The 72,089-nt window shown below is 41.0% G+C and overlaps 14 non-coding genes and 2 pseudogenes across 14 annotated transcripts; 5 read left to right on the top strand and 11 right to left on the bottom strand.

The window, feature by feature from the left end:
* The first annotated feature begins 2,976 nt into the window (after positions 1–2,976).
* trnan-guu (transfer RNA asparagine (anticodon GUU)) lies at positions 2,977–3,050 on the top strand. The gene has a single exon. It is a non-coding gene; the product is annotated as a tRNA-Asn (tRNA).
* A 7,806-nt stretch (positions 3,051–10,856) lies between these two features.
* trnaq-cug (transfer RNA glutamine (anticodon CUG)) lies at positions 10,857–10,928 on the bottom strand. Its single transcript has one exon. It is a non-coding gene; the product is annotated as a tRNA-Gln (tRNA).
* Positions 10,929–11,292: 364 nt separating this feature from the next.
* trnas-uga (transfer RNA serine (anticodon UGA)) lies at positions 11,293–11,374 on the top strand. Its single transcript has one exon. It is a non-coding gene; the product is annotated as a tRNA-Ser (tRNA).
* A 17,054-nt stretch (positions 11,375–28,428) lies between these two features.
* Positions 28,429–28,501, bottom strand: trnav-uac (transfer RNA valine (anticodon UAC)). The gene has a single exon. It is a non-coding gene; the product is annotated as a tRNA-Val (tRNA).
* Positions 28,502–28,740: 239 nt separating this feature from the next.
* Positions 28,741–28,813, bottom strand: trnav-uac (transfer RNA valine (anticodon UAC)). Its single transcript has one exon. It is a non-coding gene; the product is annotated as a tRNA-Val (tRNA).
* A 1,112-nt stretch (positions 28,814–29,925) lies between these two features.
* On the top strand, positions 29,926–29,997 carry trnac-gca (transfer RNA cysteine (anticodon GCA)). Its single transcript has one exon. It is a non-coding gene; the product is annotated as a tRNA-Cys (tRNA).
* A 2,469-nt stretch (positions 29,998–32,466) lies between these two features.
* trnal-aag (transfer RNA leucine (anticodon AAG)) lies at positions 32,467–32,548 on the top strand. Its single transcript has one exon. It is a non-coding gene; the product is annotated as a tRNA-Leu (tRNA).
* A 347-nt stretch (positions 32,549–32,895) lies between these two features.
* On the bottom strand, positions 32,896–32,967 carry trnag-ucc (transfer RNA glycine (anticodon UCC)). The gene has a single exon. It is a non-coding gene; the product is annotated as a tRNA-Gly (tRNA).
* A 5,799-nt stretch (positions 32,968–38,766) lies between these two features.
* On the top strand, positions 38,767–38,838 carry trnae-cuc (transfer RNA glutamic acid (anticodon CUC)). Its single transcript has one exon. It is a non-coding gene; the product is annotated as a tRNA-Glu (tRNA).
* Positions 38,839–42,119: 3,281 nt separating this feature from the next.
* LOC116681595 (small nucleolar RNA U3) lies at positions 42,120–42,335 on the bottom strand. The gene has a single exon (XR_004330047.1). It is a non-coding gene; the product is annotated as a small nucleolar RNA U3 (small nucleolar RNA).
* A 2,311-nt stretch (positions 42,336–44,646) lies between these two features.
* LOC116681596 (U5 spliceosomal RNA) lies at positions 44,647–44,762 on the bottom strand. The gene has a single exon (XR_004330048.1). It is a non-coding gene; the product is annotated as a U5 spliceosomal RNA (small nuclear RNA).
* A 1,269-nt stretch (positions 44,763–46,031) lies between these two features.
* On the bottom strand, positions 46,032–46,113 carry trnas-aga (transfer RNA serine (anticodon AGA)). Its single transcript has one exon. It is a non-coding gene; the product is annotated as a tRNA-Ser (tRNA).
* Positions 46,114–48,146: 2,033 nt separating this feature from the next.
* On the bottom strand, positions 48,147–48,218 carry trnaa-cgc (transfer RNA alanine (anticodon CGC)). The gene has a single exon. It is a non-coding gene; the product is annotated as a tRNA-Ala (tRNA).
* A 9,080-nt stretch (positions 48,219–57,298) lies between these two features.
* LOC116681593 (uncharacterized) lies at positions 57,299–57,479 on the bottom strand (annotated as a pseudogene).
* A 5,850-nt stretch (positions 57,480–63,329) lies between these two features.
* Positions 63,330–63,445, bottom strand: LOC116681597 (U5 spliceosomal RNA). The gene has a single exon (XR_004330049.1). It is a non-coding gene; the product is annotated as a U5 spliceosomal RNA (small nuclear RNA).
* Positions 63,446–63,811: 366 nt separating this feature from the next.
* LOC116681594 (uncharacterized) lies at positions 63,812–63,985 on the bottom strand (annotated as a pseudogene).
* Positions 63,986–72,089: the final 8,104 nt, after the last annotated feature.

Genomic DNA, 72,089 nt, shown 5'->3' with positions numbered 1-72,089 from the left:
GTTTAGGCCCGCCTCGTCCAAGTACGGATCCGGATACAGATAATTCATGTGGTAAACAGATACAGATACAGATAATGCTGTACTCGCTCATCCCTAATAAACACCGTTCTAGGTAACTGCTTCTGTCAGGCTCCACGTCATCTATTCTTCAAGGAAATGGTGTGGAGTCATAACAAACCCAGTTGTCTCCCATCAAGGAGAAACACACAGATGACAGATACAGAAGTTATTACTCTAAGAGGCATTGGAGATCTATATATGAAAATTAATATGAAACTCATTGGTTAAATGTAATTTTCCCATTACACCTCTCAGATCTGGCAGGTTCATAATCATTTGGCTGCTGGCTTTCCTCCTCCTTTCCTCATCCCAGTCAGTCGCGTAGTTCTAGTGCCAGGCTGAGACTTCGCTCCCCAGTTGTGACGTCATCGCCGAATTGACTTAATAAACCAGCGAATACTAAAATTACCAAAAAAACTACTTTAACATTATTTGGAGACATTTAAAAAAATGATATATATACATATCTTGAGTGCTTTTTGTACCCAATAATCAACAGTGGTTGTTAACCGCAACATCTGAGACCAATTAATGCAAAGAAAGGACTGGAGCATTTCTTGGAGAGAATAAGTAGGCTGACACTGAAGTATTGAGACAACAGTGACTGAAATCTAATTCAATCTACATATCGGTCTTCTTAAAGATCTAAATAGATTTCTCACCTCAGAGTCATCTGGAGCACGTAACGATTAGCTTCTGTCCCTCTGAACCCTGAGTGACAATCACTCTGCAGTGAATGAGATGCAGTTCCCCCCCCCCCTCAGTCTAACCAAGACTATACTTTCAGGTATCATTTCTAGAGTTTCTGACCTCTGCACGCCGCTCCGCAGATGGCTCCTGTGCGCGTCCTGTTCGACGGCCCGCACGTAAACTGCGCGCGTCCGATCGACCAGGTGGATTGAATCAGGCAATCAGACGTGTTACAAATACGCGCATCAGTCATTTGACTGGTGTGCATTGGACTAAGACGGCAGAAGCAGACACTGTGAGGATATGGGATTTCGGTTGTGACGGGATCGGTAAGCTTACATGGACTCTTATTTGGTTGTTTATGTTTGGTGTTTGATAGATTAGGGTATTGTTGTGGGTGAAAAGGTTATCACTGTGTCAAATCTAAGTACCTTTTGTATAGGTAAAGGAAAAAGGAACTAGGTTTACTACTGTACATTTGTTAGTTAAGACATGCTCTGTTTGTTAGTTAATACTGCACCCGATATTGGTGTATTCTTCTTCTTTATAGAGCTGTGTAGATTGAATTATTACTTTATGTTATCACTATTATTACTTCAACTTCTGATATGCAACTACTTATGTACTTATATGCAACTACTATGTACTCATAGGTTAAACACTTTATCCACATGGTTAAAATACCTATTTAATTGTTTTCATTTCTTTTGTGTATAAAGGTTTTTTACCTTCTGCTATACCGGCCTGGTACCTGATGAACTGGTCAGAATTAAAAATATACCTTGAGTAAAATCCAAAGTCTGGTCCTTCAAGTGTGGACACCTCACAGCCCAAAGAAACACTTGACAGTTACATCTACTCTTGACTTTGTCATGCCTTATGTCCTGTATAAAAATGTAAACTGAGTTAAGCCATAACTCCTCTTTATTTCTACCTTTGCTTTTCCTACTTTGACATGTCAAAAATGTGCATTGTTTGAAAACCCATCTCTACACATCCATGTTCCACTCCCACAGGTGTTTCCACTTAACTAATCAGACTGTATGGCCTTTACAAGCTCAGCTTGATTGACATGTATTAAAGGGTTGGAACGGTACACTGAAGTCCCGGTGGACGGGATGGCGTGTTGTAACGAGGTTTGAGTACATACAGCAAATACTTGAAGACTGGTTACTCTACGAGTGGATACGGGGCATTGAAGGTGACGTGGAAATCCTGATTGATTCAGTGATTTTTTGGCCCTATTTGTATTGGATCTAAAGGCTTGTTAACCACTGTAGAGAGGAGACGTTGGACAGTTTTTTTTGTCTCGTTCCAGTGATTGGCATGTCTGGGTGATGGCGTTGGATATGCGTTAGCATGTTGGATGTATTTCCACTCACGTACCAACTACGCCGACCCACAGTCCTCGTTTTATCCACCACTTTCTCACCTGTACTACTGGAACTGACTGGGAAACCAAAGTTTCCCCGTGGGTCGCCACCACTCGCCGTAGGAGAGGCTGCTCTTCCTTAGTGCTGCTGGCTCGGACTCATATGAAGGGAAATATGGGGAAAAAGGTGAGAGCGAGCGAGCAGAACAAAACATCTGAACTCATATGTTTAAACTTGCACTTGTAAAAATAAAATTTGCACTTGCAAAAATAATCACACACGTGTGATCTTAATTTGATGTCACACAATGAAAAAACACACGAGAGCTTGTAAAAAAAAATCTGAATTTGTAATTTGCACTTGTAGAAAATATTCACACACCAGTATTCTGAACGTGAAGTCACAGAAAAAATATTCACAAATGTGTAGATTGATCATTCTAGTTATTGCCAATCTTGAAGTATTTGTCTTGTCCATGGTGGACAATGTTACTTGAAAAAGGTTAGGCTTACCTCATTAACCTCCACCAGGGAAATTGACGACAATCCCCATCATCCTCCACCTCTGCCTCTACCACAGAGGATGTGTCAGCTGGATTTAGGAGTTCCTCAAAGTGCTCCTACACCGCTCTATTACCTCCTCGTTGAGGTCAACCACATCCCATCCTTACTGTACACAGCTTTGATGATTCCTCGCTTCCCTCTCCTGAGGTGGCGAACAGCTTTCCAGAAGCACCTTGGTGCTGACCGAAAGTCCTTCTCCATATCTCTCTGAACGTCTCCCTTCTAATATAAATATATCAAAAACAAAATAATAAAACAATAGGCAAACAATAAAATATCAGAGAGGCTCAGTCTCTGTGGCGCAATAGGTCAGCGCAGTTGGCTGTTAACCAAAAGGATGGTGGTTCAAGTCCACCCAGGGACGGTTGTTGCTTAATTTCTTCTATTATTTATATCTTCTTTAGTATTTGCGTTAATCAAAAAAGAAAGTTTATGTGTATATGTATTAATATAATAGAAAGTTGATGTGTTTGTCCTTAATCTAAAACGAAGTTGATGTCATAATGAACGATGATGATATAATGAAATGAAGTTGATGTGTATACGCAAAAAGTTTGTGTACATGCATTAATCTAAAAGAAAATTGATGTGTATGTGCATTAATGAAAAAGAAAGTGTATGCGTACATGCATTACTCAAAACAAATGTTGATGTGTATATGCATTAATATAAAAGAAAGTTGATGTCATAATGAATTGTGATGATGACATAATGAATGGTGATGATGAATCAAAAAGAAAGTTGATGTGTATATACATTTTTTTTTAAAGAAAGTTGATGTGTATGCATAAATCTAAAAGAAAATTGATGTGTTTATGCATAATTCAAAAGAAGTTAATGTGTATATTATTAATGAAATGACAGTTGATGTGTATATTCATTAATCTAAAAGAAAGTTGATGTGTATAAGCATTAATAAAAAAGAAATTAGATGTGTATATGCATTAATAAAAGAAAGTTGATGGTGTATGCATTTATAAAAAGAAAGTTGATGTCATAATGAATAGTGATGATGACATAATGAATGGTGAAGAGAAAATCAAAAAGAAAGATGATTGTATATGCATTAATCTAAAAGAAAGTTGATGTGTATATGCATTAATATAAAAGAAGTGTTGAGTATATGAAATCAAAAAAACAAAGTTTATATGTATGTTTATTAATGAAAACAAAAGTTGATGTGTATATGCATTAATCAAAAAAAGTTGATGTGTATATGCATTTATTATAAAGAAAGTTGATGTGTGTATGCATAAAATAAACGAAGTTGATGTCATAATGAATTGTGATGATCAGATAATGAATAAATGATGACATAATGAATGTGCATATGCATAAATCAAAAAGAAAGGTGGTGTAAATGATGTGAAAAGAAGGGATGTGTATATGCAGAAATCTAAAAAAAACCTTGATGCGTGTATGCAGAAATCTAAAGAAAGTTGATGTGTATAATGCTTAATGAAAAATAAAGTTGATGTGTATATGCATTAATCTAAAAGAAAGTTGATGTTTATGTGCATTAATGAAAAAGAAAGTATGCGTACATGCATTACTCAAAACAAAAGTTGATGTGTATGCATTAATATAAAAGAAAGTTGATGTCATAATGAATTGTGATGATCACATAAATAGTGATGATCACATAATGAATGGTAATGATATAATGAAAAAGAAAGTTGATGCGTATATGCGTTAATCTAAAAGAAAGGTTGTGTATATGCATTTATTAAAAAAAGTTATGTGTATATGCATTAATCAAAAAAAGCTGATGTGTACATGCATTAATCAAAAAAAAGTTGATGTGTATATGCATTTATTATAAAGAAAGTTGATGTGTATGCATTAATCAAAAAGAAAGTTGATGTGTATGCATAATCTCTAAAAAAGTGTGTGGGATGTAATGAATGTGAGATGAAATGTGTATGCATGCAAAAGATTTGGTGTATGGCATATAAAGAAAGTGATGTGTATGCTTAATCTAAAAGAAAGTTGATGTTATAAATTAATTAAATGATTGATGGTATCTAAACGAAGTGATGTTCATAATGAAAGAAAGACATGGTATGGCGATTGAATTAAAAGAAAGTTGATGTTATATGCATATCTAAAGAATTGATGTTATGTGCATTAATGAAAAAGAAAGTGTATGCGTGCATTGCCACTCAAAACAAAGTGTGATGTTGTATATGCAGAATTATATAGATAGTGTATGGATTTCTATAAGGATGTTTATTTTGATGATGCATAATGAATGTGATGATCTTAATCATGAATGGTAATGATGATAATGAAAATGAAAGTTTGCGTATATGCGTTAATCTAAAAGAAAGTTGATGTGTATATTTATTAATGAAAATGACAGTTGATGTAGTATATTCATTAATCTAAAAGAAAGTATGTGTGTTTAAGCTATAAAAAATAAATTATTGTGTATATGCATTAATCTATAAAAAAAGGTGAGTCATAATGAATAGTGATGATGCACATAATGAATGGTGATGATAATCATAAAGAAAGTGAGGTACATGCATAAATCTAAAGAAAGTTGATGTGTACATGATAATCTAAAAGAAAGTTGATGTGTGTATGCATAATCTCAAAAAGAAGTTGATGTGTCTATATGCATTAATTGCTTAAAAGAAAGTTGATGTGTATATGCATTATCCAAAGAAAGTGATGTCATATAAATTGTGATGATGAAATAATGAATAGTGATGATGACATAATGATGTGTGATGATAAATCAAAAAGAAAGTTGATGTGGAATGTTTATAACAAAGAAAGTTGATGTTTTATGCATTAATCGAAAGAAGTTGATGTGAACATGCGTTAATCTAAAAGAAAGTTGATGTGTATATGCATTAATCAAAAAGAAAGTTGATGTGTATATGCATAAATCAAAGGGAAAGTTGATGTTTATATGCATAAATCTAAAAGAAAGTTTATTCATATCTGCATTAATATCAATGAAAGTTGATGTGTATGATCTAAAGAAAATTGATGTCATAATGAATAGTGATGATGACATAATGAATGTGTACATGCATTAATCAAAAAGAAAGTTGATGTGTACATGCATTTATGAATAAGAAAGTTGATGTGTACATGCATTAATGAAAAAGAAGTTGATGTGTACATGCATTAATGAAAAAGAAAGTTGATGTGTATATGCATTGATATAAAAGAAAGTTGATATGTATATGCAGAAACCGAGAGCTACAGAGGTTAGAACCCAGAATTTCTATTTCCGTCCAAGTAAATCATCTGAAAAATTAAAAAAAGCACTACTGTAAGCATATTACATGGGCTATATACTAAAATAGTACCTAGCCACATGTCTCAACTTAGAACAGAAAATATCCAGAAAAAAATGACTTATAAAATGGATTTTACATGAATGTATTTCTACAGATATGTCTGTGCATTTGTCTTATTTCTTATTTCTAAAAAAGTGCTAAATACAAAACTTCTGAAATACAAAAACACATCCACATCACTCACACATATACTAAAAGAAGTACATACATAGATTTATAGGAATAAGTAATCATAATTTGATGAAATGGTGAAATGCCATAAGAAGGTCTTAGTTTGCTTTGAAAGGGCTGGAGCCATCACAGGGATAGTTTTTCTGGCCATGTTTGATATCAATCAACTCGTCTTCTTATTGGCTACACAGGAATGCCAGTTTTATGACCTCTTTCTCTAACTGGTGGGATATGCTGTCAGTTTTTCCCACGTGGGCCCAATGGGGACTGAGAGATTTCATTGGCTTAGCTTGGGAGTATCTTGAGAAATACTGAAGCTATTGGCTGGGACCAAAGTTCAGTGGAATCTGCAGAAGCCACAGAGTCTGGCGGTGTGCGGCGTGAGGTTGTAGCGCGCAGAGGGAAAAAGATACACACAATCAAACCGAGAATTGATGCACTATCTAGATTTCTCTACGTCGAAACTTGGCCAGAAACTACAAGATTGTGAGGGGACCAGATAATTATGGATTACAAGGCTTGGATATTCTAATAGCTTGGAGTGTTGGCGATGTAGGAAAACAAAGTCTTTGGCGATCTTTCACCGCTGTGATTAAAGACACAAGGAGACAGGTAGGAAAGCACACTCGATTTAGACTCAAATCTTTCTGTCTTTCTTTACTTCAGAACATGATTATAACCGTTGTGAGTCACCTTATTGCTTTGTGTGTGGGCTGGATAGATTTATGAGACTTTAAGCTTTCAAATGATGTATGGCATGAGCGTGTTTATGACTGTTTAATGCTTACAATTTATGAAGGAAGTCAGCACTTCCAAAAAATGGCGAGGATACGTCCCGGTGCCGGGAGCTATACTCCCAACATGTTAAGTCCACACAGAAAGCATAAGATGACTTACAGCGGTTATAATCCTGTTATAAAATAAAGAAATGCAGAAAGAAAAATATTTGGATCAAAAGCATCATGGGATCAAAAGCATCAAAGGATCAAAAGCATCATGGGATCAAAAGCATCAAAGGATCAAAAGCATCATAGGATCTAAAGCATTATAGGATCAAAAGCATCATACGATCAAAAGCATCAAAGGATCAAAAGCATCATAGGATCTAAAGCATTATAGGATCAAAAGCGTCATACGATCAAAAGCATCAAAGGATCAAAAGCATCATAGGATCTAAAGCATCAAAGGCTCAAAAGCATCATGGGATTAAAAGCATCAATGGATCAAAAGCTTCAAAGGATCTAAAGAATCAAAGGATTAAAAGCATCATTGGATCAAAAGCATCATAGGATCAAAAGCATCATAGGATCAAAAGTATCAAAGGATCAAAAGCATCATGGGATCAAAAGCATCATAGGATCAGAAGCATCAAAGGCTCAAAAGCATCATAGGATCAAAAGCATCATAGGATTAAAAGCATCATAGGATCAAAAGAATCAAAAGATCAAAAGCATCAAAGGTTTAAAGCATCATAGGATTAAAAGCATCATTGGATCAAAAGCATCATAGGATCAAAAGCATCACAGGATCAAACGTATCAAAGGATCAAAAGCATCAAAGGATCAAATGCATCATAGGATCAAAAGCATAATAGGATCAAAAACATCATAGGATCAAAAGCATCAAAAAATCAAAAGCATCATAGGATTAAAAGCATAAAAGGATCAAAAGCATCAAAGGATCAAATGCATCATAGGATCAGAAGCATCACAGGATCAAAAGTATCAAAGGATCAAAAGCATCAAAGGATCAAATGCATCAAAGGATCAAATGCATCATAGGATCAAAAGCATCATAGGATCAAAAACATCATAGGATCAAAAGCATCAAAAAATCAAAAGCATCATAGGATTAAAAGCATCAAAGGATCAAAAGCATCAAAGGATCAAATATATCATAGGATCAAAAGGATCATAGGATCAAAACATCAAAAATCAAAAAATCAAAAGCATCAAAGGATTAAAAGCATCATAGGATTAAAAGCCTCAAAGGATCAAAAGCATAACACTAGCGATCGGGACCAAAAACTCAATATGAAGATGTTTACTGAGATAATAAATCAAGTGAGAAGTGGGTAATTTTTCCATAGACGTCTATCGAAACCAACCTCCTTTTGCATCCACGCGTGTTGCCCTCTGCAGGAATTCAGATAGAATGCAGGTTTAAATTACTTCCGCAGTTGCAGCACTTTGCCGAACCGGATGCTCTGTCCATTAATCTATATACAGTCTATGGTTGGAACAAAGTGCAACTTTGAAATAAGCCTTTGAGATACAAGAACAATTCAATTGGCATTAACAAAATAAGATCTAATCAACTCACTTTTCCTTTTAAGCACAGTACATTCACATTAAGTACTTGCTTCTCCTAGTGTTGAAGCTAAATCCTGCTCCATTCTCAGGGTTCAGTCAATTAGTAGTCAAAATCTCAGATGTTGATGTGTGAATCCTTTTTATTACATAAGATATCCTGAGACAAATACAGAGTCAAGCTAACAGCTCTCCCCCAAATTTGTCTGGCTCTTTGGCTCTTGGACCCCTAGTCTTATCCACAAAGGGTGGGGTCCCCAGGTCACAGTGATGTGATGTGTTTGTGTGCTTATTTGTTATCTTTCAGTTGGAATGTGACTGAAAGTTTATGACCCTCAGTTTAGGAATTGCAGAGCAAAAGAACAGTGGACGTAAAAGTGGGACTGCAACCAGGGACAGGATGTGTTTCTAACATAATCAATTCTGCTTCTGACACGTTTGTAGAGCTGGGTTATAACAAAATGTACCAGAACATCTTATATTATATAATGGGAAAATCCCATTTAACCAATGATTTTCATATTAATTATTCATAATAAGATCTCCAATGCCTCTCAGAGTATATGACTTCTGTATTTGTCATCTGTGTGTTTCTCCTTTATGGGAGACAACTGGGCTTGTTATGACTCCACACCATTTCCTTGAAGAATAGATGACGTGGACCCTGACAGAAACAGTATTCTAAAGTGGTCACTCTGTAACTCTGTTCATTGTGAAAGCTGTTCTTGTCATCAAATTGTTTTCTCGAGAAAACAATTAAACCTTTTCACATAATACCAAAACCTGTAATTCAGTTTTTAGACTGTCTTTATTCTGTTTCAACCGAGTCTCACTTCAAACCAAATTCCTCCTTCGCTGTTAAAGAAACTTCCACAACAAACTTGGCGTTGTCGGCAGGATTTCAAGGAGGGATCAGATCGGGACTCCACCGGTGACTGATGAGGGCATGCATCCAGGGATCTGATGATCACCTGCCTCTAAACCTTGCCAAACATCTTTGAGAGAGAGAGGGTCAGAAACCACTGAGGGCTCGCTGACTCCACTCTGAAATCCAAATGACAAGGAAGCAATTTCAAACAGCGGGGGTAAGTTAAAGTTTCAATTCTGTTGGATAAATGATTTTAATTGGACATTGAGACAGTTTGTGAGACAAATATTGACTGTGATTTAACTGAGGGATTTAGTGAAAGTTATCTTTTGTTTTGTAAAACTTTGGGTTGTGTACAAAACAGGAGAAAAGAGAAGCTAGTTTTTTTTCTCCAATTCTTCTGGTCTCAATTGACACTATTTCACATCTTTTGTCTGTATTCTGTCAGGGCTTTACTCTATCTCCCCCACCTCTTCTTGTTTTTTCTTGTTATGTCTCGCCAATAAGTAATATACCATGTCTCAGAAAAACGATAGCTGTCGGAAGAGGGATTTGAACCCACGCCTCCAGTGGAGGCTGCGACCTGAACGCAGCGCCTTGGACCGCTCTGCCATCCTGACTGATCCAACAGATTTTCAGTAGGACCTGTTTAAAAAATTATAATATAGTAAATTAAACATGTCATGATATAGTAGGTTCTCAGTCATCCATGTCATAGTTAACTAGGGAAGTTTTCTCAACTGTCTATGTCCAAATCCTATGGTGGGAATCAAGATCCATCACTGTCCACCTGAATCCAGAAATGTCCCTGCCAGATGGGAAATAGACTGACAATTGGGTCAACATTGTGCAATTATCTTCAAAATGTCCAACTGTGTCCACAGATATACCTGCCAGATGGGAAATATACTGATAACTGTCTTCATGGTCTAAACGTGTAAAATATTGCTGTACAATGCCCACATTGAGTCCAGATGTGTCCGTTTTGGTTCCTGATCCATGTTATTACCCCAAAAGTTCACAACTAGGCCAAGGGCAACTGGACTTGGTAAAAGATTCTCCGCAAAAGTTTTGTCTCTCATCCAAGAGACTTCTTTAGTTGTTTTTTTTACACAGAAAGGGGTTGGACACACTGCCCACTACCCCACCCATATCTGACAATGGAGAGCTGTGGGTTGTTCCAAAGCTAATTCATCAAGCAATTCTGATGCTCTATACTGGCCCATTCAGGATGAGCACTGTATACTCTGACTGCAGCAACACAAGTTCAAATTTCAATGATAGCTTATTTTTATGGTGATTATGAGACTGAATACAAAGTTTGTATCCCCCATGCAACTCAAAGTCTATCACTTCCAGTCAATACTGTCAAATTTGGAGGTCCTTCAAGTTACATTAACAACCAGGTGACTCCTCAACATGCCCCCACCAACATAAGCTTACTTTAAACTAGATGTGGAAAGTTGAAAGGTTGAATGTTTTCACCTGTGCTGTGGCTTAAAACCAGGTTCCACCGAGATTTGAACTCAGATCACTGGATTCAGAGTCCAGAGTGCTAACCATTACACCATGGAACCTTCAATAGAGTTTGCTAGGCAGTTTCTTTCATTATATCCACATGTGTGATATTAAAGGCACACAACAATCACAACAATTAAAATATCACACCCCAATATATTCTCGGTTTTGAGTCCTCGCCCCTACTATTTACGACATGGCCGGACGTAATCCGGCTAAGAAGCAGGACTTTTCAGAGGTGGAGATTGAAACCCTGACATCTCAGTTTAATTTGCAGTAAAGTATACACCTACATGTAAAGTGTACCCATATTTAAATAAACACACGGTAGCAAAGTTTATGCAGTGTTTTTTAATTTTACTCGTGTTTTTTTCGTGAGTCAGTGTAAATATTAGTGCAAATCAGTATTGCACTGCTTTTCAGGTTGTTGTGGCCGAGTGGTTAAGGCGATGGACTTGAAATCCATTGGGGTCTCCCCTTGCAAGTTCAAATCCTGCCAACAAGGAGAGGCGCTCTTTAATTGTGGTCATACATCTCATTATAACAAATGGCAGATGTACCTTCATGGACAATACTATAATATCAAATAGTTACTGGAAGCTACTGATGCATCTCTGAGCATTTATTTTCATTCTCAATGCCCAGATGTGTTGCAGTTGATATGGCTTTGGTTCCCAGCCAGTAACTTTCTTTGAGTGACGTTACTTACTTTATTTGTCAAGAAGTAACCAGAAAGGTTACTCTCCCAACCAGGTTTGATAAAACATTAGATCTCTGTTATATCGCACAAATAAGGGAACATAACAATCAATCAAGCTGCCTCCATGAGGATCCACAGACATAGACATGTTCCACCACCCGCAATTAAGCCTGTCTCCTCAGCTTCTAGACGCCGCTGCATCACCTCGCATCTGCGTTTGTGACAGTTTCTCACAGTTAGCAAAGCTCACATAAAGCAAATGCTTCTGGCTTAAAGATCGAGCTCCCTGGAGTGATCCAACTCTGGGATTTATCCTTCTGCAGAAGACCACAGAGGCAGCTTCTCCAATTTCTGAGTAACAGGAACATAGCCTGATAAGCATACATGTGCAGCACAACCTCAAAAGGCCATAAAGCAAATGCTTGTAGCTTAAAGATTGAGCTCCCACTCATAAAACATCAGGGAGGCGCAGTCTCTGTGGAGCAATAGGTCAGCGTGGTCGGTTGTTAACTGAAAGGATAGAAGTTCAAGTCCAACAAGGGATGTTTGTTGCTTAAATAACCTGGAGAGAGCCATCTCTAGGATGTATGAGCCCTAAGTGGCCTTACCTATATTAGAAGGTACAGTTTTGCAAACCATATGCATATTAATCTTTGCAGTCATTGGTATGCAGGTCACTTGATGTAATACAAGCAAATACATAATGTCATACCCAACAGTTTTGTGATACGTGGCGTGCAACTGTATGTCAATGATCAAGCTTGTTGCTGTGACCAAGAAATCACCAGCAAAATGACTGATACATCATCAGTTCAGAAATGTTCTGCCAAATATTTGAATTCAAAGTCAGAATTCAATTGACATGTAAGAACAATACAATGCACGTCCAGCTTCTACATTTCCGCATGAGTCAGCTTCCCCAATTTCTTAAGCCATAAAGCAAATGCTTGTGGCTTAAAGATCGAGCTCCCGCTCATAAAATATCAGCCAGGCGCAGTCTCTGTGGCGCAATAGGTCAGCGCGGTTGGCTGTTAACCGAAAGAACGGTTGTTCAAGTCCACCCAGGGACGTTTGTTGCTTAAATAACCCGGAGCCAACTCTAGGATTTATCCTTCTGCAGAAGACCATAGAGCAGCCCACAGATAACCAAAGTGGCCTTAAGTCTATCAGAAGGTACAGTTATGCAAACCATGTAAATGTAATGTATTTATATAGCGCTTGTACAAACCATGTACATATTAATCTTTACGGTCATCAGAGATTGGAAGTTAACGAAGTAACGAAGTACAAACACTTCATTACTGTACTCAAGTAGATTTTTCAGACATTTTTACTTTAGTTTACCATTTATTTTTTTGGCGACTTTTGACTTTTACTCCTTACATTTTAACACGAATATCAGTATTTTCTACTCCTTACATTTTACAAAATTGGCTCGTTACTTTAGTTTTGTACTAAAGCTCGTCTATCAGGTGTGATTGTGAATAGCGGAGAACTGTAAGTCATATAACTGATGTTGTCAGTTCATTTGAGCCTGTCGTTGTATTGGTCTTTAGTTCTGGCAAATGTTTTTAAAAGTTAGCTTCTTTGTGTTTTTCACCTGTTACCTAGGTTACACCTGTAACCTAGGTTACACCTGGCTGTTTATACGATATAATGGCGATTGTTGAACCTCCTTGCTCATTAAGATAATGTAATTAATAGTGGGTTTATTGTTATTATCTACTAGCATATATTATTCCTATGCATTGTGTATGGTAACCTTTACAATGTTATTTATTTCTTTTATTACCACACACACAGCCATAGCAGAGCTACCCCGCCCCCCCCCCCCCATGTTTATCCTGATGCTAGATAAAGCATCAACAGAGAGAAGTCGTCTCTGTCTGTGTTTTAACAGACACACCTGGGCCAAGTTGGAAACCAGAATCAGCTTTAAATCCAGTCCTAATCTAGTCCTCACTAAATTTCAAATAATTTCACGGGAGTTAGTTATTTTTTTGTCGTCAATACCAAATTGAATCTAATTAGATGGGAATATACACAGACTTCTCACAAAATCCCAGCTAAATTCATATCTTGCTACTTAGACAGAATCTTATTAACCTGGAGTCCCAGTCTCTGTCAATATAAATGGGCTATATGTTTATATATGTTTTAGGCCTATTGGCAGACGGCCATTTAAAATGTAGGCAATGGCATATAAAGAATAAAGAATAAAGAGTCTTTTCTCCATGTCCACTGAAGATTCTCAGCAGCTCTCTAGTAACATCTGTCTGGTCCAAGTAGCTTTGTCATTAATAAGCCTGCTTTTACTTTTATACTTTAAGTAAATTGCTAAGTCTGTACTTTGATACTTTTACTTGAGTAAAGAAGTTAAATCAGTACTTCAACTTTTACCAGATTATTTTTTAACACAAGTTTCTGTACTTCTACTTGAGTACGGGCAGTGAGTACTTTTGCCATCTCTGCTAAAAAGAGGAATTTAAAAAATCATTGTTTTGGAAATTGATCTTAATGCAAAAAGTTAATAAAAAGGAAAAATCCAACTTTTAAGGACATCGACTTTGTTGTCCAGTGATGGTGGTATAGTTATAGAGCATTGGTGCCTTCCAAGCAGTTGACCCACTAGCCGTTGCAGTAAATTTTGTTGTGTGGTTACTTTCTTTTATTTGTCAAGAAGTAACCAGAAAGGTTACTTGCACAACCCAATTTGACAAAATATCTCTGTTATGGTACAAAAAAGGGAGCATATCAATCAATCAAGCTGCCTCCATGAGGATCCACAGACACAGGAAGTGCACTACGATTTGCACTTTGTCAGTGTCTGGTAACTTCTAATAACCAATCGAAAAGTTTATGAACATTTGTTCCAATAGGTCTGGCACTAAATTGCAGGTAGTTGTGGCCGAGCGGTTAAGGCGATGGACTAGAAATCCCAGGAGGTCTCCCCGCGCAGGTTTGAATCCTGCCGACAACGAGAGGTGTTCCTCAAGAGTGGTAGCAAAGACAGTGTTATCTCAGAAGTAGTGGAAGCAGCCCATCTCCACCAATGCATCTCTTATCATTTATTTTCAGTCTGTGTTACAAAATTTGCAGTGAACATTGTATTGTCCAGCAGAAAGGCAACAGTTGTGTTACTTTTCAACTATGATTTATACTTATACCATAGCAGTACAATCATTTTGCCCAGGTTTGATTTCCAGCCACCGCAGTTGCATTTACAGGTTTTGAAGTCATAAACAACATTAACATTACATGTTTTACCCAGGTTTCTTCTTTTAATTAGTGATATTTCAATTCCTTGCGGGAGTTATCCCAAAAGGATTAATAAAGATAAGTCTAAGTCTATCTCAGAAAAAAGTAAAAAAAATCTGAAGATCTTCAGGGGATGTAGCTCAGTGGTAGAGCCCATGCTTTACATGTATGAGGACCCGGCATCTCCAGCAGGTATTATGGTAGAGTCTTTAAAAGAGCTGCAGAAGATATTACCTCCTGTGCTAATCTGACTGGTAGGGTTATAGAACGTAGCGGTAGACTAAGACCTCCTGTGACACAAACTAAGCAGTATGCTCTCTCTTTTATACCTCAGACTATCAGACAGCACAACAAGCACTTTAAATGTACATGTTTTACAGTCTCTATTTTACTGTATTTATGTACTTGTACCGTTGTGTAGCATATTTATTGTATTATGCAATGAGCATTGCAGAGATTTCACTTCAGACACAGATGCATTGTTAAATGTCAACAAACAGTACATAGACTTATTTTGAAACAAAGCACAGCAATTAGCAGAGGATGGTTTCGATCCATCGACCTCTGGGTTATGGGCCCAGCACGCTTCCGCTGGGCCACTCTGCTCCGCTTTTCTGACCTTCAGGTTCGGGAACCTGTGGCAACCAAGGTTCCAACAGCTTACGGGTTTTAAAGTTAAACATTTGGTAGACCTTACAACTATCTTTATTAGATGATTAGATTAGATTCAACTTTATTGTCATTACACATGTACAGGTACAAGGCAACGAAATGCAGTTTGGGTCTAACCAGAAGTGCAATAGCAGTAAGTGCAGGATATATACAATGGTTCCATAAGTGCAAGACATGGATATGTAATGAATAAATATAGAAAAGAATACTATTATAAACAGAGTTTTACAGATGGGTTTGTCCTATGAATACAAAATATAGATAACAAGTATTGTGAGCAAGATTTACAGCTAGGAATTTGGTGGATATTACTATAATTGCAAATTTTTACAGATATGTGCAAATAGCATAATATACTAATGGTTTACAGATTTTACAGGTGAGTATGTAGGCTACTATAAATATATACGGCCACTTTATTAGGTACACCTGTCCAACTGCTCGTTAACACTTAATTTCTAAGCAGCCAATCACATGGCGGCAACTCAGTGCATTTAGGCATGTAGACATGGTCAAGAGAATCTCCTGCAGTTCAAACCGAGCATCAGTATGGGGAAGAAAGGTGATTTGAGTGACTTTGAACGTGGCATGATTGTTGGTGCCAGAAGGGCTGGTCTGAGTATTTCAGAAACTGCTAATCTACTGGGATTTTCACGCACAACCATCTCTAGGGTTTACAGAGAATGGTCCGAAAAAGAAAAAACATCCAGTGAGCGGCAGTTCTGTGGGCGGAAATGCCTTGTTGATGCCAGAGGTCAGAGGAGAATGGCCAGACTGGTTCGAGCTGATAGAAAGGCAACAGTGACTCAAATAACCACCCGTTACAACCAAGGTGGGCAGAAGAGCATCTCTGAATGCACAGTACGTCGAACTTTGAGGCAGATGGGCTACAGCAGCAGAAGACCACATCGGGTGCCACTCCTTTCAGCTAAGAACAGGAAACTGAGACTACAATTTGCACAAGCTCATCGAAATTGGACAATAGAAGATTGGAAAAACGTTGCCTAGTCTGATGAGTCTCGATTTCTGCTGCGACAGTCGGATGGTAGGGTCAGAATTTGGCGTCTACAACATGAAAGCATGGATCCATCCTGCCTTGTATCAACGGTCCAGGCTGGTGGTGGTGGTGTTATGGTGTGGTGAATATTTTCTTGGCACTCTTTGGGCCCCTTGGTACCAATTGAGCATCGTTGCAACGCCACAGCCTACCTGAGTATTGTTGCTGACCATGTCCATCCCTTTATGACCATAATGTACCCAACTTCTGATGGCTACTTTCAGCAGGATAATGCGCCATGTCATAAAGCTGGAATCATCACAGACTGGTTTCTTGAACATGACAATGAGTTCGCTGTACTCAAATGGCCTCCACAGTCACCAGATCTCAATCCAATAGAGCATCTTTGGGATGTGGTGGAACGGGAGATTCGCATCATGGATGTGCAGCCGACAAATCTGCGGCAACTGTGTGATGCCATCATGTCAATATGGACCAAACTCCCCGAGGAATGCTTCCAGCACCTTGTTGAATCTATGCCACGAAGAATTGAGGCAGTTCTGAAGGCAAAAGGGGGTCCAACCCGTTACTAGCATGGGGTACCTAATAAAGTGGCCGGTGAGTGTATATATACAGGCGGCTATTATTATTATTGACAGAATTTTTACAGATAGCTATAATAAGTTAGGCTAAAATGAGCAGTATATGAGGGGAGTGGGATCAATGAGGAACGGAGTTCAATAAAGAGACAGCTCTGGGGAAAAAACTGTTCTTTAGTCTGCTGGTCCTGGTCCGGAGGACCCTGAAACGCCTGCCGGAGGGCAGGAGAGAAAACAGTCTGTGGGCTGGGTGAGAGGAGTCTTTCAGGATGCTGCGAGCTCGATGCAGACAGCGTTTCTTCTGGATGTGCTCGATGGCGGGTAGTGGAGTCCCGGTGATGCGCTGGGCGGTTTTCACCACCCGCTGCAGTGCCTTGCGCTCTGCCACAGAACAGCTCCCATACCACACTGTTGCACAGTTGGTCAGGATGCTTTCTATTGCACAGCGATAGAAGTTCACCAGGATAGTTGAGGAAAGGTGATTCTTCCTCAGTGTCCTCAGGAAGAAGAGGCGCTGGTGAGCCTTCTTGACCAGGCAGGAGGTGTTGGTTGACCAGGACAAGTCCGCCGAGATGTGGATCCCCAGAAACTTGAAACTGGAGACACGCTCAACAGCCATTCCATCGATGTGGATGGTGTCGTGCGTGCCTCTTGACTCTTTTCTGAAGTCCACGATGAGCTCCTTGGTTTTGGTGGTGTTGAGGAGCTGGTTATTTTCAGTGCACCATGTGGCCAGGTGCTGGATCTCTTCCTATAGGCAGTCTCATCGTTGTTGCTGATGAGACAATCACCGTAGTGTCGTCCGCAAACTTGATGATGGAATTAGATTCGTACACAGGCTTGCAGTCGGAGGTGAAGAGGGAGTAGAGAAACGGGCTCAGCACACAGCCCTGTGGTACACCAGTGTTGAGTGTGATGGACGTGGAGCAGTTGGAGCCTGATCGAACATTCTGGGGTCTGTTGGTGAGAAAGTCCAAAATCCAATTGCACGTGGAGGTGTTGATGCCCAGGTCTCCAAGTTTGGCTATTAACTTGGCTGGGATGACAGTGTTGAATGCTGAGCTGAAGTCAACAAACAGTATTCGTGCATAAGTGTTCTTATTGTCCAGATGTGTGAGCACAGCGTGCAGTGCCATAGAAACCGCATCCTCTGTGCTCCTATTGCTACGGTAGGCAAACTGGTGTTATCACCAGACTTTAGTTTGATCTGAGGAACAGGAGGTCAGCACAGGCCACGATTGTAGAATGCTGGCACATTTTAGTCTGGTCTTTAGTCTAGTCTGGTCTAGACAGCATATCGACTCCAATACAGCCACCTGATACTGTGCAGACCTCAGGGATTCCCACTCTCTGAAACACAACAGCAATCAGATTTTGAGTTGCGGTCCAAAAATTTTACTTACAACTTCTGAAATGTTACAGTTCTAGAATGTTACTTGCCAGTTCTAGAATGTTAAGCTGCCATTCTACAATGTTAGCTTTAAATTCTAGAATGTTAAACTGCAGTTCTTTCGAAGAAGTCAAGTCTTTTGGGGACGGGGGGTTTAAATGTGTGGGAGTGTTTATGGTCGGGTTGAATATGTTTGTATGAAGGAGTACGTTGTTTTGTTTCAATACACGTTGTTAAACTCATATCAATGTTTTCCTTTGTGTATGGACAGGATTATTAATCTCACTTAACGGAATGTAGAGGGGTTGTGGTGGATGACTTAGTTGCGGTTTAATTAAGTGGCAGGGGTTGGTTGTATATAGCCTTTTTATTGATATCAGTGAGCTGCCCATTTCCTTAATTTTATGCGTTGTACTTTTCCTTTGCCAGTTGTGTTTGGGAACTGTTACAAGCTGTTAAATGTCCAATGACGTTTTGGACAAAAATAACACAACATGAATATGAAAAACAAATGTGAGTGGACTTTAAACTGGTGTAGGTAACCCTAGGCTATTAGCTGCCATTTAAGGATGGAACAATAAAACGATGGAGATAAGGCAGAAGCATCAGTGGCGGGAACATGAAAGCAAAAATCCCGCAGTTCGACAGAGCAGCTATAGGCCACGCCTACAGGATATAGTCCATCCATCTGAGGCTGGGAGCTATTTTATTCATGTCTTTCTGTCATATTAATTAGTTTATTCCCTTTTTGTGTTTATTTGTTTCAGAATTGCTTTGAATAAAATATTGAGAAGCACTCCCGAGACACCGTACAACAGGCCCCCGCCTATTCATATCTCAGCGCTAATGAGCAAAAAAGAAAAACGAGTTCTGTCCTGGAACTTTGAAGGCGGAGAAGCTAGACCATTGGTGTCTAAAGAAAATGTACTGGTGATTGTTTCAGATGGTAATTCTGTTACGAAAATTACTTTATTTGAAGAATTTGCCTCAAAAGTCAAATGTGGGTCTAGTTATATTATGAGGGGGTACACCCTGCGGGGCCAGGCGCCACCCTATTCAATTAATGTCACCAAAGATACACAATTCTTCCGATCCGCGCCTCTAGAAGTGGCAGTTGCCCTGAGGGAGGAGGCGGAGAAGCTCCTCTGCTTGTCGTCCGTAACCACGGAGATAAGGGAAGCTGTCGGGGCCGGGGGGCTTCTCACCGTCCAAGGAGAGGTTGTGAAGGTCAGTTAATGCATTTTCCAAAATAACAACATTATTTTAGTTGTGGTATTGTAAGTAAAATGTGTTGCTAGTAGCCTATTTAACATTTATACATTGTCTGTGTTTTCAGCTCTCAGCGATAAAACGCGTCCAGGTGGGGAAGGAAACTGTGCCCCTAAAAACCACATCATTGGAGCAGGTAGCTATAAACTACTGATAGTGTTTGAAAAGATAAAAAAAGAGATGAAGACTTTATAAGGCAGGCTACTGCTAAATAGAGAAAAAGTAAATACCAATAGCAAATTGAAAGGTCCTGTAGTGTAACGAGTCCTAGTTTGGAACGACCGATGTCTGTGACAGTGTTTCTTCAACTCAGTCCGTTCAGGGTGGGATACCCTGCCGCAGCCTGGTCATTGGCAATCACAGAAATAATACACTTACACACAATACTCATATAATAAGACATTTTTTTGTTTTTATTATAATCAGTTATACATGGCACTTAACCTAGCAATGCTGTGGTAATTTAGTATTTAAAGGGAATACGGGATATTATTTTACAGGGATACAAATAATGTATATTTCTTTTTTTATAGGACAAACATCAGGTGGAAGTGAGTCTGTGGAGGGATGCAGCGATGGTTCCCATTCAGTTGGGTCAGCAGGCAAAGCTGACTCATTTAAAAGGCAACAAAACCTCATATGGTTTCCGCCTCCAGTCCACAAGCCACACGGCCCTTGAGGTATTTTTTTCATTGATGATTTAATTGTTAATTTAAATATGCAAAATATAGACAATATATGTAGTGAGTATTGATGTATGTATGTATGACAAATAAAAAAATGTAAATATTTAAAACACCCTCTATAAATATTTCAATAAAGTGATTATACATGCAATCCCTTATTTTATATTTCTAGCCGTATCAATTTATGACAGAATTTGGCTCATTATGTCAAAACTCTACACACTCTACACAGTTGTTAATTGGAAATTAACAACTCATATATGCCAAAATTAAACACAGCAATCAAAGTTACACTCCTTTCTAAAAATGAAGTTCTTGCCATAAAACCATACACACACGCACAATTTGAATGACTCTTTCATATCTCCAGCAACACACTGATATAAAACACTGCAGTCTTTGTGTTTCTATTTTTAGTGTCGTTTTCTCACTCAGTCTTTTGTAAAACTCAAAAGTGGAGTTTCTGCAGTAGCTTTTCAATTCAATTCAATTCAATTTTATTTATAGTATCAATTCATAACAAGAGTTATCTCAAGACACTTTACAGATAGACCACACTCCAGAATTTACAAGGACCCAACAGTTCTAGTGGTTTCCTCCAGAGCAAGCAACAGTGCGACAGTGGCGAGGAAAAACTTCCTTTTAGGCAGAAACCTCGGTCAGACCCAGGCTCTTGGTAGGCGGTGTCTGACGGGCCGGTTGGGGTTAGAATGAAGAGTGGCAATAACAAAAATAGAAAAAATTAGTAGTTTGTAGCAGTTCTTTGTAGTAGTTCATGGCATAGCAGGACGCTGTGCGGCATTACAAGGCACAGCAGGACGTAGCAGGACGTAGCAGGACGTAGCAGTGTAGCAGTTGAACATGGCATCACAGAACGTGTAGCGGGACCATGGCGACAGCTGCTACCCTGATTTCGGAGCCTCTCTGATCCAAGGGAACATGCTGGGGAAAAAAGAACATAAGGACTCCGGGAATGACTCCCCAGAGCTAGGTTAGTAACAAGCATTTCTGGGACATGGATGCACATAAATGAAAAAGATGGAAAGATAGAGGAGAGAGGAGCTCAGTGTATCAAAATAAGTCCCCAGCTGTCTAAAATTATTACAGCAAAACCAAGAGAGACAAGGTAAAGAGAGCTCCAGCCGGCCGGGCCAGAACTCTCCCCAACCGGATCGGGCTGTATGCCAAGTCTCCTTTTAGTTCTATTATATTCTTGATTATATGATAGATAAATCTGAAAACTATGTGACTAACTACTACTCCCTAACAATATTCGATTCTATGCCCTAACTAGTGTATCAAAATAAGTCCCAAGCTGTCTAAAACTATTATTACAACAAAACCAAGAGAGACAAGGTAAAGAGAGCTCCAGCCCGGTCGGGCTAGAAACTCTCCCCAACCGGATCGGGCTGTATGCCAAGTCTCCCTTTAGTTATATTATATGATAGATAAATCTGAAAACTATGTGACTAACTACTACTCCCTAACAATATTCGATTCTATGCCCTAACTATAAGCTTTATCAAAAAGGAAAGTCTTAAGCCTACTCTTAAATGTGGAGACGGTGTCTGCCTCCCGGACCCAAACTGGAACCTGGTTCCACAGGAGAGGAGCCTGATAGCTGAACGCTCTGGCTCCCGTTCTACTTTTAGAGACTCTAGGAACCACCAGTAACCCTGCATTCTGGGAGCGTAGTGCTCTCCTAGGGTTGTAAGGTACTATAAGCTCTTTAAGATAAGATGGAGCCTGACCATAAAGAGCTTTGTAGGTGAGAAGAAGGATTTTAAATTCTATTCTAAATTTTACAGGAAGCCAATGCAGAGAAGCTAAAACAGGAGAAACGTGATCTCTTTTCCTGGTTCCCGTCAGAACACGTGCCGCAGCATTCTGGATCAGCTGTAGAGTCTTTATGGATTTTTTCGAGCAGCCTGATAGTAAAGAATTGCAGTAATCCAACCTAGAAGTAACAAATGCATGGACTAATTTTTCTGCATCATTTTAGACAGGATATTCCTGATTTTTGCAATATTACGTAGGTGAAAAAAGGCGATCCTTGAAATTTGCTTTAAGTGGGAATTAAAGGACATGTCCTGATCAAAGATGACTCCAAGATTCTTCACTGTGGTGCTGGAGGCCAGGGTGATGCCATCCAGAGTAACTATATCTTTGGATAGTGCGTCACGGAGGTGCTTGGGTCCGAGAGCAATAACTTCAGTTTTATCTGAGTTTAACATTAGAAAATTACAGGTCATCCAGGTTTTAATATCCTGAAGGCACGTTTGAAGTTTAGCTAACTGATTAGTTTCATCCGGCTTGATTGAAAGATATAATTGAGTATCATCTGCATAACAATGAAAGTTTATGGAGTGTTTCCTAATAATACTGCCTAAAGGAAGCATATATAAAGTGAACAGGATTGGACCGAGCACAGATCCTTGTGGGACTCCATGACTAACCTTGGCGTGCACAGAGGATTCATCGTTAACATGAACAAACTGAGATCGATCTGATAAATAAGACTTAAACCAGCTTAGAGCAGTCCCTTTAATGCCAATTAAATGTTCCAATCTCTGTAATAAGATATAATGGTCAATGGTATCAAATGCAGCGCTAAGATCTAATAACACAAGTACAGAGATAAGTCCTTTGTCTGAAGCAATTAGGAGGTCATTAGTAATTTTCACAAGTGCTGTCTCTGTGCTATGATGAACTCTAAATCCTGACTGAAAATCCTCAAATAAGCTGTTGCTATGCAGAAAGTCGCACAGCTGTTTGGCGACTGCTTTCTCAAGAATCTTAGAGAGAAATGGAAGGTTGGATATAGGTCTATAGTTGGCTAAAACATCTGGATCAAGGTTGGCTTTTTCAGAAAAGGTTTAATTACAGCTACTTTAAAGTACTTTGGTACATAGCCTGTTAATAAAGACAAATTGGTTATATTCAGTAGCGAAGTGTTGACTAATGGTAAAACTTCTTTAAGTAGCCTAGTCGGGATGGGATCTAAGAGGCAGGTTGATGGCTTAGATGAAGAAATAATTGAATTAAATTGATAAAGATCAAGTGAAGCAAAGCAGTCAAAACATGTATCTGGTTTTACAGCTGTTTCTAAGGTTCCTGAGTTCAGAGATAAGCCAGTTAAAGGCAGGTCTTGGTGAATTTTGCTTCTAATAGTTATAATTTTATCATTGAAGAACCTCATAAAGTCGTTACTACTAAGAGCTATGGGAATACTTGGCTCAGTAGAGCTGTGACCTTCTGTTAGCCTGGCTACAGTACTGAAAAGAAACCTGGGGTTGTTCCTATTTTCCTCTATCAATGACGAGTAGTACGCTGCTCTGGCATTACGGAGGGCCTTCCTATACATTTTAAGACTATCTTGCCAGGTTAAACGAGAATTTCCAGTTTGGTGGAGCGCCAGATCTTCTCAAGTTTCCGCAATATTTGCTTTAATTTGCGAGTTTCAGTGTTATACCATGGAGCTAACCTTCTTTGTTTTATTATCTTCTTTTTAGAGGGGCAACAGAGTCTAGAGTCATTCGTAGCGAGCCTGCTGCACTATCAACAAAATGATCGATTTGGGAGGGACTAATAGCATAGGAGTCCTCCGTTACTTTGGGACTTGGTAATGAATTAAATGCTAACGGAATCGCATCCTTAAATTTAGCTACAGCACTATCAGATAGACATCTTGTATAGGATGTTTTGCCTAACGGCGTGTAGTTCAGCAGTATAAACTCAAAAGTTATCAAACAGTGGTCAGATAGGAAGGGATTCTGTGGGAACACTATTAAATGTTCAATTTCAACACCATACACCAGAACAAGATCGAGGGTGTGGTTAAAACGGTGAGTCGGTTTATGTACACTTTGAGAGAAGCCAATAGAATCTAATAGAGAGATAAACGCAGTGCTAAGGCTATCATTCTCATCGTCCACATGAATATTAAAATCCCCTACAATAATAACTTTGTCCGTTTTTAGCACTAAGTTCGATAGAAACTCTGCAAATTCGGATAAAAATTCAGAGTATGGACCAGGTGCTCGGTACACTATAACAAATAGAACTGGTTGCATTGATTTCCACTTGGGTGTGAAAGACTAAGAACAAGACTTTCAAATGAGTTATAATTTAGTTTAGGTTTAGAGCTAATTAGTAGACTAGAATCAAAGATAGCTGCAACTCCACCTCCTCGGCCTGTGCCTCGAGGAATGTGAGTATTAATATGACTGGGGGGGGTGGACTCATTTAGACTAACATATTCTCCATTACCCAGCCAGGTTTCAGTAAGACAAAATAAATCAATATTAGAATCTGATATCAATTCATTTACTAGTACACCTTTAGAAGAGAGAGATCTGATGTTTAAGAGTCCACATTTAATTCTCCTATTCTTTTGAACTATTGCACTTGTGGTTTTAATTTTTATGAGGTTTTCATGCACTGCTCCTCTTCTGTTTACCTTTGATTTAAATAATTGTAATGGTCGGGGGGCAGACACCGTCACTATGGGATTTTTACTAGGTAACACCTGGAATAAAGGAGCAGAGAAGTGTGTTAGACTGGGACTCTGCCTCCTGGTCCCAACTATGGATTGTCAAGGATTAGGTCCACCAATAAACTTGTCAATGTTTCTAGAAATGAGAGCTGCTCCAGCCCAAGTGGGATGAATGCCGTCTCTCCGAATCAGACCAGGTCCTCCCAAGAAAGACTGCCAGTGATCCACAAAGCCCACATCATTATCTGGACACCACCTCGATAGCCAGCGGCGAAATGACGACATGCGGCTATACATGTCATCGCTGGTGAGATTTGGCAGGGGTCCAGAGAAAACTACGGTGTCCGACATTGACTTTGCGTATGTACACACCGATTCAACATTAATCTTAGTAACCTCCGATTGCCGTAACCGGGAGTCATTAACGCCAACGTGAATAACAATCTTGCTGTATTTACGTTTATCCTTAGCCAGCAGTTTCAGATAAGACTCAACGTCGCCCGCTCTAGCCCCCGGGATGCACTTAACTACGGCCGCCGGCTTCGCTAACTTCACGTTTCTCAGAATGGAGCTGCCGATAACCAGAGTTGGTTTCTCAGCGGGGGGGTTGCTGAGTGGGGAAAACCTGTTAGAAACGCTAACAGGCTGGTGGCGGTCCGACGTCTTGGAAAGCTTACGACTGTCTCTTCCTCGTCCTCGCACAGTAACCCACGCACTATGTCCTGGCTGCTCCGGAGTTCGCGAGGAACGGCTACCAGAGGCTAACTCAGGCCGGCCCGTGCCGACTACCGGGGGGGGGGTTAGCTACAGTAACTGACGACTGATCTGTCATGGTGCGGATCCGGACTTCTAACTTACTAAGCCTCGCCTCCACGTCCAAAAATAAACTACACTTGTTACACACGCCATCACCGCTAAAGAATGCAGAGGAGTAACTAAACATCTCACACATCGAGCAGGAGAAAGTCGGAGAGGGGGCCGACATAACTAACTGCTAGGCTAAAGTCGTTAGCAGCTAAGCTAAAGTATGGTAGTGTTAGCTACCAAGCGTTAAAACAGCTGTTATTTAACAAAAGTCGCTAAAAAAAATGAGAAGATATGTGAGTGCTTAGGCAGAACTGCTATAAGAATAAGTGTTTAGCGGACAGTTACAGGGCTGCCAACTTTTCCCAAAACCTTGGAGTGAGATTTGGGGGGGCCAACCCATATTTTGCCACGTACAAAGCAATTTCTTTGGGTCTTTATCCTTTAGGGTTTAAATTGGGATTTGTTATATGTGGGGGGATAAAGCTCTCCCTAGGGGGGTCTGGGGGTATGCCCCCCCAGGGAAAAAAATTTGAAAAATAAACCATTAAATGGCACTTTCTTGAGAGTTTTTTGCAGAAAAAATGGAGAAATCAAGTCTTACATGATATGTGCAAAACTGTAGGATTAAGAACCTTTGCATTGTTGTAGTATCAACAGGTTTTAGGGCATTCAGCATTTACATTATTAACTTCTTATGATATAAGAACTGACCCAGACAATGTGCCAAACATAATGAACCACATGAAGAGACAGTAGCATATGTCAGCAACAGCTGAGAAGATTTGGGTCTGTGGTGAACAGGTCCAGGGGTCCCAGGTGTAGGGACCAGGGACCCAAAGTTAAATTAATGTTGAGGGATCAACTAAGACCACTGAAATTCTAAAGAATGAGAACCACTGAGTTACATAAATTCTAATCCTTTAACCTTTGTGCCAATGTTCAGTAATGTTTGGCTGTCATCCTCTGGCCCCACTTACTGTTTTTACTTTTTTGTGAAAATAAAGACTATTTGTTCATTTTAAAAAACATCAAATTAATTATTTACAGTTACATTTAGAGATGCACAGAGGTTAGAGATGCACAATAGTGGCCCAACGTTGCAGTATCGTATTTATATATATATATATATATAGATATATAGATATATAGATATTATAGTATATATAGTATAGCTCAGATGTGTTTCACCAGATTTCTGCTCATATTTACAACTTTGTGCACATTCAAATTATAACTCCTCCCATCTCTGTTGTCCGAGATGTGGAGAGTTGTAATATAGTGTAGTAGGCTATATGGTGTAATATAGTCTGCTGTGCATGTCATTGCTCCGCTGATATGGTGGATCTCATTCAGACCGTCTGACAGACTCAGAGGCCCATTTGGGTCTCTGGTCTCTGACAGAGTTTAGAGGTGTCCGTACGCTGCTCTTTATCGGAGGTCTACGCATGGATGCAACGCGTCACTGCCCACAGCAGAGCGAGTCCACTACAATGAACTGAAGTTGCTACGCTACCAGCCGCGCTGCTCACCTCTATTGTTACAGAGAGAGTGGTCACGAAGCGACGGATGGTCTGTGATAATCAGAGCTCATACCTGAAGCGCCGGTCGGGTCTGTGATCCTCAGAGCTCATACCTGAAGCCGGTGAAATGCACCTGGGATGGCTCGTGAAAAAAATGTTCTCATTTTGCGACAATTTGAAAATTCCACAGACAGGGAGCGCTCTTGAACCCCCTCACAGTCTCTGAAAGCACAACTAGTCTATCACAAGTGGCTCAACAGGTAAAAACATAGATAAACTCATCTTTCATAAATTTGACCAACTGGGCTGACACTTCAGCGTGAGAAATTGGGGGTGTGGCGTGTGCGCGTGTGAAACCAGTCAAATGCGTGTGTCTCACGGCCAATGCGTGAGAGTTGGCAGCCCTGCAGTTAGCCGCTGTAATAGCAAATCTAACAACCTGAACTGGTATGTCGTGAGCAGCAGAGCTACCAACACGCAAACAACACAAAGGCACAGGAAACGGAAATGAGTCAGGTACGCTTACCGTAATGCACCAATGGAGTATTGTATCATTGTGTTGTGATCATATTGCGCTGCCTCATGGTCGGTAAACAAGGCCTTGTGCTGATTATTTGTGACCTAATTTGGTGGATTTATCCTTCCTGCCGTTTCTGTGTTTAATGTTGTATATGGCTTCAAAACCTGTAAATGCAACTGTGGTGGCTAGAAATCAAACCTGGGCAAAATGATTGCACTGCTATGGTATAAATCATATGTGACTCTGTGACATGGCTATCCTTAACATGACTGGTGTATAAATGTGATCTGAACCATACTGTATAAATAATGGATTTAGCTCAGGTTCTGAAAAGTCAAACCAATGCAAAAGACATGAAGACGTCTTTCAGATAGGAGACGAAATGTCTTTGGAGCAGCTTCAACCAAGTCTTCAGTTCTGACAGTCATTATGGTTCTTGGAGATGCCCAACGCCAAGTTGGAACAGCCATCAACCATTCTCACAGTAAACACCATTCAACCACTCCACAAAGGTAAATAGTTGGGTTTCCCTGTTGTTAAATCAGAACTTAAGACGTCTTTCAGAGAAGAGACAAAACGTCTTTAGAGCACCTTTAAAGCAGGTCAGGTGGTAAGAGGACATAGTTTTCACTTCAAACCATAAGTCTGGTTCCACTGGGGATTGAACCCAGGACCTTCTGCGTGTAAAGCAGAAGTGATAACTACTACACTATGGAACCTCTGTCATACTGTAATCTTTAACATAATCAGAACCATACTGTAAATAAAATGGATGGAGGTCAGGTTCTAAGAAGTGAAACCAATGCAAAAGCACTAAAGAAGTCTTTCAGATCGACGATATGTCTTTGGAGCAGGTTTTTTTTTATTGTCAAGTGTCTTTTACTCCCTTTTTTAAGACTTTTCAAGGGACGCCTTCAAGACGGTAACAGGACATAGTTCTTACTTTAAACCTTAAGTCTGATTCCACTGGGGATTGAACCCAGGACCTTCTGTGTGTAAAGCAGACGTGATAACTACTACACTATGGAACCTCTGTGATACGCTTTTTCTTTACATAATCTGCATATAAATGTGACCTTAACCATAGACTGTAGAATTAGCTGTACGGTAGTACCGTTCTGCGATGCCATGTTCATCTGCTATGCTCTGCGGTGCCCAGCTACGTCCTGCTGTGCCTTGTAATGCCGCACAGTGTCCTGCTATGCCATGAACTACTACAAAGAACTGCTACAAATTACTATTTTTTTCTTTTTTTTTTCTATTTTTGTTATTTCCACTCTTTATTCTAACCCCAACCCGTCAGACACCGCCTACCAAGAGCCTGGGTCTGTCCGAGGTTTCTGCCTAAAAGGAAGTTTTTCCTCGCCACTGTCGCACTGTTGCTGCTCTGGAGGAAACTACTAGAACTGTTGGGTCCTTGTAAATTCTGGAGTGTGGTCTAGACCTACTCTATCTGTACAGTGTCTCGAGATAACTCTTGTTATGAATTGATACTATAAATAAAATTGAATTGAATTGAATTGAAAATGCATGTGCAAAACACAATCTATGATCAATACAATATACTGTCTATTGTATAAGGGCATACCTGACACATCTAAAATAATGAAGTTAGCTGATGATAGTGTTTTTTTTGGCATTGTGTTATGATTGACTAAATGTTCCTGTTGGAAGAGAACATGTGTTAGTGTTTGGAATAATTATTTGATTTTGAAACATGTTTGCAGTGTTTTATTAGACGTAGTGTTAGTGTATTATTGTATTGTGAAAATTAATTTTGGAGTTTAGTTTACAATGTGTGATTTTGAGCATGAAATTAACTGTTTTGCCAGTTGTGTGTTTTGTGTGTGTTGGTGTGTTAAGAGTTTAGGAAACTTGTTAAATGTATTGAAAAATTTGTCATAGGAATTGTAAAAAACTGTAATAGTATAGCTTACACATGCGGATGCAGTGCTAACTGTTAAAAATTTTGGAAATTTGTTAAAAGTATTGAAAAATCTGTCATAGCAATTGTAAAAAACTGTAACTCCCTTTCATACAGTAGATGATATTTGGATACTTTCTCAGACTGTGAAGGTAACCACAGGGTGGAGCCCCAGCCATTGTTTTGCTGCACCATAAGCATATCTAACATATGGTGTGTGGGGGTATAGCTCAGTGGTAGAGCATTTGACTGCAGATCAAGAGGTTCCCAGTTCAAATCTGGGTGCCCCCTGCAAAGATGTGTGTAGGCTATCAAATGATAGTAGTTGTTGATACTTGAAAGAAGCATGCATGTAACTAAAGTTGTTCTTTCCAGAAGCCCTTGTGCTTTCTCCCCTCTCAGATTTCCTTGGATTGTGGTGGCACCTGAGTAGTGGATGCAGCTGCTGCCGTGGTCCTGCTGGACGCCCTGCTACGCCCTGCACTACTACTGCTACTTACATTAGTAATAGTTCTATTACCTTTACTGCTGACATAATTACCACTGGTCATCTTTTCATTCCATTCTCTCTCTCTCTCTCTCTCTCTCACCCTCTCCCCCAACTGGTTGTGTCAGATGACTTCCCTCCATGAGCCAGTTTAAGTTTGAGGTTTCTGCCTTTTAAAAAGACATTTTTCCTCAAACAGTGAGGAAAATAAGTATTTGAACACCCTGCTATTTTGCAAGTTCTCCCACTTCTCAAATAAATAGTTTAAAAACCCTACATTGTGATTTCTGGATATTTTTTTTTAAATTATGTCTCTCACAGTGGACATGCACCTACGATGACAATTTCAGACCCCTCCATGATTTCTAAGTTGGAGAACTTGCAAAATAGCAGGGTGTTCAAATACTTATTTTCCTCACTGTACTAGGTAGACAGTTATTATTACATTAGCATACCAGTGTATTTGGAGGGTGGCCTGAAGTTTGGCACAAATGGCCGGCCAAACACCTTCAAGCTGCTGGTGTTGACGCACTGGGTCACATGCCCGGCGTAGGTGAGCAGAGACGATGGCCTACTGGTCACCGCCGAACTCCCCCGATCCTGGTTCCACCTGTTCAGGCCTTCCAGGAGGTAAAGATGGAAATTCAGCGCATTTGCACTGGTTCCTGACAAAACAATAAAATATTAATAGTCCATTAAAAAGGTCTAGCTTTCCAATCTAATGATTTTTTTAATAAAAGACTATACTGGGTATACATGGCGAGACATGGCGTTGCTGCACACGCCAGATTGCTCCATGCGCACCAGGTCCTGCAGTGGCAACCCCATGAGGTCCCTCCCGTTTGCCCCTACCAGTTCCTGCAGCAGCCGCTCAGTGAGACTGATGGTGGCCTCCTTTGGTCTGGCCACTCCCCAAACCTTGTCTGCAGCTTGCTGGACCCCTCACTGACGCAGAAGCCACAGTCCACATACAGCAGCAGTGTGGGTGCAATGGCTGACTGATGATAGAAGCTGGACGTGCGTTGTCTTGTTCTTACATGTCAATTGGATTCTGACTTTGAATTCAAATATTTAGCATCCAAGAAAATTTTGGAACTGATGATGTATCAGTCATTTTGCTGGTGGTTTCTTGGTCACAGCAACAAGCTTGATCATTGACATACAGTAGCACGCCACGTATCACAAAACTGTTGGGTGGGGCCTTATGTATTTGCTTGTATTACATCAAGTGACCTGCATACCAATGACCGCAAAGATTAATATGTACATGGTTTGCAGAACTGTACCTTCTAATAGAGGTAAGGCAAAACAGAGTGATGAAGAAGCCAAAAGAGAAAATAGGGAAAGAAGAGCCGGACCTGTTATTGTTTTTAGGAAGCAGATTTACAGCTATACACTTTGCAAATCAGTGTCTCACCCTGGCCGCCATCAAAGAGGCCATTTGGACCTCCAGAAACTTGCTGGTAAGAAAGCACATGCAGATCCCCCCCCCCGTGGCTGTGATCAGGAAGGCTGCAGTATCTAACTCTTTGTCATTTTTCTCTGGCATTGTTGATTTTAGAATATTGGAACCAGCATTAAGTGTTGTAGTGAGTAGGTTTAGGTCTGTGTAAATATGGGCCGAGCAGTAGTAGTAGTAGAAGTGTAAATGTAGCTTTGGTAAACAATTAGCAGCTTGTAGATAAATCTCCCCATCTGGGTTATGGTCCCAGCACACTTCCGCTGCGCCACTCTGCTCTCCTTAACCTGCCCAGGGGCTGTTAAATCTGTGATTCACATTTTGAGGGAGGGTTTGGGAAGGACCAATGTTCCAACAGCTATCTTTTATGTGAGCTTCCTGATTGCTCACACGTAGACTATTCACATTGGTGTTTTAAAAAAGGCAGTGATTTTAGCTTTGATTTTACTCATCAACTCTTTTTTTAAGTGATTTTAAACCTGGAACCAGCCATCTTTTATTTCCTGTGGAGGTCCAAGTGGGAACGAGCGCAAAGAAGAGTGAGGAAGAAGCCAAAAGAGAAAAGAGGGAAAGGAGTGCCGGACCTGTTATTGTTTTTAGGGAGCAGATTTACAGCTATGCACTTTGTGGCTCACACAGTGGCTCCCCTTTGTTAACATCAAAGATGCCATTCGGACCTCCAGAAAAGTATTCACAGTTTTTAATAAAGTATTGGCTTTTTCCTTGCTAAGGTTTTTTTTTCCAGTAACATAAACAAGCATACCATTAGTTACGGTGCCTTTGTGTGTCACGATGTGGAGAGCTGATTCCTGCAGGTAGTGTGGCCGAGTGGTCTAAGGCACTGGATTAAGGCTCCAGTCTCTCTGGAGGCGTGGGTTCAAATCCCACCATTGCCATTTGCATATATTACATATCTGGAAAGTGACCAATGTGATATCTTAGAGCTGTGTCATTTGGGCTGAACTTGGTGATGTAACTAGAATAATCCATCAATCACCTTGCTGAGATTGTTCCTTGTTAACCTGAGGTTCAACGATTGGTGAAACCTTCCTTTCCAGCACTTTGGAGTAGAAAATCAACAGATAATTGTGATAATTAATTGTGATCTCCATATTGATCTATAATTTTGGCCATTATCGTTCAGCCCAAAGAGATCTTCTGTTTTATAAAACCAGGTTGGGCAAGTAACCTTTCTGCTGACTTTGCTTAAAAAAAGCAAGTAACATCACTCAAAGAAAGCTAATGCGATGGCTGGGAATCGAACCCAGGTCAACTGCTTGGAAGGCAGCTATGCTCACCACTATACCACCATCGCTGAGCAATAGAATGTTCACTTCAAATCTTGTAATACATCTGGGCATTGAGACTGAAAGTGCACTCTATCACTGAGCTGCAGCCCCTGACGATTCAGAAATTCCCTCCAGGGGGTCCTGTGTTATCACATTCACAAGAATGGGAAGTGTGTGTATGTGTTAGCTCCCTTCAATAGCTCAGTTGGTAGAGCAGAGGACTGTAAAGGCACAACGTGGAAATTCTTAGGTTGCTGGCTCAAAGGAGCAGTCTTTTCCAGAGTTTCCCTTCAGGGATCAATAAAGACTTTCTGATTCTGATGTAGAGATGGACGGACGATCCAAAAGCATAATACTTCTTGCCGAGACACAACAAGAAACAAAAAAAGAGGCGAGGGAGATAGAGTTAAAGAACCTTTTTTCAGGACACCCACATTTTGTCTCTCAATATGGCAGGCATTCTATGCATCCAGGGCCAAATGTTTTACCATTTCATCCACTACGGGCCCCTAAGGAAACGTGTGACTGTGAACTCTTGTTACCCATAGCAACGACAGGTAACAACGAGTGGAAGTACTTCTCTCTTTTCGTATAATCGTCACTATACGGCCAAGTTTAATCTCGGTAAACTTTGCAGAAATCCTGCAAACAGCTACGATGACTGTTTATCTGTAAGGATTTTAAAATCTATCTGTCAACCCCCGTCCTGCCCGTATTGGATGGAATGATGTCAATTTGCGCTTTTTATCTGTTATACATAACAGACTGGATGCAACAAAGAACCTAACCTTTATTTCCGTTTTGTACAACCTCAGGATATATAAAACTGAATTATTTTTTCACCAAATTCACAGCCAATCACAGTCAGTACTTGTCTCACGAAACAAAACGTCTCAATGTCCAAATTAAATCATTCCTTCAGCAGAATTGAAATTTTAACTGAGCCCCGCTGTTTGAAATGTCTCTCAAAGATGTCAAAAGATGTTTGGCGAGGTTTAGAGGCAAGTGATCATCAGATCCCTGGATGCATGCCCTCATCAGTCACCAGCGGAGTCCCTTTCTGATTCCTCCTTGAAATCCTGCCGACAACGCCAAGTTTGTTGTGCAATAAGTTTCATATTACGTAAAAGACAGGACAATGGTTCCATACTACACCACAAATCTCTATAGATGCTACAACACAAACAAGATATAACACTTAAATTAAGCCAATGCGTACATTCAATTTTAAATTCAATTTTATTTACAGTATCAGTTCATAACAAGAGTTATCTCGAGACACTTTACAGATAAGTAGGTCTAGACCACACTCCAGAATTTATAAGGACCCAACAGTTCTAGTAGTTTCCTCCAGAGCAGCAACAGTGCGACAGTGGCGAGGAAAAACTTCCTTTTAGGCAGAAACCTCGGGCAGACCCAGGCTCTTGGTAGGCGGTGTCTGACGGGCCGGTTGGGGTTTAGAATGAAGAGTGGAAATAAAAAGTAGAAAAAATAGAAGTTTGTAGCAGTTCTTTGTAGTAGTTCATGGCATAGCAGGGTACTGTATGGCATTACAAGGAACAGCAGGTCGTAGCTGGGCACCACAGAGTGTAGCAAGATGAACATGGCATCGCAGAACGTGTAGCAGGACCATGGCGACAGCTGTTACCATGCTGCTACATGCAACTTAAAAACAGGTTCCACTGAGACTAGAACTCAGGATTCAGAGTCCAGAGTGCCAACCGTTATCCCATGGAACCTTTAAAAGCTGTGAAAGTGTTTGCTAAGCAGATTCTTTCAAACTATCCAAAAATTATTGGCCAACTTAAGTCATTTAGTTAGCTAAGCGTTCAGAGGATGTGGAGAATAGCAAGTCAAGAACAGGTTTTAAAGGACTTGCCAAAGACAGTGAATCCAGCCGTAGATATGTCTACTGTGTACAAACACATGGTAACTTTACATCTGTTGACAATAAAGATGCTCAAAAAATGTTTTCCTTGCAATTGCGTTTCTTGCACACATTCATGTCCTCTTAAATACAAAGAACTGCTAAGTTCTTTATTCCCAATATCATGTCTCAGACATTAGTTCCAGATGAAAACCCTACTTGTCAGAAGTTGGATTTGAACCCACGCCTGCAGTGGAGACCACCACCTGAAAGCAGCACCTTGAGTCCAGATGTGTCCGTTTTGGTTCCTGATCCATGCTATTACCCCAAAAGATCCCAACTAGGCCAAGGGCAACTGGATTTGGTATAAGGTCCTCTGCAGGTTTTTGTCTCTCATCCAAGAGACTTCTTTAGTTGTTTTTTTTACACAGAAAGGGTTGGACACAGTGCCCTCTCCCCCACCCATATCTGACAATTGAAAGCTGTGGGGAAAGGGGGGTTCCAAAGCTAATAGACCATTCAACAAGCAATTCTGATGCACCATACTGGCCCATTCAGGATGAACACTGTATACTCTGATTGTAGCAACACAAGTTCAAATTTCAGTGATACCTAATTTTTTTGGTGATTACGAGACTGAAAGGCAGCTATGCTCACCACTACTGTATACCACAATCACTAGACAATGTCATGTTTCACTGCAAATATTGCAACACATCAGGGCATTGAGACTGATTTTTGCTTTAATTACCATAAATGCAAGGATGTCACGACAACCCACAACACTGTGCTCAAATCCATCTCTACTGCTGAGTAATGCAGGACATGGGTAAAGTGCAGAGAGATGTTAGACGCTTGTTAAGTCAAATTTCCACTTTATTGCCTTTGTAATACTTGTTGAATCATTTCCTCCGTCAGAGTATTTTGCAGCCTGGGCAATAATAACCAATGAAGATGCCAGGGATTGAACCTAGGTCCTCATCCATGCAAAGCATGCACTCCACCACTGAGCTACATCCCCTAAAAAATGTGGATTTCTTTGAATCTTTTTTGTGATCATTGAATAAGAAAAGAAACCTGGGTGAAATATGTAATGTTAATGTTGCAAATGGCTTTAAACCTTGGTGATGGATCGAAATCAAACCTGGGCAAAATGCTTGCACTGCTATGGTATAAATCATAGAGGAAAAGTAACACACCTGTTGCCTTTCTGCTGGACAATACAACGCTCACTGCAAATCTTGTAACACATCTGAGCATTGAGACTGAAAATAAATGCTCAGAGATGCATTGGTGGAGATGGGTGGCTTCCAGTACCTATGAGGTAATCCAACAGTGTTTATGAAGGCACAACTGTGATATGGTATAATGTGATGTGTCATTGCTTTGCCACCAGTTTTTAAAGAAGTCCTCTCATTGTCGGCAGGACTCGAACCTGCGCAGGGAGACCCCAATGGATTTCAAGTACATCGCCTTAACCACTACAACCTAAAATAAGCCTGTTTCCCTGTTTGCACAAATGCTCATAACCTATTCAACTTAGAAAACATTTTAGCATTGTTCAACCAGTAATCTGTAGTGTAGTGGTGATCATGTTTGCCTCATGCGCAAAGGTCCCCTGTTTGAAACTGGGTGGGAACACATTGCTTTGTTTGTGTTGACTTCACACAATCAAACTCTTGATAACCTTCAGGCCAGTCCTACCAAAGTTTCCACAATGCAGTAGTCATCACATTCAGGAGTTCAGGAAGATCCTGTCTAAAAATAATAGTAATACCTTACTACCCCACCTGTGGTTCCTAGAGTCTCCAAAAGTAGAATGAGAGCCGGAGCGTTCAGCTATCAAGCTCCTCTCCTGTGGAACCAGGTTCCAGTTTGGGTTCAGGTGGCAGACACCATCTCCACATGTAAGAGTAGGTTTAAGACTTTCCTCTTTGATACAGCTTATAGTTAGGGCAGGCTCGGGTGAGTCCTGAACCATCCCTTAGTTGTGCTGCTATAGGCCTAGACTGCCAGGGGACTTCCCATGATGCACTAAGCACCTCTCTCCTCCTACTTCTCTCCATCTGTATGCAAGGTCATCCCATTAATGCATATTACTTACGCAACTTCTTCCCTTCTCGCCCCCCTCCTCTCTCCTACTATTGATTCCTGCTTCTTTTGGTTAGCAGCTGGTAGAAAATTCTCCCCGTTGGGAAATTGAAAACCGGTCTTCCGCCTGACAGGCGGAGATACTGTCCATTATACTAACGAGTAATGCCTAAGCTTAACATTTGGCACATCAATCGTATCACGTATCACAGAACTGTTGGGTGGGGCCTTATGTATTTGCTTGTATTACATCAAGTGACCTGCATACCAATGACAGCAAAGATTAATATGTACATTGTTTGCAGAACTGTACCTTCTGATAGACATAAGGCATAAGTTATCTTTGGGCTGCTCTTTGGTCTTCTGCAGAATGATAAACACCAGAGTCGGCTCACTCCTGGGTATTTAAGCAACAAACATCCCTGGGTGGACTTGAACCATCACCCTTTCAGTTAACAGCCAACTGCGCCAACAATGTAAAATGAAGCAGAGGATGGAACAATTTGGAGACATAACAGAGGACTAGCTTTACAAAGCTGCCGTGACCCAGATTCGAACAGGGGTTGCTGCAGCCACAACGCAGAGTACTAACCACTATACGATCACAGCCACTTGGTAGCAGTAGGGACTTGTTATTGCGAAAGCATAGTGGGAACTCTGAATATCAACTCTACTGATATTTTCCCGCTTTCTCTGATTGTTGACTAACAAATGAAAATGTCATGGATGGTTTATCTAGCACTGCTGATTCTGTCCTTCAGGGACAATTTTTATTTTCAAGGAAAAATGATTAGCGAGCAAAAACAGAAAACCAACAACAAAAGCTTGATTATTGCTGTAGTTGACTGACACCAAGAGGCTTAGATGACTACACACATGTTGAAAAGATAATTACTCATCATTTGGCACTTTGTAGATGTACATTTTATTTGTAGAGTTTGTCCTGGGGGGTGAAGTTGGAAATGACAAACAAGAGATTTAGTCGCTAAAGAGCACTACGAGCTAGCCAGGAATCAGACCTAGAATCTTCTGATTTGTAATCAGACACATTATCCATTGCGTCAAAGCTGGGGAACAATAGTCTGTAAGGGGGGGGGGAGAAGAGGAAAAAGGGGAAGAGGGAGGAAATGAGAGAAAAGATGAGAAAGATGCTAAATTACACACAAAGAAAAATCACATCTACAAAAATAAAATTTGACGGATGTGACTCCCTGATGGTCTAGTGGCTAGGATTTGGAGCTCTCACTGCCGTGGCCTGGGTTCAGTTCCCGGTCAGGACTTGACAGATACAGGTGTAACATTTGAAAGACTAAGTTCCTAGACTTTTTTTTGGTTGATTTAGATTAGTCAAATTCTTCCTCATTAGTTTAACGCTGAACCCCAACACTTTTAAAGAGTTCCATTCCCTTTAAATCAAACCCCCGACAGCCGATGTATCCTGTTGACATCATTGATCATAAATACTTAATCTGCCTCCATTTCAATAACAATTCTTTTCATTTTTCAAACAGTAACTAAACCCCTAACCAACATTTTTTTCCAAATAAAACAATGTCTGTGAATGTCAAGTAAGTAATGTTATTTAGATTCAGGTCCAAATTTTAACATTTTAGTGCAATGCAAAGGTGCATAACAGATTGCTTTCTACTTACCTGGAGCGATGCAAAGCAGGGGGGGGCAACTAGTCAAGGAACAGCAAGAGACTTGGTATTTAAGAATACAAACTGACTATGTGACAGATGTGTAATCTGTCATGTCCTTCCTTCTGAAGCTCTAGCCAGGAGCCATTCCTTGCCTAAAACAATGAGTTATTCCAGTAAGTGAAAAGGAAACTCACATCTACAAAGATAAATTTGGAATATATGACTCCCTGATGGTCTAGTGGCTAGGATTCGGCGCTCTCACCGCCGCGGCCCGGGTTCGATTCCCGGTCAGGGAATGGTCAGGACTTGATACACTCTAAAGCAGATCTGTACTTTTACATACATTTTCATGTTAACTTTACAGAATTTTTCTGTTTTTTTTTTTTTAAATACAGAAAAACACCAATAAATTACAAAAATAAACTGTGAATTTAAGGGACAACTAGCACGTTTGAACCACCTGTGGGAGTGGAACATGGATGTGTAGAGATGGGCTTTCAAACAATGCACCTTTTGACATTTTGAAATGTCACAGTAGGAAAAGCAAAGGTATAAATAAAAATGAATTATAGCTCAACTCAATTTAGATTTTTACAGTAGACATAAGGCATTACAAAGTCAAGAAACTAGGTGCTGATAGTGAAGGGCAAATGAAGCTTTGGTGAGGCACTGAACCACTTAGAGGAATTGGTTTGAAAATGGGTTCATTACTGGAAGCTTCAGTAACAGGGACCTCGCCTGGTGAAGGGCCAAGGCTGCATCCAGATGATCCCGACAAGATAGTGGACAGGAGGCTTTAGACTAGTGACACTCACGTGTACTAACAATGGGAAAGCATTCTTTTTAAAATAAAGATTGATGGATTTGTGTATTGTAATATTGGGTATTAGGTAAAGAGTGCTTGGGGAAACAGAGGATGTGCTTGTGTAACTATGGCTATGTGGGACAGGGACCACTCATCGATTTTTATTAAGGAACATTATTTTTTCCACGTTTGTGCATATGCACCAAACAAGAGTTTGGGGTATTTGGCCTTCTTGGAGACCTTAAATGGAGTCCTGTATGGGGCTCCAGAACTCCATAGTTCTGCTGGGGGACTTCAACGCACACGTGGGCATTGATGGAGATACTTGGAGAGGCGTGATTGGGAGGAACGGCCTCCCTGATCTGAACCAGAGTGGTTGTCTGTTGTTAGACTTCTGTGCTAGTCATGGATTGTCCATAACAAACACCATGTTCAAACACAGGGTGCTCATAAGTGAAGGTGGTACCAGAGCACCCTAGAGCAATGATTGATTTTTATAATTGTTGTGATCTGAGGCCGTATGTTTTGGACACTCAGGTGAAGAGAGGGGCGGAGCGGTCAACTGATCACCATCTGGTGGTGAGTTAGGTCAGGGTGTGGGGGAGGACTCTGGACAGACCTGGTAAGCCCTAACGGGTAGTACAGGTAAATTGGGAACATCTGGAGGATGCCCCTGTCCAACAGACTCGCTGACTGAAAGTTGCAAGGGGGTTTCAGCTCACAGGCGCTAGGGGGGAGCGAGACGACCACGATTCAACTCATTCCAATGACTCCGAAGCTGTTCTGTTGGGTAAATTAAGCTAAAAATAAATGCATAGTTGTATAAGTTCTAATGTTTATTTCTTCCCAGTGTGACTCCCAGGACATATGAGAAGTGTTTTAGAGGAGACTGGCTCAGCTCGTACTGCTCTGTGTGTGATATCAATACATATCTGGAAGATTCATGTTCCCTTTAAGGTCCTACAACCGTTTTTAACATTCAAGTGACCTCAGTGCAGCACAAATATTCTAATAACGCAGTTTGTTCTGAAAAGAATGATGTTGATATCTTGACTGTAGAAACCCGGGTTGATGTTTTACAAGCTTTTATAGAAAATAGAAGCTGACGGACAATGAGCTATGAAAATGACCTTTGGTCTCAGAGGGTTAAATAATAGGAAGTTGCTGAGCACACAGTTACTGGAGTTAGAGAAAATGACGTCCCAAACGGCGCATACTTGTGTGTACTGCTCTTGTGCAAAGACATCCATCTTTTTTTTTTATTAGATTAGATTCAACTTTATTGTCATTGTGCAGAGTACAAGTACAAAGACAAGGAAATGCAGTTTGTGTCTAACCAGAAAAATGCAATGTGATATACAAAGTGCAGACAGGTGGTGCATAGGCAGGACAAGAAATATATTGCAGTGTTATTTTTAGTTTTTTTTACTGTTTAATAGCATTTTTTCCAGAACAAATTTCAGTCCGATTGTGAGTTGGCCCGGCCGTTGGCTAGTTAGCTAACGGTAGCTTCTACATGAATAAGACAGACAGAGGTGTCTCTCATCTGGTGATAGAACCCTGATTTCCCCCCCGTCCTGTTGGCTCAGAGCTCCACAGACTCAGTCCAAAGGTACAAATTAGTTTGAGAAGATGTCATCACTGAGTTATGGTTGTGATGGAAAATGAACCGGAGTAAAAAAAAGTACACAAGTAAATGTTGCACTGCACGCTTGCAGCTGTCATTCTGTTCATGGAAATATCAATCTACACATTTGTGAATATTTTTTCTGTGACTTTACATTCAGAATACCGGTGTGTGAATATTTCCTACTAGTGCAAATTAAAAAAAATCAGATTTTTTTTCCAAGCTCTCGTGTGTTTTTTCATTGTGTGACATCAAATTAAAATCTTATTTTTACAAGTGCAAATTTAAACATTTAGTTCAGATTTTTTTGTTCTGCAAGCTCTCACCTTTTGCCCCATATTTCCCTTCATATGAGTCAGAGCCAGCAGCACTGAGGAAGAGCAGCCTCTCCTACGGCGAGTGGTGGCAACCCACGGGGAAACTTTGGTTTCACAGTCAGTTCCAGTAGTACAGGTGAGAAAGTGGTGGATAAAACAAGGACTGTGGGTCGGCGTTGTTGGTACGTGAGTGGAAATACATCCAACATGCTAACGCATATCCAACGCCTTCACCCAGACATGACAATCACTGGAACGAGACAAAAAAAACTGTCCAACGTCTCCTCCCTACAGTGGTTATCCAGCCTTTAGATCAAAATACAAATAGGGCCAAAAAATCACTGAATCAATCAGGATTTCCACATCACCTTCAACGCCCCATATCCACTCGTAGAGAAACCTGGCTTCAAGTATTTGCTGTATGTACTCAAACCTCGTTACAACACGCCATCCCGTCCACCGGGACTTCAGTGTACCGTTCCACCCCTTTAATACATGTCAATCAAGCTGAGCCTGTAAAGGCCATACAGTCTGATTAGTCAAGTAGAAACACCTGTGGGAGTGGAACATGGATGTGTAGAGATGGGCTTTCAAACAATGCACATTTTTTTACATGTCAAAGTAGGAAAAGCAAAGGTAGAAATAAAATTGAATCATGGTTTAACTCAGTTTACATTTTTACACTGGACATAAGACATTAAAGTCAAGAAGGTAGGTGTTAACCCTTTCAAGGAACCTTGTCCACCATGGACTAAACATACTTCAAGACTGACTAACTTAGCATATTTGGTTACCTTCACACATGTTGTTTTCTACATATCTGCTACTACCACTCTGATCATATTCCCTTCCTCAATGCTCCATAAAGAAGCGAAGAACGATCATCAATGACAGAGAGCATATGAAGTGAATCATTACTCTCTGTCAGCTTCACGCTCAGAAAGGAATATCACGACTCATCATCGTGGTCAGCGAGACCAAACACTTTAGAAACACATTCCTCAAGTCAGAAACTTTAGAAACGATCCCTGATAGTATAGTCTTGGTTAGACTGGGGGGGGGGAACTGCATCTCATTCACTGCAGAGTGATTGTCACTCAGGATTCAGAGGGACAGAAGCTAATCGTTACGTGCTCCAGATGACTCTGAGGTGAGAAAATCTATTTAGATCTTTAAGAAGACCGATATGTAGATTGAATTAGATTTTCAGTCACTGTTGTCTCAATACTTCAGTGTCAGCCTACTTATTCTCTCCAATAAATGCTCCAGTCCTTTCTTTGCATTAATACTGGTTCTTAACATGCTTCCACTCGCTAAGATTATGGAAAACAACAAAGTAAGTTACCATAGTTATGTGGACGACAAACAAATTTACATAACCTTATCGCCAGGGGACTATAGTCCAATACATAAACTGACTAAGTGCATCGAACAAATTAACGGCTGGATGCGCCAGAACTTTCTGAAATTAAATAAAGGAAAAACTGAGGTGTTTGTTTTTGGAGCAAAAGAGGAACGATTAAAAGTCTGCGCTCAGCTTCAAACAACAATGTTAAAAACAACAGACAGACAGAAACCTTGGTATAGTCATGGACTCAGACCTGAATTTTAACAGCCACATTAAGACAATTACAAAGTCAGCCTATTATCACCTTAAGAAAATATCAAGGGTTAAAGGACTTATGTGTCAACAGGATTTGGAAAAACTTGTCCTTGCTTTCATCTTCAGCAGACTTGACTACTGTAACGGGGTCTTTACAGGTCTCCCTAAAAATCAGCTGATTCAGAACACTGCTGCTCGGGTCCTCACTAAGACCAAGAGAGTGGATCACATCACTCCAGTTCTGAAGTCTTTACACGGGCTTCCTGTGCCTCAAAGTATTGATTTCAAAGTACTTTTGCTAGTTTATAAATGACTAAACGGTTTAGGACCAAAATACATTTCTGATCTGCTACTACACTATGACCCCCCTCCCCCCAGACCTCTCAGGTCATCTGGGACAGGTCTACTTTCTGTCCCCAGAGTCAGAACTAAACAGGGTGAAGCATTTTAAGCTTGTTGCGTATTTCATTAGCATTTTGTTGGGGTGATGTGGGCAGGTGGGGCTTGAAAATTCCCCCTTCCCCCGATTTTACTTTCACTTTTTACTGAAAAAATCAAGTCTGTGTTTTGGTAAAAATTTTGTATCAATTGTTTCCTGTTGTCAAATGAGATCGAAAAGCTGATCGGGCAGTGGAGCCATGAAAAGACCCCATGCCAATCTACCTGACCATAGCCTTTCAAGTCAGTAACAAATCCAAGCTGTATTTCCTTTATACCAAAATTCAAGTTCAAATGTTGGTAAAATGTTTTGCTTCAAAAATAGTCTTTTGTCCAATATAATCAGAATGCTCAATCTGGTAGTGGAGCCATAAAAACACTACATGCCAAACAAACTACTTAACAATTGCCTTTCGAGTCACTGACTGATCACATTTACTTGATAGAAAATTTCTAATATGACGTGTTTATGAGGCTCGTTGGTCTAGGGGTATGATTCTCGCTTCGGGTGTGAGAGGTCCAGGGTTCAGCTTCCGGACGAGCCCTGAAGGCAGGAGCTGTTACTTTCCTAATCTGAAATTTAAAATCTAGTTTAACGTTAAATTAATCCAGATTAGGAACAATTAAAAGTTGTATTAGAGCATGCTGGCAATCTTTCATGTCCTGCTTCAACTGCACGCAACAGAAAAAAATGGGAATAAATAAGAGGAACAATGAGCAATGGCTCTCCTTTTTCATTTGTTGCGTCTCTGACTGTCAAGAGTTTCTTTTTTTAATTTTCGAATTTATTAAATCTATTTAATCCGTAGAACACAGTCCCCCCCCGCTTCTGATCAACCCATATCAATTGCATGCTTAAAATAACATACCGGTTAAAGCCCCGCCCATTTCAAGACAACCCGACCCACTTCCGGGTTAAATCCTGTCCACTCCCGGGTTAGGCCCCGCCCAGTCCGAGTACAGATACAGATACAGATACAGATAATGCTGTACTCGCTCATCCCTAACAGGTACTTTAAGATCAGAGGGTAATGTCTTCACTCTTCTGAGGTATGATCCCATCCAGAACCGTGCCATAGCTGCAGTCTTAGGATTTCTGGATGGGGTCGTGGCTGCTGTTATGTGTATAGCTGTAAATCTGCTCCCTAAAAACAATAACAGGTCCGGCTCTCCTTTCCCTCCTTTCTCCTTTGGCTTCTTCATCACTCTTCTTTGCACTCGTTCCCACTTGGACCTCCACAAATCTCTTTTCTGGGTGGGATTAAAACAGAGCTGATGAGTAAAAGCAAAGGTAAGCAAAAACAAGTACAAAAGGCTCGGCCAAACAGCAAAGCCCACCAAAAATAGTTTCAACTCATCGACGTTCCCCTCCAAGGAAGTCTTTAGTTAAAGGCGAAAGACTTGTGTGTTATGAAGAGAAACCAGAGTGAAAACAGCCGTCTGCTCGAGAGCAGCTGAAAACCCTAGTGGACCCAGTCCAAACCATCGTGGTAAGCCTCACTGGGTGTCCAAACTAAAATGATAAGAGGAAACTTGGTAGACTACTTACTTATGTTTATATTTGTACTCACAATGACATTTTTAAAACGCCAGCCAATCACAAGTCTTACATGTGAATAATCAATGTAGCTCACATAAAAGATAGTTGCAAGGTCTACCAAATGTTTAACTTTACAACCCGTAAGCTGTTGTAACCTTGGTTGCCACCTTCCGTCAAAATGTGAATCACAGATTCTCCAAGGCCTGGTGAGAAGTTGCAGAGCAGAGTGGCGCAGCGGAAGCGTGCTGGGCCCATAACCCAGAGGTCGATGGATCGAAACAATCCTCTGCTAATTCCTATGCTTTGTATCATCAGTAAGGCTATTTCCAGTCTGTTGATGTTTAACAAAGCATCTGTTGCTGCAAGTGTCTGAAGTGAAATCTCTACAATGCTCACACCTGCCGTAACACCCATAAAAACTGGAGTATAATACAATAAACAAAAACATAACAGTACAAGCATGTAATACAGTAAAATAGAAACTGTAAAACATGTACTGTTAAAGTGCTTGTTGTGCTGTCTGATAGTCTGAGGTATAAAAGAGAGAGCATACTACTTGGTTTGTGTCACAGGAGGTCTTAGTCTACCACTACGTTCTATAACCCTACCAGTCAGATTACCACAGGAGGTAATATCTGTTGCAGCTCTTTTAAAGACTCTACCATAATACCTGCTGGAGATGCCAGGTCCTCATACATGTAAAGCATGAGCTCTACCACTGAGCTACATCCCCTGAAGATTTTCAGATTTTTTGACTTTTTTCTGAGATAGACATACACTTATCTTTATTAATCCTTTTGGGATGACTCCCGCAAGGAAATTGAAATATCACTGAATAAAAGAAGAAACCGGGGTAATGTTATTGTTGTATATGGCTTCAAAACCTGTAAATGCAACGGCAGTGGCTGGAAATCAAACCTGGACCCTGCACTGCTATGGTATGAATCATAGTCGAAAAGTAACACACCTGTTCTCTTTCTGCTGGACAATACAACGCTCAATGCAAATCTTGTAACACAGACTGAAAATAAATGCTAAGAGATACATTGGTGGACACTGGTGGCTTACAGATAACACATCATTGTTAATGAATGCACATCAGTGAATTGGTATACTATGATGTGTCATTGGTTTGCTACCACTCTTAAAGAATGCCTCTCGTTGTCGGCAGGATTCGAACCTGCGCGGGGAGACCCCAATGGATTTCTAGTCCATCGCCTTAACCACTCGGCCACAACAACCTGAAAAGCCTAGAAGTATACCTGTTTGCACAAATGTTCATAAACTTTTTAATTGGTTGAAAGCAGTTACCAGACACGGGCAATTTTCAAATCGTAGTGCGCTGCCTGTGTCTGTGGATACTCATGGAGGCAGCTTAATTGATTGATATGCTCCCTTAGTTGGACCATAACAGAGATGTAATATTTTACCAAATTGTGTTGGGCGAGTAACCTTTCTGGCTAATCTTCACAAATAAAGCAAGCAACCACACAAGAATGGCTGGGAATCGAACCCAGGTCAACTGCTTGGAAGGCAGCTATGCTCACCGCTATACCACCATCGCTTGACAGCACAATATACACTGAAAATCTTGTAACACATCTGGATTGTTTGAGACTCAAAATGTGCTCTATCACTGAGCTCCAGCCCCTAATGATTTTCAGATTTTTTGGACTTTTTTGTGAGATCACTGAATAAGAGAAGAAACCTGGGTGGAATATGTAACGTTAATATTGTATATGGCTTCAAACTGTACTGCCTCTACACCCACGACTGCAGTCCGACCCACAACAACAACCTCATCGTCAAGTTTGCTGACGACACCACAGTGGTCGGACTCATCTCAAAGGGAGACGAGGCAGCCTACAGAGAGGAAGTCCTGAACTTGGCAGCTTGGTGTTCGGAGAACAACCTGTCTCTGAACACCAAGAAAACCAAGGAGATCATCGTTGACTTCAGGAAGAAGAGCACCGACCTAGCCCCCCTGTACATCAACGGCGAGTGTGTGGAGAGGGTCCACACCTTCCGGTTTCTTGGTGTCCTCATCTCAGCTGACATCTCCTGGTCAGCCAACATCACAGCGGTCATCAAGAAGGCCCAGCAGCGACTACACTTCCTGAGGGTCCTCAGGAAGTACGACCTGGACTCCAACTTGCTGCTGACCTTCTACCACTCATCCATCGAGAGCCTGCTGACCTACTGTATCACAGTATGGTACGGCAGCTGCACCGTGGCAGACAGGGAGAGGCTGCAGAGGGTTGTAAGGTCAGCACAGAAGATCACCGGCTGCCCTCTCCCCTCCCTGACGGACATCTACACCTCCCGCTGCCTCAGCAGAGCAGAGAACATCATAAAGGACAGCTCCCACCCCGGCTCTGATCTGTTTGACCTGTTGCCCTCAGGAAGGCGCTACAGGTGCATCAGAGCACGGACCAACAGACTCAAGAACAGTTTCTTCCCGAAGGCCATAACGACCCTGAACTCACCCCTGAACTCACATATGCACTGACTCCACTCCACAACCCCCCCCCCGACTGTCTTCTTCATTCCGTCCGACTGTGCAATATTATTGTTATACTGTTACTGTTATATAATACCTCATAGGACACTGGAATCTGTGCAATTTCATTTCATACAATGCAATATTTAATACATTAACCTTTCCATTACTGTGCAATACTTATTTACTTAATATTAGTACTTAATCATTTCATTCCATCACTGTGCAATATTATTTATTGAGTGTTAACACTTATCTATGTTTATTCAAGCTGATTTATATGTATACTCGACAGTCACTACACTTTATATCTTTGACTTTATATTTTTGATATTTTATACTGTTATATTCATATTTTTTTGTGTCAACGCTGCAAAGGGATTGCTTTAATCTCGTTGCACAAGTACCGTGTACTTGTGTATAATGACAATAAAGGCATTCTATTCTATTCTAAAACCTGGTGGTGGCTAGAAATCAAACCATGGCAAAATGCTTGCACTGCTATTGTATAAATCATAGTTAATCACTAAAAGAAAGCTACTGCAATGGCTGGGAATCCAACACCGATCAACTGCTTGGAAGGTAGCTATGCTGACAACTATACCACCATCACTGGGCAATGGACTGTTCACTGCAAATCTTGCAAAACATGTGGTCATTTAGACTGATTTTTGCATTAGTTACCATGAACACAAGGAAATTGCCTTTTAATACTTTTCTCTTTCAGAATAAGAGCTTTTGTAACTCTTCTTCAGACCAAACAATAACACTTGTTGGAGATGCCGGGGATTGAACCCGGGGCCTCATACATGCGAAGCATGCGCTCTACCACTGAGCTACATCCCCTGATCATTTCCGGAGTTTTTTTTACTTTTTCTGAAATCATCAAATAAGAGAAGAAACCTGGGTGAAATGTGTAATATTTATGTTGTATATGGTTTCAAAACATGGCGGTGGCTGGAAATTGAGCCTTGGCAAAATGCTTGCACTGCTATGGTACAAATCTAGTCAAAAAGTAACACATCTGTTGCCTTTCTGCTGGACAATACAACGCTCAATGTAAATCTTGTCACACATCTGGGCATTGAGAGATGCATTGTTGGAAACGTGTGGCTTCCAGTACCTATGAGATTATACAATATTGTTCATGAAGCCACAAACTATGTAGGGTAATGCCCGGATCCCTAACAGGGAGTATACCTCCTTCAATGTTCATTTAGTTTTCTGATTGGTTAAGATTTCTGTGGGGACCCCTACCCGGGAAAAATGTTGAAGTAAACTATTGGCCACTTGTGTTAGCCTTGGTGTTTCCGAGGGGGAAAGCTTTTGGGTGACATGTTGCTTAAGAAAGGTTTGTCCTTCATAGTTCTAGTTTTTTTCCAATTCTTCTGGTCACACTTGGCACTATTTCACGTCTTTTGTCTGTAGTTCTCTACTCTGTCAGGGCTTATCTCTGTCTCCCCCACCTCTTTTTTTGTCTCTTGTTATGTCTCAGCACCAGTTGTTCCTAGTTCCTAGTATTACTATTACTAGTATCCTAGTATTATGCTTTTGGGTCGTCTGTCCATCTCTACATACGTACGCACTTCACATTCTTGTGAATGTGATAACACAGGACCCCAGGGAGGGACTTTCTTTAAATTGGGCAAACTTTTTTACATGAACTTGCAGATCAATTGATGAGATTTTGGAGGTTTAAATGTTCAATGTTAAATTTGGCATACACAACCACTTGGAGTCACGGATGAACTGATTTTGATTTTGGAGGTCAAAGGTCAAGGTTACTTTTTTGTTACGTCTCCAGAACTGTATATGTTGTAGTGGAATGGCTTCGAATGACGACCGAAAACGCTTGTCTTTTACTAATAACATTTATTGTTCTCTATGCTGCAGTTTGCACAAGAAAAGAACAGTTTAGGCCTGGCGGACACGGATCACATCTAGCAGCTCACGTTCATCTGCAAATACTAGCAAGAATTGACACACAACTTCCGTGAAGGCTACTTCAAAATAAAAGCATTTCCTGTGACAGTCTTCAGTATAAAACAAATAAAGTTGTGTACCTTTTCAAGTATCAGCTATTAACTATAATTTAACATTTCCTTTTCCGTTTTAAACTAAACACCACACATTCCTTTGCTTTAAACAAACATTTCACAACAATGAACTGTTGTTCATTACTATTCAGCCTATCACCTAATTAATCTCTAAAGGGTAAATCAACAGAACAGGTCTCTTTAACAAACTTCCTGTAGTAGTACGAACAGTGCAGGATCGAACAAGTCCATCTCTTCCTGAAAATAGCTCTGTTATCCTGCCCATTTTCCAGGTCTGCCTGGGGGCATTATCCTCTTCGATCAATATGACGTCTCCCACCTTTAGCAAAGTGGGTGTGGGTATGTCACACTTGTGAGCTGATTTCAATTTCAGCAAGTAGTCCTTTCTCCAGCTGTTCCAAAAGCTGGTTATTAGTCTCTGTCGGTATCTCCATCTCTTACACATGTCTTCTCGACTCACATTGATTGCTTGAGATGGAGGAAGCATAGTCTTTGGTGGTAAGGAAGTCAGCCTTTCCCAACTAGAAAATGAGAAGGTGTGAGTGGCTGGGGTTCTGATGCATCACTGTCCACATAAGAAAGAGGCATGGAATTCAGCACAGCCTCCACCTCTGCAAGCATGGTTGTCAGCTCGTCAAAGTTTAGTGAAGCCCTCCCCAGGACCCTCTTTAGACATGTGTTTACAGATCTTACAAGCCTCTCCCAGAAGCCGCCCCACCAAGCAGCTCGCTCGGCAATATACTTCCAGGTGATCCCTTTCTCAGTAAACAACTCTGTAAGCTCTGATTCCTTAAATGACCTCCATAGTTGTTTTAGGTCTTGTTCTGCTCTCTTGAATGTCTTAGCATTGTCTGTGTAAATAACTTGACATAGTCCTCGTCTTGCAATAAATCTCTTTAAAGCTAAAAGAAAACTTTCAGTAGTCTGATCTGAAACTAACTCTAGATGTACTGCTCTAGTCACAGCACAAGTGAAAAGTGTGATGTATGCCTTCTTAGGCTGACCACTTGATCTGACATACAAGGGTCCTGCAAAATCTACCCCAGTAACTTCAAATGGTGGGGACTCTGTGACTCTATCTCTGGGTAACGGAGCTGTAACTTGCTGGGCTGGTCTCACTTTTAGTTTTAGTTAGGTGGTGTTACATGTTACAATGTAACACCACCCGCTTGACTAGCTGTCTACCCCTTAAAACCCAGAATCTCTCCCTCATTTTCACTAGAGTATCTCTGACACCAGAATGCATCACTCTCTCATGACAGGACTGAACTGTTAACTCAGAGTATCTGTGCTTTGTAGGCAGTACCCATGGGTGTTGTTCCCTGTAACTAATATTAGAATGCTGCAACCTGCCTCCCACACAAATGAGACCATTTTCATCCAAAAAAGGTTTCAGGTCTTTGATTTTTGAATCTCTTCTCAGGTTTTGTCCCTCTTTAAGTTGACAGATTTCCTGGCTAAAACTATGCCCTTGTGTCACCTTCACCCAATACACTTCTGCTGCAGTAAGCTCCTCAGAAGTGAGTTCACCCTGAATCCTTTGACCAGAACGTGCATTAGCTTAAAACCTTTTCACCCATGCAGTTATTCTAGACACTGTTTTTAACCTGCTGTACTTCTCTAGGTCTAATAGTGGCTCTGCTTCTTCAGTGCTGGTAAGCTGCACTACAACCTGAAACTTAGACCTAAGCTCAGTGTTAACTTCATCTAAGCCACCTTCCTCATCAATGTTCTTTGCTTCATCAGCCGATGACAGGGAAGTGGGTCCCTTCCACCACAGCTGCTCTTGGATGAGATTCTCAACACTCTGGCCTCTCATGGGTAAGTCAGCAGGATTAGTTTTGCCACTACAGTGGGACCAAAGTTCTGGATTACTGAGACCTTGAATTTCAGTCACTCTGTTTGCCACAAATGGCTTCCACCTATGTGCTGTGCTACGTATCCAATGAAATACAATCATGGAATCAGTCCACATATTAAGCTGATTTCTTTCCATGTTCAATGGCTTGAGAAGGTTGTTCCCTAATCTTGCTCCAATCAGGGCACCCATGAGCTCCAAGCGTGGCAAGGTCATTTTCTTTAGTGGGGCCACCTTTGACTTTGATTCCACAAAACTGGTGATAACTTGTCCTTCCTCGTTCTCTCCTTGCAGATAGGCAACTGCACTGTATGCCTTTTCGCTGACATCACAGTAGACATGCAACTTGGATGTCGGTGAGTTTGGCTGTATTTTAACTTGGTACCATCTTGGAATTGTAACCAAGTGGAGCTACGGCAGCTCTGCACACCACTGATCCCATTTTTCAGCCAGGTCTGGGGGCAACTGTTCATCCCAATCAATTCCCCTTTCCCATAGTCCTTGAAAAAGGCATTTTACCCGTATGGTAAATGGGGTGAGAAACCCGATGGGGTCAAAGATGCGAGCTGATGTCTTTAATACACTTCTCTTTGTGTTTCCTTTCCCTTTAAGATGTCCAGCAGTCCTTTCAGATCAAACACAAAGTTATAATTTTCAGATCTCCAGACTAATCCTAACACCTTCAGTACATTTCCACAAGTGCCGGTTTCTGGTGTGGGCTCTAGTCCACTTTCTGTCCACTTAGCCCTCAGTTCTGGTGAGTTTGTTACCCATTTGCACAAATTCATGCTGGCATGGGACAGAATCTCCTTTGCTGTTGTGGTGACTGAAAAGGCCTTTTCCACACTGTCTGAGCTGGAGATGAAATCATCTACATAGAGATACTCATTAAGTGCCTTCACAGCTGTAGGTTGCTCAGTTTCATATTGCTTGATATGTTGTCTTATGGTTGCCGCTAGCAGGAATGGGCTGGGTGACACACCAAATACCACTCTATTCATCCTCATGATGCGCAGCTCATTTTTACAGTCACTGGTTGGAGGTCCATGCAGCCACAAAAACCTCACAGCATCTTTGTCCCTTTCTGTTAGAGCTATCTGCAAGAATGCCTTAGTAATGTCTGCAGTAAAGGCTATCTGGTGGAGCCTGAACTTGATTAGCACGTCTAACAGAATGTAGTGGAATGGCTTCGAATGACGACCGAAAACGCTTGTCTTTTACTAAGAACATTTATTGTTCTCTATGCTGCAGTTTATACAAGAAAAGAACAGTTTAGGCCTGGCGGACACGGATTACGTCTAGCATCTCACGTTCATCTGCAAAAACTAGCAAGAATACACACACAACTTCCGTGAAGGCTACTTCAAAATAAATGCATTTTCTGTGACGTTCTTCAGTATAAAACAAATAAAGTTGTGTACCTTTTCAAGTATCAGCTATAAACTATTTAACATTTCCTTTTCCGTTTTAAACTAAACATTTCACAACAGCATATACACATCAACTTTCTTTATATTAATGCATATACACATCAACTTTCTTTTGATTTATCATCACCATTCATTATGTCGTCATCACTATTCATTATATCATCATCACAATTCATTATGACATCAACTTTTTTTGATAAATGCATATTCACATCAACTTTCTTTTATATTAATGCGTATACACATCAACTTTCTTTATATTAATGCATATACACATCAACTTTCTTTTTGATTTATCATCACCATTCATTATGTCGTCATCACTATTCATTTATCATCATCACAATTCATTATGACATCAACTTTCTTTTTGATAAATGCATATTCACATCAACTTTCTTTTTTATTATTGCACATACACATCAATTTCATTGATATTAATGCATATACAGATCAACATTCTTTTAATTAATAATATACACATCAACTTTCGTTTTGATAAATGCATATACACATCAAATTTCTTTGTGATTGATGCATCTACACATTCATTATATCATCATCACTATTCATTATGACATCAACTTTCTTTTAGATTAATGCATATACACATCAACTTTCTTTTTATTAATGCATATACACATCAACTTTCTTTTAGATTTATCATCACCATTCATTATGTCATCATCACTATTCATTATGACATCAACTTTCTTTTTGATTTATGCATATACACATTCATTATGTCATCATCACTATTCATTATGACATCAACTTTCTTTTTGATTTATGCATATACACATTCATTATGTCATCATCACTATTCATTATGACATCAACTTTCTTTTAGATTAATGCACATACACATCAACTTTCTTTTTTATTATTGCACATACACATCAACTTTCATTGATATTAATCCACATACACATCAACATTCTTTGATATTAATGCATGTACACATCAAATTTCTTTTTGATTAATGCATATACACATCAACTTTCTTTGAGATTAATGCATATATACATCAACTATCTTTGATATTAATGCATATACACATCAAATTTCTTTTTGATTAATGCACAAACACATCAACTTTCTTTTAGAATAATGCATATACACATCAACTTTATTTTATATTAATGTAATACACATCAACTTTCTTTTTGATTTATCATCACCATTCATTATGTCATCATCACTATTTATTATGACATCAACTTTTTTGCTAGATTAATGCACATACACATCAACTTTCTTTTTCATTAATGCATATACACATCAACTTTCTTTATGTTAATGCATATACACATCTAATTTCTTTTTTATTAATGCTTATACACATCAACTTTCTTTTTTATTAATGCATATACACATCAACTTAATTTTAGATTTCTGCATATACATATCAACTTTCTTTTATATTTATTCATATACACATCAATTTTCTTTTTCAATATATCAATACCATTCATTATGTGATCATCACAATTCATTATGTCACCATCACAATTCATTATGACATCAACTTTCTTTGATATTAATGCATATACACATCAACTTTTGTTTTGAGTAATACATATACACATCAACTTTCTTTTTGATGTATGCATATATACCTCAACTTTCATTTTCATTAATACATATACACATCAAATTTCTTTTTTGATTTATGCATATACAAATCAACTTTCTTTTCATTATATCATCACCGTTCATTATGTCATCGTCACAGTTCATTATGACATCAACTTCGTTTTAGATTAATGCACATACACATCAACTTTCTATAATATTAATATATACAGTGGTGTGAAAAAGTGTTTGCCCCCTTCCTCATTTCCTGTTCCTTTGCATGTTTGTCACACTTAAGTGTTTCGGAACATCAAACCAATTTAAACAATAGTCAAGGACAACACAAGTAAACACAAAATGCAATTTGTAAATGAAGGTGTTTATTATTAAAGGTGAAAAAAAATCCAAACCATCATGGCCCTGTGTGAAAAGTGATTGCCCCCCTTGTTAAAACATGTTATGACTGTGGTTGTCCACACCGGAGTTCAATTTCTCTAGCCACACCCAGGCCTGATTATTGCCACACCTGTTCACAATCAAGGCATTACTTAAATAGGAGCTGCTTGACACAGTAAGGTCCACCAGAAGATCCTTAAAAGCTACACATCATGCCGAGACCCAAAGAAATTCAGGAACAATTGAGAAAGAAAGTAATTGAGATCTATCAGTCTGGAAAGGGTTATAAAGCCATTTCCAAAGCTTTGGGAATCCAGCGAACCACAGTGAGAGCCATTATCCACAAATGGCGAAGACATGGAACAGTGGTGAACCTTCCCAGGAGTGGCCGGCCGCCCAAAATTACCCCAAGAGCGCAGCAACGACTCATCCAAGAGGTCACAAAAGACCCCACAACAACGTCCAAAGAACTGCAGGCCTCACTTGCCTCAGTTAAGGTCAGCGTTCATGCCTCCACCATCAGGAAAAGACTGGGCAAAAATGGCCTGCATGGCAGAGTTCCAAGGAGAAAACCACTGCTGAGCAAAAAGAACATCAAAGCTCGTCTCAATTTCTCCACAACACATCTTGATGATCCCCAAGACTTTTGGGACAACATTCTGTGGACCGATGAGACAAAAGTGGAACTCTTTGGAAGGTGTGTGTCCAAGTATATCTGGCGTAGAAGGAACACTGCATTTCATAAAAAGAACATTATACCAACAGTAAAATATGGTGGTGGTAGTGTGATGGTCTGGGGCTGTTTTGCTGCTTCAGGACCTGGAAGACTTGCCGTGATAAAAGGAACTATGAATTCTGCTGTCTACCAAGAGATCCTGAAGGAGAATGTCCGACCATCTGTTCGTGTACTCAAGCTGAAACGAACTTGGGTTCTGCAGCAGGACAATGATCCTAAACACACCAGCAAGTCCACCACCGAATGGCTAAAGAAAAACAAAATGAAGACTTTGGAGTGGCCTAGCCAAAGTCCTGACCTGAATCCTATTGAGATGTTGTGGTATGACCTTAAAAAGGCCGTTCATGCTCGAAAACCCTCTAATGTAACTGAATTAGGACAATTCTGCAAAGATGAGTGGGCCAAAATTCCTCCAGGACGCTGGAAAAGCCTCATTGCACGTTATCGCAAACGCTTGGTTGCAGTTGTTGCTGCTAAGGGTGGCCCAACCAGTTATTAGGTTTAGGGGGCAATCACTTTTTCACACAGGGCCATGATGGTTTGGATTTTTTTTCACCTTTAATAATAAACACCTTCATTTACAAATTGCATTTTGTGTTTACTTGTGTTGTTCTTGACTATTGTTTAAATTGGTTTGATGTTCCGAAACACTTAAGTGTGACAAACATGCAAAGGAACAGGAAATGAGGAAGGGGGCAAACACTTTTCATACCACTGTATACACATCAACTTTCTTTTAGATGTACGCATATACACATCAACTTTCTTTTAGATTAATGCATACACGCATCAAGGTTTTTTTTAGATTTCTGCATATACACATCAACTTTCTTTTGATTTCTGCATATACACATAAAATTTCTTTTTGATTAATGCATATACACATTCATTATGTCATCATCACTATTCATTATGACATCAATTTTCTTTTAGATTTATGCATATACACATCAACTTTCTTTTTCATTAATTCATATACAAATCATCTTCTTTTCATTATATCGTCACAGTTCATTATGACATCAACTTTGTTTTAGATTAATGCACATACAAATCGACTTTCTATTATATTAATATAAACATCAAATTCTTTTTGATTTATATATATACACATCAACTTTCTTTTTAATAAATGCAGATACACATCAAATTTTTTTTGATTAATGCATATACACATTCATTATGTCATCATCACTATTCATTATGACATCACCCTTTTTATAGATTAATGCATATACACATCAACTTTCTTTTATATTAATGCACATACACATCAACTTTCTTTTTGATTAATGCATATACACATCAACTTTCTTTTACATTACTGCATATACACATCAACTTTCTTTTTGATTTATCATCACCATTCATTATGTCATCATCACTATTCATTATGTCATCATCACAATTCATTATGACATCACCTTTTTTTTAATAAATGCATAAACACATCAACTTTCTTTTTTATTTATGCATAAACACATCAACTTTCTTTTTCATTAAAATGACATAACAGCTGCTACTTAGCAGTTCCCAGTATATTACTACTTCCCAGTCCCAACCGTCGCGGTAATTCTCACTTGGTGTGCCGCTTTCCAAATCCAAGGCCTCACCTATTCCCACATTGTCACAGGGCCAATATTTTGTCCTTACTGTTTTTTTGCCAATCAATAGTGCAAATCTTGCTACACTTTTGTATGGCTTTATCTTGTCAAGTATTATAACAACGTTTTGATACCAGGAACCCAGATCATTCAGTTTTTAAAACAACTTCTGACGGTAAAATCTGCCAGCCATGTCTCTTCAGGTCCATTGACAGTTTGGGCAACGGGCAGCTCCACGTGCATCGTTAATTGTTTTTCCACAAGACAGAAGATGGGTGCACCGTTCCCAGCGATGCTGCAATACCGGGTCGATGCGTGGAGTGAACTGAGCAAGCCCCTTTTCAACTCCCATTGCTAAAAATCCATTTAATATGTTGTCCCCTGATAGAGGACATATCAGATATTAAACTGATAAGAACAGATTTTTTTTTTTCTTTTGAAAAGAATTTATTGACACTCATTTCATACTTTTGTCATTTAACATGTCACATGAAAGTTACCTTTTAAAATACAAGTCAATAAATAAACCATAAGACATCCAAAACAACCTTCAAGAGATGCGTTATACATAATAATCCATAAAACATCCAAAACAATTGCTTTAAAAATGCATTACAGATAACATTGTCATAGATTAAAAGGTATAAAGGTTTTCAATGTAAATGAGTGTCTATGTTAAAAACTCCTCAGCAGGGAGCGCATATGTTATGAATAAAAAGTCCACTGTTGTGCAGGAGTGGGGTGAGTCCCTACCAAGTGGGAACTCATTCCGCTCCCCCAAACAGATTTGGTCTCTCGGGATCCTGTCGAGGTGCTCAGAGGAGACCCTCACCCTGTAGCTCCTTCCCACCGACCTCACCCGGAGGGTCAGGCCGCCGCTGCTTTGAACTTGTACTGTGTGGCTCCGGCTCCTTCGTCCGAATGGGCACAGAGGCGATTCTTCTTTGAGGCTGTGTCCTAGGCCCGCCGCCTGCAGCTCGGCCATTCGGACCGTCGCTGCGGCCATCCGGATCACAGCCTCGGGGGGGATCTGCATGTGCTTCCTTACCAGCAAGTTTCTGGAGGTCCATATGGCGTCTTTGATGGCGGCTAGGGTGAGCCACTGTTTGGCAAATGTTCGTGCTGGTATCTGTTTTCCTTGGCTCACCCCGTACAGCACCAGCTGTGGTGTAAGGACCTCCCTTGCTGGCAAGTACGGGAATTGCAAGGAGCCGGCCATTGCCCACTGTTCTACGGCAGCGCTGCACTCCCAGAGCAGGTGCCTCACCGACTCAGGCGCGCCACAACCTGGTCGGGGGCAAGTTGCGTGCGCCGACATGCCCGGGAGTGCATTACGGACCTGACCGGGAGGATCTCGTGAGCCACCATCCATGACAGGTCCCGGAGTCTGTTTGGAAGAGCGGGATGGTTTACGTTGCGCCAAACTGTTGAGGGCTCGCCCAATGCGAGCCCGCGCACTGGACTCACTGGTTCCCGCTCCTGCACAACAGAAATGAGAGAGCGGTGAGTAGTTAAAACCTGCAACTCCTCCTGCTCAAGGTTAAAATGCCTTAAAAATGACTGGATAAAAGCGTAAGCTGGTGGCAGGTTAAAAGACACTGGAACTCTGAGGTCTGTGGGTAAAATCTTGATTTTCCTGAGGTACGACCCCATCCAGAACCTTGTCATCGCTGCGGTCTTGGGGTTACTGGATGGGGCTGTGGCGGATAAAATGTGCAGGGCGGTGTATCTGCTCCCTAAAAACAAGTACAGGTCAGGCACTCCTTTTCCTCCTTCCTCCTTTGGCTTCTTCATCACGCTTCGTTTCAGTCTTTCCCACTTGGAGCCCCACAAGAAATAAAAGATGGCTCGTTCCAGGTCTAAAATCGTTCTCCTAGGCGGGATAAAAACAGAACTGATTAGTAAAAGCAAAGGTAAAATCACTGCTTTAATGATTAAAACCTTTCCTTCTAAAGTCAGTCCTCTAAGTGTCCAGTATCCTAGTCTCTGTCTGACTTTCCCTACCTTGTCTGCCCAATTTGTTTTCCCTTCCCCCTCCCTATCAAACTTGATCCCAAGTATTTTTTGGTCGGTCCGGGTCACAGTCAGGGGGAGTCCTGTCGTCTCAGTCGCCTTCCATGGTCCATAAAATTGGGCTTGGGTCTTGCTTCGGTTGAGCTTCGACCCAGAGGCCTGTCCGAACCAGTCAGTCAAGTCCAGCGTCCTGTTGACAGATAAAAGGTCAGTGCATAAAATGTTGATGTCGTCCATATATAAAATGCATTTTGTCTCGAGTCCCCCGCTCCCTGGGACTCTTACCCCATGGATTCGTTGGTCCCTTCTCAAGATCTGTGCCATCGGTTCTATTGAGAGGACGTAAAGGAGGGCAGATAACGGACAACCCTGACGGACACCGCAGTTTATATCCACTGCTGCTGTCAGATGCCCGTTAACAATGAATTTGCTGTTGATCCCCCGGTACAGCAGTCCCACCCAGGCTATAAACCTTCTTGGGAACCCCATTTTTTGCAGTACCTGAAAGAGGTACTGGTGCGAGACCCGATCAAAGGCTTTCTCAAAATCTAAATTCAGGACTACTAGCCGAATGTTTCTGTCTCTCGCATAACAGATGGTGTCTCGGATCAGTACGAGGCTGTCGGTGATCTTCCTCCCCGGGACGGCACAGGCTTGATCCGGGTGAATCAGCTCTCCTAAAAACAGGGACATACGTGAAGCTAATAATTTGCTAAAAAGTTTACAGTCGACATTTAAAAGTGTGATGGGTCTCCAGTTTTTCAAGTCTGTCTTGTCTCTGTCTTTATGTAAATGCGTCACTATCCCTACTCTAAAACTGTCAGGAAGTCGGTCCAGTTGTTCAAAATCCATAAAAACAACAAGCAAGTCTGGTGCTAAAATGTCCCAAAATGTCAAGTAAAATTCCAAGGGAAGCCCGTCTTCTCCTGGTGACTTCCCTTTCTTAAAAGTTTTTACACAGTTGTTTAGTTCAATCATGGTAAAATCTTGAGTTAAGAGCACATTGTCATTTTTTGCTTGTTCAATTGATTTTAAAACTTCGGTCATGGTGTCCTTATTAACTGCTTTTTCCGTGTACAGTTCACGGTAAAAGTCTTCGACAGTTTCTTTAATTTCCTCTGTTGTGTTAGCTATGCACCCGTTTTCTTTTTAAGTCTTAACATGCCCCCCCTTTATTTATGATTTTCTTAAAAAAATATCTTGTGCACTTCTCTCCTTCCTCTATTTCCCTCTCCTTGCTTCTTAGTATGACACCTTTGCTTTTAATTTCTGCTAAAACCGACATCTCTGTTTTAATTTGTTTTATTTCCTCATTAAAATCCATTCCCTGTTGGATTAATTTAAAATACCTCTGAAGTCGTTTCTGCAGTCCCATCATGCGTCTGTTGTCCCTATCTTTTTTCCTCTTACCTGCCTGTCTGTAAAAAGTCTTAGTCTTCCCCTTCACCATTTCCCACCACTGTGCGCGTGTATCGTAAAAGTCTTGAAGGGTCTGCCATTCTTTGTATTGCTCCCTGTACTGCCTATCTAGCTCCCTGTCTTCTAACAGGGAGCAATTGAGCTTCCACAGACCGCTTCCTGCCGTCACACGGAAGAGAGTGAAAGGGTGCAGGAAAGCATTGCGTGATCGGAAAAGAAAACAGGTACTAATCTAGCATCGGTTGGTGGGCAGTCACGTGATAAAATGTAGTCTATGCGAGAGGCTTGGGTGCCGTCACTACTGAACCAGGTGAAGCCCTCCTCTCTGGGATGCATGGTTTTAAAACAGTCCACAAGTTTAAAATCGCTACATATACTTTGTAATAAAAGTGAAGTCTTGTCTGCTTTAAAATCATCCCTGTTCTTCTCCTGTCGTTCTTGCTTAAAATACAATTAAAATCCCCCCCTACGACTAAAGGTAGCCTACCTAGCATGTGGGGCTGCAGGTCTTCTAAAAGGTCATACCTGTCATTCTTGTCATTAAAGCCATAAATATTTAAGACTTTAAAATCCCTCCCCATAAAAGTCAGGTGTGTTAAAAGTGCCCGACCATCTCTCACCACAGTGCTGCCCTTTACCAAGACTAGAGGATTTTTATTAAAATGGCCACTCCATCACTCTTGTTTTCATTTGACCCGCTCCATAGTGACGTTTGTGGCCATAACTCCTCCCATTCCCTGTAGTGCTTTAAAAATGGAAGGCCACATTCCTGTAATAAAAACACATCTGACTTAAAAGAGTTAAGAAAGGATAAAACCGTCTGGGCTCTAACTCTCGACTTGACGCTTCTCACATTGATAGTTGAGAAGGTGAGTGCCATGAGTATGGTTTAGAAAAAGTATGACATCTTAAAGACAGAAAGGGAGGGACTTCAAATATTTAAAACAACAATTATTGAATTTCTTGTGAATGGAGCTCTTCCTTCATTCTCACAGGTGAGAGAGGACGGGGTTGAACTCCATTTCCCTTTCGGACTCTGGGAGTTGGCCTCTGACGCAGGGTTGCGTTGAGCTTAGAGACCTTAGGGGTTGATTGCAGAGCTATGCTTAGGAATGAGACTTCATTGGGTGAATCGGAGGGGAAGACTCTGGGCCCCTCCACAGATGAACTGTCTGAGTCAGTCCCAGCTCTTCCCCTCTTTTCCGAGACTCCAGGAGACTCAGAAGACAATTCTGAAATTAGCCTCTTGCCTGGCTGGGCATTGGGGAGGGGGACATCCTCACTATCACCCTGTGACTGGTCAGTTTCCTGTTCTGAGCCAGCCACTGGGCTAGCTCCGCCTTCTGCCTGCATTGCCACCACTTCCTCCCTGTCCACCACTGGTGGGGCAATTGCAGGCCCCTCCCCTTCTCCCGCCTCCCCTGATCCTTCTCCTCCAATCACAGGATTTGGCGGGAGATTTGAATTTTCCAGCCCAAACAGCTCTCCAAACATTCACCTTGTCCGCCATTTTGTTCAGTTTTTGTTCTTCTTGCTGCGGTCTTTAATTTGTTGGCAAATGACTTGGGCAATCTCTGAAGAGGTGGTTTGTTTCTCCACAAAGATTGCACTTCCTGCCATTGGTGCATTCCATGAAGGTATGCCCAATTTCTGCATTTGCCACAAATAATCTGCTGGCACGCTTCTGCCAGGTGCCCATTCTCACCACACTTGCGGCAGAGTTTGGGCTGGCCCTGGTAGTGAATGTAGCCCTGTTGTTCCCAGAACTATCATGGATGGCAGATGTTTCAGGCCTTGGAAGCCTTGGGGATCCTGCCATTGTTGGATGGGGACCCTCCAAGCGCAATTCCAAATGCCATCCTCATCTCTCACTTTGGTAGCCTGGCCTTTCACAGTGCAAAATCTGCCCAGCCATAAACAAATGTCAGCTGCATTCACAGTTTCATTGAACATTCTGACAATTACAGTTTTAGCTGCATTGTCAGTCAGTTTCTCAACATTAAATGCAGAAAACTGGGGTTTTGCATTTTCAAACGAATCCAGAATTCTCTCAACAAGGCAGCGGAACAAAAGCTTATATCAAAACCTTTATTAAAAGGTAAAGTCAAGATACAGTTTACATCTTCTGGGGTGAATTTCAAGATTTTCTGGACTAGCCTCCTGGAGAAGTCCAGCCTTGATATCACAAGGGGTTCATTTTCTTTAAAAGTAAAACGGACACTGTGGTGCCTCCGCATGCCGGCATGGTTGGCCGACATGGCGGAGGCAACACACAAAAAAAAGGGATAAAAGAAGCTAAAACCCCTAAAACCGTCTAAAAAGCAACAAGGAAGCTAAAAATAAGATAAAACACTGATCTAAAATAGCAAAATGAAACCTAATAAAACAAACTAAAACACACTTACCTTTCTTGTTTGGTCTGGTCGATGTTGTTATCCGGCAGAGTAGTAAGCAGTCCTCTGGACCAATGAATTCCAAGTGAAAGTATCTCAACTACAAACAAGTTGAAATTTACTCACAAGAAATGGTTTGATTAACCTCCAAAAACCTGGTGAAAAACTATGCCACAAAAACCAAAAAATTTTCTCCAGAAATAAGAGGCGATCGCAGTCTTAGCCAAAAAGCCGAGAAGCGATGACCACCACCTCTTTGCTGTCCGATGCGACCTCCCCGGACGGTTCTCAGTTGTCACGGTCCAGTATTTTAAAAGGACATAACAGCTGCTACTTGGCACCCCGTCCAAGCAATTTTGGTTTTCCCAAGTGGTCAAGCTTCTGCCAACCTGCAATGTCCCATGCTGTCACATTTAGCTGCGTTTAAGAATCTGAGTTTCCTTATGGAGAGCAATTTGTTTTTTACAAGTACAAAAGGCTTAACCAAACAGCAAAGCCCACCAAAAATAATTTCAACTCATAGGCGTTCCTCTCCACGGAAGTCTTTAGTAAAAGGCGCGAAAGGGTGCGTTATGAAGAGAAACCAGAGTAAGTGCAGCCCACGCTCGAGAGCAGCCGAAATGCCCAGTCTTCCCAGTCCCAACCCTCGCGGTGATTCTCACTTGGTGTGCCGCTTTCCAAATCCAAGGCCTGGCCTATTGCCACACTGTCACAGGGCCAATATTTGTCCTTGCTGTTTTTCCGCCAATAAATAGTGCAAATCTTGCTACACTTTTGTATGGCTTTATCTTGCAAGTATTATAACAACGTTTTGATACCAGGAACCCAACGAGGTCATTCAGGTTTTGCGACAACTTCTGACGGTAAAATCTGCCAGCCATGTCTCTTCAGGTCCATTGACAGTTTGAGCAACGGGCAGCTCCACGTGCATCGTCAATTGTTTTTCCACAAGACAGAAGATGGGTGCACCGTTCCCAGCGACGCTGCAATACCGGGTCGATGCGTGGAGTGAATGGAGCAAGCCCCTTTTCAACTCCCATTGCTAAAATCCATTTAATATGTTGTCCCCTGATAGAGGACATATCAGATATTAAACTGATAAGAACAGATTTTTCTTTTGAAAAGAATTTATTGACACTCATTTCATACTTTTGTCATTTAACATGTCACATCAAAGTTACCTTCCAAAATACAACAAGTCAATAAATAATCCATAAGACATCTAAAACAACAGCTCCAAGAGATGCATATACATAAATAATCCATAAAACATCCAAAACAATTGCTTTAAAATGCATACAGATAACTTTCATAGATTAAAAGGTATAAAAGGTTTTCAATGTAAATGAGTGTCTATGTTAAAATCTCTCAGCAGGGAGCGCATATGTTATGAATAAAAAGTCCACTGTTGTGCAGGAGTGGGGTGAGTCCCTACCAAGTGGGAACTCATTTCGCTCCCCCAAACAGATTTGGTCTCTCGGGATCCTGTCGAGGTGCTCAGAGGAGACCCTCACCCTGTAGCTCCTTCCCACCGACCTCACCCGGAGGGTCAGGCCGCCGCTGCTTTGAACTTGTACTGTGTGGCTCCGGCTCCTTCGTCCGAATGGGCACAGAGGCGATTCTTCTTTGAGGCTGTGTCCTAGGCCCGCCGCCTGCAGCTCCGGCCATTCGGACCGTCGCTGCGGCCATCCGGATCACAGCCTCGGGGGGGATCTGCATGTGCTTCCTTACCAGCAAGTTTCTGGAGGTCCATATGGCGTCTTTGATGGCGGCTAGGGTGAGCCACTGTTTGGCAAATGTTCGTGCTGGTATCTGTTTTCCTTGGCTCAACCCGTACAGCACCAGCTGTGGTGTAAGGACCTCCCTTGCTGGCAAGTACGGGAATTGCAAGGAGCCGGCCATTGCCCACTGTTCTACGGCAGTGCTGCACTCCCAGAGCAGGTGCCTCACCGACTCAGGCGCGCCACAACCTGGTCGGGGGCAAGTTGCGTGCGCCGACATGCCCGGGAGTGCATTACGGACCTGACCGGGAGGATCTCTTGAGCCACCATCCATGACAGGTCCGGAGTCTGTTTGGAAGAGCGGGATGGTTTACGTTGCGCCAAACTGTTGAGGCTCGCCCAATGCGAGCCCGCGCACTGGACTCACTGGTTCCGCTCCTGCACAACAGAAATGAGAGAGCGATGAGTAGTTAAAACCTGCAACTCCTCCTGCTCAAGGTTAAAATGCCTTAAAAATGACTGGATATGAGACTTCCGGAAGCAAATGGAGTAGACAGGTGCGTCAGAGCTTTCTCCCACTTTAATTTCAAAATACTCCGTTCAAAACTCGTCAATCTGCTCACTATCTGGATAAAACAATTTATGAACGGAGGGAGAAACATGGCGAGCCATAAAAAATCGACAAGAATGCTCAAAGCTCAGGATAAAAGTGCCCAAGTAGCTCAGGCTAACACGTTTCTGGAGCAAGCTAACGACAACGTGGCTAGTTCGGAAGCTCAGAGCCCTGGAACGAACATGGACTCGGAGGGAATACTTAAGGCCATCGATGGTTTGAAGACTGCTTTAAAGGATGATAATGCGAAGCTACAAGAAAATATTGACCATCTGGGACATGAGATCAACGGTAAGCTGGACAATATTGCTACTGAGGTCCAGGGCCTGGCGGGAGCGGGTGACGAGGCGGAGGCCCGCGTTCATCAAGTGGAGACCTGGGCAAAGGAGGCAACCGAGGCGCTGTGCTTCTGCATCGAACAACAGCGGAAAACACAGCTTAAGGTGCTTGATTTAGAGTCTCGCTCCAGAAGAAACAACGTCCGTGTTGGGGGGTACCAGAGGGAAAGGAGGGGAACTCAACTATACAGTATATCGAGACGTTTCTGAGAAGCCAGCTACAACTACCGGAGGACCTGGATTTGAACATACAGCGCGCACATCGCACTCTGGCAACTAAACCCCCACCCGACTCACCACCGAGAGCGATTATTGTCAATTTTCTGGAATTTTCCACAAAGGAAAAGATCTTAAGAGAAGTGTGGAAAAAAGGCAAGATCCAGGTGGGCCCTTCTATTATTCACTTTGATCACGATTATGCACCTGAGATAGTGAAGAAGCGCAGAGAATATAACGTTATCAAGAAAGCGCTCAAAGTGAAAGGCATCCGCTTTCAAACACCGTTTACCAACATGAGGATCCACTGGGAATCAGGAACCCGCACATATTCCAGCGCTCGGGAAGCCTATAACGAGCTGAAGAGACACGGAATTCAGTCGGAGGAACCGGTGACAGCCGACGGTGGCTCCAGAGCGGAGTGGAGTCTCCGGGAGCTGCTGGGCTGGCAACCGGCGGATAACAGCGGCGCTGCGGTTGCGCTGAGAGCCAAGAAACAAACTGCAGGATTTCCAGCGAAGCTTAGCCGAGTGAAAATAGGCAGAATATCATAACATAACGCAGCATTATTTTGTCTGGGCTCTGATTTACTATTTGGTGGGAGAGGGCACTGTGTTTTTTTTTTCCTCTCTACGTTGGACTAATAGGATGGACGTGTTCTTTCTCAAAGGCGCTTCTACTGTCCTTTTTGGGCCCTCTCAGTTTGAGAGGTTTAACCCTCGACTTTCCAACGGGGTCACGAGTGAGAAGAGGGAGCTTCTCCTCACCTTGGAAGTCAGTTTGCTTCTGTTTTTTTTTTGTTGTCGTTCGTGTTCTGGTTTCAGGGGCCAAATCAGTCAAGGTATTTCTATACATTACTGTCATATAATTTAAAATTGCTTCCTTGAATGTAAACGGTCTGAATAGTCCAGTGAAAAGAAAGAAAAGGGTCTTAGCTAAATTGAAGAAAGATGGGATACAAATCGCTCTTTTACAAGAGACACACATGTCTAAACAAGAACATGGCAAGTTTAAGTCATTTGGCTACCTGAACACGTTTTATAGCTCCTGTAGAATAGTAGAAAGAGGGGGGTGGCCACCCTAATTTCTAATCATTGAATTTTGAATTGATATCTGAGAAGGGAGATAAAGACGGCAGATTTGTTATAATAAAGGGGAGAATTGATGGTGTTGTGGTCACGATTGCTAAATATATATGTACCGCCAGAGAGCGACAGGACTTTCTTGAAAACGTTCTTTGATACCATTATCTCATTTAGTGAAGGAGTTCTTATTTGTGCTGGAGACTGGAACACAATCCCTAATTATGTCCTAGATACAACAAGCCATAAGAAACAAAAAACTGCCGGTCAAAAGATCTATATCCTGATGAGGGAGATGGGCCTTTTGATGTTTGGAGGGACCTTCATATTAAAGAAAGAGAATTTACTCATTACTCTTCTACCCTAAAGTCCACTCCAGGATTGACCTGTTTCTGATGAACACCATTGATAGATCTAAAGTGGAGGAATGCTTAATTGGAACATCGGATATTTCAGACCACAACATTATCTATCTGACCATCGGTTTGCATAATAGGCCTAAAACAACATTATGGCGCCTAAATATAGGCATTCTTAATAATGAAACTACAACAAAGGAGATTAGAAAGGAAATAACGGAGTGTATAAAAGACAATAATAATGGGCAGGTAAATCCCACCTTAGTCTGGGACACTGTCAAGGCAGTAATGAGAGGGAGACAAATTTCTAGAACTGCTTATCTTAAAAAATAAAGAGGTTAAAATACGATGAATTGGAAAAAACGTTGAGGAAATTAGAATTAAAACAGCAAGTGACTAACGATGGAGGATTTTCAGAACAAATAACAAAAACTAAAAACAAATAAATGATATGATACTTGAGGAACTTGAGGAAAAATTACGATTCTGCAAACAAACATTTTACGAATCAGGCCCAAAAGCTACACGGGTCTTAGCTAGACAACTTCGTAAACACCCATTTGAAGCATTCGATTACCAAAATTAGAGAATCCTCGACTGGTGACTTAACCTATGACATGGATAAAATACACAAGACCTTTGAGAACTACTTTAAAACACTATATTCTGCTCCAGGACCAGTTAACGTAACTGCTATTGATGATTATTTGGCAGCCTTGGACCTACCTTCACTTGGTCTAATCCAAAACAAAACTCTATCTGCTCCCATTACGCAGAAAGAACTAGATACAGTTATGGACAATTGAAAAAAGTAATAAGTGCCCAGGTAGCGATGGATTTCCAAATGAATGGTACAAGACGTTCAGGAAGGAGCTTTCTCCTGTCCTGCTCGATTCTTTGAACTGGACATTGAGCAGAGCTGAGATCCCACCATCTTGGAGAGAGGCTGTAATATCTGTCCTCCCTAAAGAGGGGAAAAATGTTGAATACTGCGAATCATATCGCCCAATCTCAATTCTGAATGTCGATTATAAAATTTTTACATCGATAATTTCTCGGAGAATGGAGTATTACTTGTTAGACCTAATACACGAAGACCAGACGGGATTCATCAAAGGCCGACAAACTCATGACAGCATAAGACGAACATTACATATCTTAGACCAAACCAAAAAGCAGGGCCTCAACGCCGTATTAATTAGTCTAGACGCAGAAAAGGCCTTTGATCGGGTCAACTGGACCTTTCTATATAAGGTTCTAGAACGCCTGGGCTTTAATAACCAGTTTATTAGGTGCCTGCGGTCACTTTATGATAAACCACGGGCCAGGGTAAAAATTAATGGGCACCTAACAGACAGCTTCCAACTACACAGAGGAACCCGTCAGGGATGTTGTCTAAGTCCATCGCTTTTTGCAATATTCATTGAACCCTTGGCACAGGCCATTAGAGAGGATAATGGAATAAAGGGAATTAGTTTTGCAAATATTGAACACAAAATTGCCCTTTTTGCAGATGATGTAATCGCATACCTCCAAAACCCAGATATAACGCTCCCTAGGTTATGTCAGCTCTAACTGAGTTTGGTCAACTGTCGGGCTACAGTCTAAACATCACAAAAACACAGGTCCTGGCAATTAAACTACTCCCTAGTAAATTTATAAGAAAGACCTATAGACTTAAGTGGGATGCCAAAAAGCTAAAATACCTGGGAGTATTTATTCTCAAGATTTGGATGGGTTATTTAGTTTGAATTTTGATAATCTTACTGAAAACATACAAAAGGACTTGTCAGCCTGGTCAAGGTTATTGTTGGACTTCACAGCTAGAATGGAAATAGTGAGGATGAATCTGCTTCCTAGATTTTATATCTTTTCATGTCATTGCCTATTAGAATATCTAGCACACAGTTCCATGCTTGGGACAGGTTGATCTCCAGATTTATTTGGTCCGGGACCAGACCAAGAATAAAATTAAAAATACTCCAAATTAATAGGGACCAGGGGGGTTTGGCCCTTCCAAATTTGAGGGAATACTATTATGCATCTCAGATGAGATTCATGGTCTGCTGGTGCTCCCAGAAATGGAGACTGGATGGAAACAAATAGAACTAAGGCAGGGTGGGGCCCAACCCCAAACACGTCTGGGAGGTAAAATAATTACAGACAAAAATGGGAATGGTATAGTCGAAGGCACATTGTTAATCTGGAAGGAAGTGGTTGATACAGATACAGATACAGTAGATACAGATTGGCGGACGTCATTGGACTCCTGATGTGGCCCTCCTGTAACTCAAACTTTCGGCCAGGAGAATTAGATTCTTCATTTCTAGGCTGGAAAGATGGAGGACTTGTGGCTTTGTGCCAGTTTGTAGAAGGTAACACCTTTAAAACATTTGAGCAACTGAAAAGGGACTATAATCTTGAGAACAGAGACTTATTTAAATATTTTCAGGTAAGACATTTTTACAATACGAAAATAAAAAAAGGTGTTCCTCCTGAAGGTAATACTATTGTGAACATTTTTACGAAAGCTTATACCCACCTCCCTTGTAAAACTGTTTCCAAACTATATAAAGGATTGCAGAAATATAATGGAAATAACACCTTGAATATTAAGTCTAAATGGGAAAGAGAATTGGGAGTAATAATTACAGAGGATGATTGGCTTTCGATGTGTGTGACACAACGAACATCTACTAGCTCCAAAAGATGGAGGGAATTCGGTTGGAAGTGCTTAATCAGATACTTTCTTACACCTCAAATACTAGTAGATATAGAGGAGAAGAACAGCAATGTTGGAGACAGTGTGGCCATCAGAACGCCAATCACTCTCATGTATTTTGGTCCTGCCCAAAGTTGGCAACTTATTGGGATGGAATCTGTCAGACTACTGGGACAATTTTGGGGTATGTCATCCCAAGGACCCTAGAATTTTTCTGCTGGGGTTAATGCCTGGAAAAGTGTTTCAAAAAGAAGATCAGTACCTTTTTAAAGTTCTGTCAATTGCTAGCAAAAAAGCAATTACACGGTCTTGGCTAAAGAATCTCCCTCCCAAGCTGGACCACTGGCGAGACGTCGTGGAGGAGATTAACTCTATGGAAAAACTGACATATCTTTTACGTATGAAAGGACATTCTACAACAACCGCTGGTCTAAATGGTTGACCTACAAAAGCAAGGAAGCATAACTAGGTGTATCATCTTGTAACGTATTATCTACTTATCTATGTATCAGTGCCCCAAGTTCTGTGTGTGTTGTTGTTTTATTGTAATGAAAAACGTTAAATAAAGAGTTAAAAAAAAAAAAAAAAAAAAAATGACTGGATAAAAGCGTAAGCTGGGTGGCAGGTTAAAAGACACTGGAACTCTGAGGTCTGCGGGTAAATCTTGATTTTCCTGAGGTACGACCCCATCCAGACCTTGTCATCGCTGCGGTCTTGGGGGTTACTGGAGGGGCTGTGGCGGTTAAAATGTGCAGGGCGGTGTATCTGCTCCCTAAAAACAAGTACAGGTCAGGCACTCCTTCGTTTCAGTCTTTCCCACTTGGAGCCCCACAAGAAATAAAAGATGGCTCGTTCCAGGTCTAAAATCGTTCTCCTAGGCGGGATAAAAACAGAACTGATTAGTAAAAGCAAAGGTAAAATCACTGCTTTAATGATTAAACCTTTCCTTCTAAAGTCAGTCCTCTAAGTGTCCAGTATCCTAGTCTCTGTCTGACTTTCCCTACCTTGTCTGCCCAATTTGTTTTCCCTTCCCCTCCCTATCAAACTTGATCCCAAGTATTTTTGGTCGGTCCGGGTCACAGTCAGGGGGAGTCCTGTCGTCTCAGTCGCCGTCCATGGTCCATAAAAATGGGCTGGGGTCTTGCTTCGGTTGAGCTTCGACCCAGAGGCCTGTCCGAACCAGTCAGTCAAGTCCAGCGTCTGTTGACAGATAAAAGGTCAGTGCATAAAATGTTGATGTCGTCCATATATAATATGCATTTTGTCTCGAGTCCCCCGCTCCCTGGGACTCTTACCCCATGGATTCGTTGGTCCCTTCTCAAGATCTGTGCCATCGGTTCTATTGAGAGGACGTAAAGGAGGGCAGATAACGGACAACCCTGACGGGACACCGCAGTTTATATCCACTGCTGCTGTCAGATGCCCGTTAACAATGAATTTGCTGTTGATCCCCCGGTACAGCAGTCCCACCCAGGCTATAAACCTTCTTGGGAACCCCATTTTTTGCAGTACCTGAAAGAGGTACTGGTGCGAGACCCGATCAAAGGCTTTCTCAAAATCTAAAATTCAGGACTACTAGCCGAATGTTTCTGTCTCTCGCATAACAGATGGTGTCTCGGATCAGTACGAGGCTGTCGGTGATCTTCCTCCCCGGGACGGCACAGGCTTGATCCGGGGGAATCAGCTCTCCTAAAAACAGGGACATACGTGAAGCTAATAATTTGCTAAAAAGTTTACAGTCGACATTTAAAAGTGTGATGGGTCTCCAGTTTTTCAAGTCTGTTTGTCTCTGTCCTATGTAAAAGCGTCCACTATCCCTACTCTAAAACTGTCAGGAAGTCGGTCCAGTTGTTCAAATCCATAAAAACAACAAGCAAGTCTGGTGCTAAAATGTCCCAAAATGTCAAGTAAAATTCCAAGGGAAGCCGTCTTCTCCTGGTGACTTCCCTTTCTTAAAAGTTTTTACCAGTTGTTTAGTTCAGTCATGGTAAAATCTTGAGTAAGAGCACATTGTCCATTTTTTGCTTGTTCAATTGATTTTAAAACTTCTGTCATGGTGTCCTTATTAACTGCTTTTTCCGTGTACAGTTCACGGTAAAAGTTCGACAGTTTCTTTAATTCCTCTGTGTGTAGCTATGCACCCGTTTTTCTTTTTTAAGTCTAACCATGGCCCCCCCCTTTATTT

This window comes from Etheostoma spectabile, unplaced genomic scaffold (genome assembly GCF_008692095.1).
Source record: "Etheostoma spectabile isolate EspeVRDwgs_2016 unplaced genomic scaffold, UIUC_Espe_1.0 scaffold00018651, whole genome shotgun sequence".
In the NCBI taxonomy this organism is placed as follows: Eukaryota; Metazoa; Chordata; class Actinopteri; order Perciformes; family Percidae; genus Etheostoma; species Etheostoma spectabile.
This window is presented reverse-complemented; position numbering and strand designations above follow the sequence as displayed.